Raw genomic sequence first — 72,089 nt, 5'->3', positions numbered from 1 at the left:
ACCGTAGTAGACCCATATATATATATATATATCTCTGTGGTACCCCTTTATATCATCAGTTTCCCATAAAGTGGACTTGCTTAACAGTGAGATGACAATATCGAAGGTTCAAAAGACCGAACTCCCAGAATGGTGAATTTTGTTTGCCTCCAGGAAAATAACCACTTGACCACCACTGATGACATTTGCCCTTTTCCCCACTGTAATGCAAACTTGGAGTTGGAATATTTAAGTAGGGGTGTGTGAGGGGGCAAATCCCCCCACATGGGGGGGGGTATGGGAGGAGAAGTCCCTACTTCAGTGTATTTAATTTGTTTAGTTTGTTTTTTATTGTCAGTGGTGGCGAAGTGGTTAATTTTTTGGATTTTCGATGTTATCATCTTGCAAGTTGACGTTATTGGGAAATCGATGATTTAAAGTCGAACCATATATAAAGATATATATATATACATATATGTTTATTTATACAGCCTTCTCAATAATCTTTAATGTTTTGTTTTTGGACATCGACTTCTTCACATCTTTTTATTCCTTCTCATATTTTGTTTTGATCCTAGTAGCTTTCCCTCTCTTGCATATGTAGCTGAAGAATTCCTGCTGACTCATTTCTATTCCAGCTTCTTAGGCTTTAGCTATATTTACTTTACTGTCAAAATTTCCTTTGTTGCATTGCACCTTGCAGATATGTATATGTGCATCTCTCTGTTTTTTTTCCTCTTTCCATATTTTATCTTTTCTTTTTCCATTTTACTATTTGTGTTATTACCCATGTTATTTATTTCTTTTACTGCATTTGTTTTCCCTTGACTTCCTTTTTAAACACCTTTAGTAAATTGTTTAAACAAGGACCCCACTGACAACCAAAATGAAAATCTTCTTCTTCTTTCGGCTGCTCCCGTTAGGGGTCACCCCAGTGGATCATCTGTTTCCATTTCTTCCTGTCCTCTGCATCTTGCTCTGTCACACCAACCACCTGCATGTCCTCTCTCACCACATCCATAAACCTTATCTTAGGCCATCTTCTTTTCCTGTTATCTGGTAGCTTCATCCTTAGCATCTTTTTCCCAATATACTCAGCATTCCTCCTCAGCACATGTCCAAACCAACGTAATCTTGCCTCTCTGGCTTTGTCTCCAAACCTTCCAACCTGGGCTGACCCTCTAATATACTTATTCCCAATCTTGTCCACCCTCGTCACACCTAGTGCAAATCTTAACATCTTTAACTCTGCCACGTCCAGCTGTGACTCTTGCCTTTTGTCAATGTCACTGTCTCCAACCCATATAACATAACTGGTCTCACTACCCTCATGTAAACCTTCCCTTTGACTCTTACTGGTACTCATCTGTCACAAAGCACTCCTGACACTCTTCTCCACCCACTCCATCCTGCCTGTACTCTCTTCTTCACCTCTCTTCCACACTCACAATTACTCTGAACTGTTGATTCCAAGTATTTAAACTCATCCACCTTCACCACCTCTACTCCCTGCATCCTCACCATTCCTCTATCCTCCCTGTCATTCACACACACATATATTCTGTCTTAGTCCAGCTGACCTTCATTCCTCTTCTCTCTAGAGCATATCTCCACCTCTCCAGGGTCTCCTCCACCTGTTCCCTACTCTCACTACAGATCACAATGTCATCTGCAAATATCATAGTCCACGGGGACTCCTGACTGATCTTGTCTGTCAACCTGTCCATCACCATTGCAAATAAGAAAGGGCTCAGAGCTGATCCCTGATGTAATCTCACCTCGACCTTAAACTCATCCATCACTCCCTCTGCAGACCTCACCACTGTCACACTACCCTCGTACATATCCTGTACCACTCTTACATACTTCTCTGACACTCCCGACTTCCTTATACAATACCACAACTCCTCTCTAGGCACCCTGTCATATGCTTTCTCTAAGTCTACAAAAACACAATGCAACTCCTTCTGACCTTCTCAGTACTTCTCCATCAATATTCTCAGAGCAAACATTGCATCTGTAGTGCTCTTTCCCGGCATGAAACCATACTGCTGATCACTAATGATCACGTCCCTTCTTAACCTAGCTTCCACTACTCATTCCCATAACTTCATGCTGTGACTGATCATTTTAATCCCTCTGTAGTTACTACAGCTCTGCACATCACCCTTATTCTTAAAAATCGGTACCAAAACACTTTTTCTCCATTCCTCAGGCATCCTCTCACTTTCCAAGATTTCATTAAACAATCTGGTTAGAAACTCCACTGCCATTTCACCTAAACACCTCCATGCTTCAACAGGTATATCATCTGGACCAACAGCTTTTCCATTCTTTATCCTCTTCATAGCTATCCTTCCTTCCTCCTTGCTAATCCATTGCACTTCAAGATTCACTATCCCCACATCATCCAACTTTCTCTCCCTCTCATTCTCTTCATTCATCAACCCCTCAAAGTACTCTTTCCATCTGCTCAACATGCTTTCCTCGCTTGTGAGTATGTTTCCCTCATTATCCTTTATCACCTTTACCTGCTGCACATCTTTCCTAGCTCAGTCCCTCTGTCTAGCCAATCAGTACAGGTCCTTTTCTCCCTCCTTAGTGTCCAACCTTTCATACAACTCTTCATACGCCTTATCCTTAGCCTTTGCCACCTCTCTGTTTGCCGTGCACCTCATCTCTTTATACTCCTATCTACTTTCTTCATCTCTCTGACAATCCCACTTCTTCTTCACCAACCTCTTTATCTGTATATTCTGCTGTACTTCCTCATTCCACCACCAGGTCTCCTTGTCCTCCTTCCTGGGTTGCAGCCAGAACTCTCCACAACCTTCCAAATGTATCAAACATTTTATTAAGACATAAAAATGTTTAAAAAGTATTCATTAAGTGCTTTCATCCCCTCAGAATGGGGAATTCATCAGAAAAAATGCTTTCTAGTAAATCTAACATTTATAGCCCAATGTGTTGATGACATCACAGCCACACCAATGCATTTAAAGACAGAAACACTTTGTTTAAAACATACAACTTAAAAAACACTTATAAACATCAATACCATATTTAATACACTTGAAGTAAACTTTCCTAATTTCATGGAAATTTTTAACCTAGCCTTTTGTCCCTAGCTCTCTTAATTAACAGGAGTTTTACAGAAATAACTTCATTTAAACCAATACTCTCCCCTGCCTGCAGCTTGATCTGCCATTTGACTTCTTTTTCTTCCATTAAATTTCTGTAGTCCCCCCCTCTAGAGTTACCTAATACTTTTTCTAAGATCCCAAAGTGGAACCCCTGAAAATTCCCAAAACTAAAGATAAATGTCATCCAAAATTCTTACATATAATTTGACATTTTGAAAGTACTCACAACTAAAGACTTTAACTCCCAATCAAGGAGAACCAAGTTTGCAAATATCGGAGCACATGTGGCTCCCATAGCAACACCTTTGTTTTGTTGGAAGTATTCTCCTTCAAAATATATATAATTGTAGTCTAAAACTACCCCCATGAAGTCAACTATTAAATTTACTTTCTCATTAGAGAAACCTGACATTTTGTTCAAACAGCTGGCAAACATGTCTAACCCTTCTTCTCTAGGGATACAAGTGAATAAATCCACTACATCAATGGTCAAAAAAATCAAATTGTTCTTCCAAAGCTCTTCCTTAATTCTACCCCAAAAAATCCCATGAATCTTTTACTAAATGCTCCACTTTATTCAGAACTTGTTTTAACCTAAAGTCTATGGTGACACCAAAAGGGTAAGTTTTTGACCCCTGTCAAGCTACTATTGGCCGAAATGTTAAATTAATTAAACACTTGTGGGTTTTCGGATTCCCAAAAATGGTAGCCACCATAGGGTTCTTGACTTTCAAAAAGCTATAAATTTCAGGTGTAATACGCTCATCCAAAAGATATTCTTCCAAGTAATAATCTATTCCTCGGTAACTAATGTTAACTTCATTAAGTGAAACATGGGTATATACACTAGTGTCATGTAACATCTCTAGGATTTTTTGGGAATAATGTAAAGCATCAAAAATGACCATCCCACCCACTTTATCTGGATGCATGATCCTAATTTTCCTATTGTTTCTAAGCTGTTCAAGTAATCTCATCTCTTCCCCCACTAAGATTTCTATATAAAAAACTCATTTTTTTCTTTTAATTTTAAGGCATATAAATCCTCAGTCACAGTCTTCTCAAAAACATTTAGGGTTGGGTCCATTGGCGGGTTATACACACTCTTATTTTTAATTTCTTTATTCCTAGTAAGATTAACGTGTTCATCTTGGTCCCTAAACAGAAAAGCTAAATTCAATTTTCTCATGTATATTTTTAACTCCAAAATGGTGTTTGTGTAATCAAAGCCTCTAGCTGGCACCTATTTCAACCCCTTCATAAATAACAAAAATAATGCTCCTTAGTTAAGGTTATTCCTGAATAGTTATAAATGTGGTAACCCCTAAATGTACTAACCAGTCCATTCCTTAAGATTTCATCACTGTTAGTTGTTATTCCCTTCTCCACTTGGTTCTGTTGAACCACTGATTTGGTGCCCTTTCCATAACTCTTCTCTCCCCCACATCCCATTTTTCCCTGTGCTTGAAAAAATATTGATTATTTCTATAATTATTGTGCTCAAAACTATTATCATGACCATTAGGGCTACAAAGGGAACTTCTCCTTTCATTCCTGTACATATATTCCTCTTTATGAGTGTGGGTATAGGGAAAGGTGTATCCCTCTCCCTCCCCAACAATTTTATGTTCTTTCTGTTTCAAAATATATGCTCTGATCTCTTTATACTCTATGAGATCCCTTTGTAACTTTTTACATTTTTTATCAAAAATGTTATTACACTTGTTTTCCACAATTTTAAACTGTTTGAAATACAGGTTTTCATACTGTGAAAACAATAGGTCATTTTTGATGTCATTATTTAAAGTTTCAACTTCACTAATCAAATGACTTTAGAATCATTACATAAAATAATCTTTTCCACAAGCTCTAATCCATGCTTATTGAACATTTCAGAAAAGTCAATAATCAGTTTTTCATCATATTCTATCCCAAAAGTAAATTTGTAAACCCTTAAGCCTTTTGGCACAATTTTCTTCTGTAAACATTCATTTAAATAAGCACTCTCCATCTGGAGATTCCTAACATCAAACATTTTTTCTCTAAAAGGAAAATATTTTCTTTCAAAGTCCTAGTCTTTGTTACATATTTCAGTCTTTATATTATTTCCCATATTTTGTTGGTTATTGAAAACAAAAGACTTTTAAAAAAAATTGTCTATATTCACTTTATGAGTCCCATCCACATTAAATCGTTGTGTAACTCCAGTATTAAAGCCAAAACCCCTTTCCCCCTCATTGTGTAAAACAGTACCTGTGGTTTTTGGCCTTGCACCAGTTCCATGCATTGTGGAAACCATGGAAATTCCATTTCCACCACTCTCCTTTGTCCCAGCACAATTTCTCTGTCCATTCATGCTTTTTTCTCCACTTGAAGAGTTTAAAATCAAACAAGATGCCATATCGGGCCTCTCCTTGGCTTCCAGACCATTTCACCATGGCTCCTTGTCTTCCACAGCAGAAATCCTGTCTCCTGGTGACTGATTTTGCTTCCTCTTTCCTGAGGAACTATCAATGGAGCCTTGGGAATAGCTAAACATGTCAATGAGGTGCGTCAGCTCACCTTTTACAATTGCCAGCTCTGAATAAACTCTATTCAGTTCATCTCTATGAACTGGCAAAATAATGCTGGAATTTCATCTAAAGAGTCCATGCTGCAAGGTTGCTCTGTTAAAAATGCCAAAACTGTTGAAACAATGACCCCAGTGACAACCAAAATGAAAATAAAATAATGAAATCTTTGTGTTGCAGCCAGAACTCTCAACAACCTTTCAAAGGTATCAAACGTTTTATTAAGACATAAAAATGTTTAAAAAGTATTCATTAAGTAAGTAAGTAACCCTTTGTCAATTAGTTACCTCAATACTCAGATTCTTAAAACTCCAAGTGGTTTTATATCTAAAATATATAGAAAACCCACATTCAGCAACTCTTACCTTGAATATACAAGTAGTCATCCTCCCCATCAAAAGGCCAGTATTGTGAAAGGCCAGATGGTAAGGGTGGCTAGAATGACATCTTCGGTTGGTGACCTTGAGAATGAATTATAGAAAGTTGTGGAAATGTCCTATGAAAGAGGCTACCCACAGGGAATGGTTCGGGAAAATGTGGATTATGTTAGAAGGGAATGGGGTAAGAGATTCAAACCTCTGTTAGGAAATTTTAACATGGTTAGAGAGTCACTTCAGGGGCAAAAAATCTTTTAAAAGGCTATGATTTTACCATATTGGGGAAATGTAGGGAAAGTGAAGGACATATTGGAAAAAAACTGGCCATTCTCAAGGGAAACCCAGATTTGAGAAGGGTTGTAGGAGAGAGACCTTCCTATGTATACAAAACTGGGGTAAACATAAAAGAAAGTTTTGAACATGTGAAGAACACACAAGCTAGTAAGTATAATGGTACTCTAAAGTGTGGATCCTGTTCACAATGTTGCTGCATAGTAGATTGTAAAATGGTTATTTTAGAAAATACCTTCAAATCAAAAGTAGAATTTGTCAAGGGTAACTGTCACACTTCAGGTGTTATATACCTCACACTGTGTAAGGGATGTCCAGCATATTATGTTGGCAAAACCGAAAGGCAATTATGTAATAGGATATATGAACACATATATCACATATCCACTAAGAATAATAATAATGCACTGTATAGGTATTCTTTAGTTTGTGGGAATTTTCAGGGGTTCCACTTTGGGATCTTAGAGAAAGTATTAGTTAACCCTAGAGGGGGGGACTACAGATATTTAATGGAAGAAAAAGAAGTCAAATGGCAGATCAAGCTGCAGGCAGGGGAGGGTATTGGTTTAAATAAAGTTATTTCTGCAAAACCCCTGTTAATTAAGAGAGCTAGGGACAAAAGGCTAGGTTAAAAATTTCCTTGAAGTTAGGAAAGTTTATTTCAAGTGTATTAAATATGGTATAGATGTTTATGCGTTTTTTAAGTTGTATTTTTTAAACAAAGTGTTTGTGTCTTTAAATGCATGTGTGGCTGTGATGTCATCAACACATTGGACTATAAATGCTGGATTTAATAGAAGGCATGTATTCTGATGAAGTCCCCATTTTGAGGGGATGAAAGCTCTTAATGAATACTTTTTAAACATTTTTATGTCTTAATAAAATGTGTGATACCTTTGGAAGGTTGTGGAGAGTTCTGGCCGCAACACAGTGATTTTATTATTTTATTACCTTTAGTAAATTATCACTTAAGACTTTGCCACATGTGCATTAATAGAAAATAAACAAACCACATTAACATTGGTTTCATTTGCATACATTATATATTACATTTATTTTTCCTTTTTTTCTAACAACTCTCATTCAGTCTGCCATTACATAAATTGCTCAATTCCTGCTATCTCTTTAACCTCACTACTCCTCTTGAACATTACTCTGCATGACTTGTTCCAACAAATTCCATTTATTTTCTATGAAATTTATTCCTTCCATTTTATAAAGATCCCAGTTTTGGTTATTTTATATCTTTAACAATATTCGGTATTGCAATTACAGATGGTTTAGATTTTGATTGTATTCATACTTTTCTACATTCCATCTCTAATGCACTTTCAGATTTTTTTTCTGTACCACTGTAATGTTTTAATTTTTGTAAACTTCTGCCCACTATCTTTTCCTGCTCCCAGAAGTCAAACCTAAGTAATCCTATTGATGATACACTTAATCAATGCTACCTCCAAATGAAAAACTATGAAGAACTCATAAATGCATTTACGAGGGGGACTTGCCTACTGTATGCTCCACACAGGGAGCTTTGCCATTGCACCGACTGCATTATTATAACTGACTCACTGACTGCTGCATCTTAAAAGAATAACTGGTTACGCTGTAGTGACCTCAGTTTAACCAAAACCACCTCATACTGTATGATGACCCACCACTGCCAATCAGTAATCAAGGAGCCTCAGTCCTCATCATTGGCAACAGTGGGGGACATTCACTAGGAGGATAACAGGTACATACACAGTATTTTCAGATGCAGCTCTCTGCATTAAGTGCAATTTCCCTTAAGAGCACATAGATACCACACTCAGTCCAGGGCTTGTTTCTCCCTTTTTCTCCAGATCCCCAAAAAGACTCCCCACTGGCACAGCTATAGAGCTAAGATCTCAGCTGAGTGACCAAGCCAAGAGGTCCAGCACCCTCTCTGTCCAATCAGTGCCTCATGTCCCTGCCCAAGTAGCTGACACATGCACTCTTTGAGGTTTAATTTACACAGATGTGCATACACACACACACACACACACACACACACACACACACACACACACGCACACACACGCACACACACGCACACACACACACACACACACACACACACACACACACACACACACACACACACACACACACACACACACACTCACACACACATACACACACACACCTGGGAAAGGCTGGCACAGGTTTACTGGCTATACCCCCTTCTGCCCAGAATATAAGGTAGTTACCACTGCCACCAGTCACTCCTACCAGCTACCTTAAGGCCCTTAACAAATGGTGTCCAATCTTACTGTGTAATATATTATTAATACGAATGGTAGCTTGACCAAGAGCAAGGCTATCGGGAGTGGCTCAAACAGTGTAATCAAATAAATATACACGTACTCTCAAAACTTAAATATCTCTACACTGATCAGCCACAACAAATAATATTTAATTATAAATAATAAAGGAATAAGACAATACTAAATACATATTAACAGTGACATCAGAGTTCAAAATCACAGGAAATACTTAAAATAACATTGCAGTACAGGCTCATACAAATAAAGAAAAACAATCTAAACTAAGCTTTACTATATTCTTGACTGTATCTAAGAGAGTTACTATACCCTTACAACTTACTTAGAGCAAAGGAGATATGGTGAATGGTTATTGTTGTTGTCAGGTCCAAGACAGAATGCAGAATGCCCTGTCTCACTGAGAGACTTCTCAAAATAATATCTAACTATTACTGCTGAGATAGCTTACAGAATTACATCATTTGTTGTCATCTGACTTTGAATTCTCAGGCAAATTCCCATTGTTGGAAGCTGGCAGTATTTAGCATCTAGCTGTAAAAATACATAGACAAGTGCTTTTGCTAAGATCTTTGGCAGGTGTTGGAAGTCATAAAACAATTGCATTCCTTCTTGCTTCCAAAATAGCAATTAGTTCACCGCAAAGACAACACAGAAAGCTTCCTAGTACACACTTTGTATCTTTAGTTGCATTAAAGCATCGTTATGGCCTAGCGTATAAATTAATTTAATTTCAAATATTTTTCTAAAGTTTGCTGGACTGAGGTTAACCCACTGGTTTCCTCTGTTAATATATACATTTAAACAGTTACAATAGTGAATGTACATTTCTGTTCTCTTCCAGCCGGCCACAGTGTGGTTACATTTTAAACACATACACTATACAAATACCTTTTCAACACAAACATCTGTACAAATAAGTTTGATATACATATGACATACAGTCCTAATACATTTGTAACACAAACATTTTGTATAGATTAGTTTGATATTCACAAATGACATATAATTATTTACAAAATTCCAGGTAGCTGTGTTGGCAGTACCTCTTTTTGTCACACTATGTGTAGATCAGTATGTATGTATAATTTTTAAGAAGCTTTCCATGGTCTTGTACAAGTGTATAAATACTAAGCACATGTGAGCCTAACTGCCAATTTGTAGTAAGCTGTTGAGATGTTAGCATGCATATCTGTGTAGTTTGTCAGTTAATCAATTTGTTTATATTTTGTGCTGCTGATATCCATCCTGATATGTTTATATGTAATAAAGCATATAAACGAACTACCCCACTTGTTTGTCTTCAGTTATAAACCAAGATGAGCAACATGATATCAGAATGGGATCCAGAAGTAAGAGCAAGAGGCACTAAGTTAATGTTGGTGGAATATAGAGGAATGGATCATCCCTATTGCATGCACAACTCACAAAATGGGTCAGAAATGAATTCCAGATACAAAAAATTGCTTAAACCTTTTCTTATTCAAAAGTATAAAATGAAGTACTCAGAACACTCAAGACAAATTTCTAATTAAACAAAATGTCCGAAACTGTGACATATTGATAAAAATATTCAAAATAATTATGAAAATGTTTGAAACAATGTCAGAATCACATACAATTGATAAAATAAAAGAAACAACTGCATTTTTTCACTATGTTATGCTTTTTTGCATTAATTAAAGCTATTCAAGATATCTACAGTATACCAGTATACAAAGTGTTCACAAGTGTGTGCAGTATTACAGTACAGCTATTTCATAAAATACAGCCATTTCAAAGTATATTTCACAAAGTACAGTATTCTGAAGAGTTAATTATGCATTTCAATGTTATTACAAGTACCTGCTGTGTGTGCATGTTCATATATAATTACAAGGGCCATATTGACAGTGTATTGGGGCATACTTTGTTGGCATGGCTGAAGGATTTTATAGACCAGCTTCACTTGTATTTGATAATAATATTACAGAGAATTGGAGAGTGCTTGAGGAAGAGTACAATATTTTCATACAAGCTGCATTTTCTGAAAAAGATGCATGTATAAAGACATTTATTCTGCTTACTTTAGTTGGTTCAGAAGCCATAGAAAGAGAGCATTCATTTTTTTATGTACCTGCTGTATTTGCAGGGGAAGGGAACTGCAATATAGTGGTGCTGGCTGAAACAAGGGAAGACACAGAGTGCTTAAAATGTAAATTTAGAGAAATGTGTAACCCCCCCAAATGAATATTACATTGGAAAGGTACTTATTTTACACAAGGGATCAAAAGCCTGGGGAAACTTTTGCAGCATATTTAACTGACTTGAGAAACAAAGCTAATGTGCAGACTCGATGATTTAAGGGTTGAGTTGATTAAATACAGATGTGTGCGGTATTAAAGATGATGCTGTGAGAAAGATTTTGCTTCATGACAGTGATTTCACTTTGAATAAGGCCATTGATGATTTCTCAGATATATGAGCTCACAGAAAAGCACACAAATATGTTTACAAATGAGAAATGCATGCTTCCAGTATCTTCTAGTGCTAATGTTGATAGTATGCAGCACATGGTTAAAGGAAACAGGCCCAAGAACATGGGGGCTGTTGCAGGTCCTGTGATACTCCCTGGGAAACCCCGCAGCTTTCTAACAAAGCATGCACACTCTCAGTGAAGCACAAGGGTGAGTCAGCAAACTCAAAGCATGTGCCCTCATGTAGCCTCATAGTCAACTGTTGTAATTGTGGTAGCAATCATGAGTCTAAAAGAGAAAAGTGCTTAGCTTTTGGTCAGCAATGCCACTATTTTTTCTCTCTTAGATGCAAAGAATTCATTTTGACAAATTTTGCTTGATCGGAAATCCTCATTGCTAACCACTTTCAGTACTCCTTTTGGCAGGTACAGATTTTTGAGAATGCCATTTGGGATAAATTTTGCCAGTGAAGTCTTCCAGCGCGCCACAGAACACATTTTTTTTCTGGTTATCTGTGGGCTATTATAGTATATGATATTCTAGTAGGAGGTAATGGTAAAGGTGAGCATGACACAAACCTCAAGAAAGTTCTGGAAAGAGCAAGTGAAATGAATCTTAAGCTGAATGCTCAGAAGTAGAAATTCAGGATACGAGAAGTTACTTATGTTGGTCATTTGTTTACTAGTTCAGGCTTATGACCAGATCCTTCCAAGTAAACATTAATTCTTCAGATGCCAGCTCCAGACAATGCTCAAGCCTTACGTTTTCTTGGCATGGCTAACTATCTAGTCAAGTTCATTCTACACTTGAGCCAACTTTCAGCACCACTCAGAGAGATGACATACAAAGATGTATCCTGGTCCTGGTCAGAACAACACCAGAGAGCATTTGATGTCCTGAAACAGAGAATTGGCAGTCCACCAACTCTCAGACACTATGATGTTCACAAACCAGTTACTCTTTCTTCTTTACAGTTTGGTCTTGGTGCAGTCATTCTTCAAGAGTATAGACCAGTAGCCTATGCATCCAGAACTCTAACCCAAATTGAGATGCAGTATGCACAGATTGAGAAAGAGCTCTTGGCAGTTGTGTTTGCATGTTTGAAGTTCCATGATTATATTTATGGAAAACCTATTAAAATCCAGATTGACCATCAACCTCTTGTCATCATTTTGAGAAAGCCTATGCATACAGCTTTTGCCAGATTGCAGCGCATGATGTTGAAATTGCGAAAGCATAATTTCAATCTTGTCCACACAAAAGATACACTTCTTTATCTTGCTGATACATTATCCAGAGCGTCCAGAAATACCATTGAACAGCATGAAAATGAGAAACCTGATTTTGAAGTCATGGAAGTGAGAAATGTTTCTTTTACACATCTTAATGAGCTTAGAAGTCACACAGCCTCAGATCCAATACTTCAGAAGCTCAACCACTTTATCAGTCAAGGATGGCCTTCAAAGCAATCTTATTTACTAACAAGTGCCACCATATTTTCCTTCAGAGATGAGATGTTGTTTGATTATGGTATCATCATTAGAGGTCCAAAAATGATTGATCCAAAATCCTTGCAACAAGAGTATATTAGCATTTTGCATCATGGCCACACAGGAACTAATTCTACCAAAAGAAGGGTGAGAGGACTAGTATTTTGGCCTTCTATGTCAAGGGACATTAAGAGAGTACTTTCATCTTGTTCTGTATGAAATAGTACTAAGCCACATGAAAAGAGAGAGCCACTTCAGCTAAATCAGATTCCTGAACTACCTTGGTCAACAGTAGCTACAGACATTTTCGAATGGAATGGTCAGCATTACTTGGTGTTAGTAGACTCTTATACAAATTAGTTCAAGACTGACCTACTTCTTAATCTAGCATCATTTTACAGTCCATGGTAGTCAACACAAAGTAATTTCTGACAATGGTACACAGTTTACAAGCCAACAGTTCAAGAGATTTAGTGAAGAGTGGGACTTTATTCATGTTATGAGTAGCCCTGAGTATCCACAGCCAAATGGTTTGGCAGAATATGCAGTTCAAAGTGAGAAACTGTCAAAGGAAAAAACTTCAAAGACAAATACACGTAAGGTTCAGATAAGGCACATTTAATAACTTGCTGCAAGGAGACAAAAACATGCAAATACAGGATTTTGCCTAACTACTAACAGGAAGTATGCTATTCTTATACTGTTCTACAAGACATTGCCTTCTATGGTTGACGTAATCAAACACAACTTTCAGTATTGTTCTACAGCAGATGTTACTCAGATTTTCTGCTGACATGACTGGATTTATGAAAAACATTTTGAGAAAAACAACCTGGCCTTGGTGGGCTCTAGCCCGTTACAAGCTTCTATTGTGTAATTCTAATACATGTGTTACATTTCAAGGTACTTTTCTAGCTTAGGCACAAACAAATGCTGATTGCAGTTCATATTTTCAAGCAGTCTTTGTTCTGATTATCTATAGCTTCTGCAGCTGTGTATTTTCTCACAGCACAAGCGGAACTCCTTGTCTAAGTCTCATAACATTAATACAAGTGATACATCTATTCATTATTTTCCTAACACAAGTAGAAATTATCTGCTTCCCTGTAAATTTCCAAAGCATAAGCAAAGATTATAGCTGCGCATATTTCATGACAATACAAGGTTAGAAAGCTTCTGTAATTTTTACAGATTTTATGCAGTGTGAAATAGAATAAATGTGTTAACCCTTTTCAAGCCTTAAATGCACTAAGCATATTACTAATACATACACTAATACATATTTTTCTGACATTACCCCCCTTTTAATACTTTTATTCTACTTTCAAAATAAGCATAAACAGTTTTTTCTTCTCCTAACCTCTTCCCACTTAGGATGTGCAGTTAAGAGAGTCATTCAATTTAAACTTATGAAAGCATTTTCAATCTTTTAACAGTTCTTCAAACTCAGTACTTTGATATAAGGTTTCAGAAACTGACATGTCTATAAAGTCTTTAATCAGTCTTTTCATGCAGGGGATGCCACAGCAAACACATACTCCCAGTAGGATCATTCCTACACAAATGGCAGTCAGGATGTTCATTAGGATAGTACCTCACCCCCCAAACCATTTCTGGAAAAAGTCCGTCAGTGGATTTGGTCCTGGTTTGGTCATGGCCGACACTTGCTGAATTACCTCAAGGTGATTGTCTATCTCATGTTTATGGTCAGGAATATACGAACAGCACTCCTCCTGGATTAAAGTGCAAGTACCGCCTCTCGCCGCTAGGGTGAAGTCGAGAGACATGCGGTTTTGAAGCACTACAGTTCTCATGGCATTCAGTTCATCAGTCACCAATTCGAGAGTGGAAAAAGTTGCATTACTCATTACTTTGAGAAGTTTAGACAGTTTTCTCAGATCCCAGATCGATTTCACTGCTCCATATGCTGGTAATATGCCTGCCCATGATATAACACTATCACTTAAGTCCATGTGTGTCAGTCCATTGCTTATAGAATGATGGTTTTTCCAACGCGCATCGATTTACCCCACTGGATTTACAGGTTTCTTGATGACTTCTCGGACATTCCGAATTTTTCCTCGAGGTAAAACTGCAGTGTGTCATATGGCTGGAACCAGGTAGCCCAAAAAACAACTGCCGGACCAATTCTCAGGCAACCACTTGTATGCCTTTCTGCCACATACAAAACAACAGTCCTCTACTTTAGTAGTAACTTTGCTATGAATATACACTCGCCCTGCATGAAGCATTTTTCTATCAATTATAGACAGTTGTTTATAGAGAACAGAATTATGTTTTACTTCATCAATTGTTTTGTGCATCAATTTAAGAAATGAATCACAGTTTGTATTACAATAAGAACCTGCATTGTTAGCTTTAGTGTAACATTTATAAGGAACAGTCACATTGCAATTGCTCCAACCCACCTGAACAGTATCATTTTTAAAAAAAAACACACAGTTCCCTTTTGTGGAATAGACAAGTGCAATGCTATTTTATCTTGTGATGTAATGGTTGAGGTATCATAAATCAAGTTTTCCCAGGTCTCGTTGACCCCTAGGGGGACTGTAGTCATTAATAACCCCCTGTACGCTGTCGGCAAAGCTGTGCAAATCCAGCAATTTGGAACATTGAAAGTCTCAGCATGCACATATTTAATTGCCTGGTAAGTGTTGAAGTTTGGGTGCCAGTCTATGAGTAACGCTTCAAGTTTATTCAGTTCAGTTTGTGTGGCTGGAAAAAGGAATGGCTACAAAAAAAAGATTATTGTCACTAGTACAGTTAACAGGATGATTATGCAATACTTCTGAGGAAATGGTTGTTCTGCATTCCTGTTTTTTCTGGATTCTATCATTTTTGCTCTTGACATGTGACAAGATTTTTGTCCAGTTCAAAGTTCTTAACTAGTTTGCAGTGCGTCAGGTAGATCCACGAGGCATGCTCTGCTATCTTGACTGCAGTGGGTGTCGACAGAAGCACTTGATATGGACCTTCCCACATTGGCAATGTCCAATTCTTCTTTTTTATTGTCTTCACCCAGATCCAGGTTCCTGGAGCCACTGCCACTTCTGATGGTCTGGTTTGTTCTTTATCTGAAACAGAATTTGACTGCATCAGATGTTTAGAATTCAACAAATTTCTCATATACTCTGCTAGTGTACAGTTGGCTTCCTGGTCTCCGGGCATGAGAGGTTTCCACTGAGGTATATAATAAGCCCTTCCAAATAGTTTTTCAATAGGAGTCAATCCTTTTGCATTCGGAACAGTTCTCATGCTCAACAGTGCCAGGGGAAGACAGTACACCCAATTTCTCTTTGTTTCTGCTATTAGCTTTCTTAGCTTACTCTTTAAAATCCCATTATGCCTCTCAACTAACCCTGCAGATTGCGGATGATATGCACAATGATTTTTTAAAGAAATACCAAAATGTTTACTTAACTGCTGTATGGTTCGGTTTACAAAGTGTGTACCGTTGTCACTGTAGATCCTTTCCGGAATGCTGAATCTAGGGATGATTTCTTTAACAAGGATTTTTGTTACGGTAGCCGGTAGCTAGATTTTTAGTCGGAAAGGCTTCCGCCCATCTGGAAAACATATCTATAATGACAAGACAATACTTCTTATTTTCACATTTATTCAATTCTATGAAATCCATACAGATAGTATGAAATGGATACGATGGTGTAGGAAAACTCCCTTGCTTGGGCTTTAACGCCCCTTGTGCATGATGTTTGTTACAAACATGGCACATTAAACAAAATTATTTAGAGTAGTTTAAGAATCCATATGTCGTGAACACTCGGTTCACCAGCTGTACCATCCCCCCTGTTGAGACATGGCATTGCCCATGGCTCAACAAAGCTGTATATCTAAACAAATTAGATGGTAATATCGGTTTCCCTTCTTTAGAGATGTACAGCCCCTTTTTGAGAATTGCTCCTCGTCTTACCCATCTTTGTTTTTCAGCCTGCGTAGTAAGTGTCTGCAATTTCTTTAACATTTCTAAGTCTAAAATCTCAGAGGGTTGTAATTCCTCATATAAATACTTCTGAAGCTGCCTGTTTTGCAGCTGTATCAGCTCTCGCATTACCTTTTGAAATCCTATCCTGTTGCTTGGTATGAGCTGTACATTTACAAACAGCTACTTTCTGAGGTAATTGAATAGATTCTAAAAGATCTAAAATAAACTGTGCATGATTGATTGGTTTGCCAGTAGATGCTATCATTCCTTGATTTTTCCACTGTTGCGCAAAAACATGTACAGTAGAAAAAGTGTACTGGCTGTCAGTAAAAATGTTCAAACATTTACCCTTTGCTAAGTTACATGCCCGTGTCAAGGCAATCAATTCTGCTGCCTGTGCAGATAAATTCTGTGGTAAAGGTTTTGCTTCTATAATCTCAGTATCAGAAACTACTGCATATCCTACTAGGTTCTGTCCTGTAGGACCCCTTTTGCACGAGCCATCCATGTAGTATGTCACCTCGGCATCATCCAAGGGAACATCCATGAGATCTCTTCTAGGCAGTGTCTTTAGCTCAATCACCTGCAGGCAGCTGTGTGGTGTGCCATCTGCAGGGGTTGGGAGCAAGGTAGAAGGGTTCAAAGTCATGCATCGTTCAATTGTCATATGAGGTTAGCTCAACAATATAGTCATACAGGAAAGATGCCTAGCAGGGGAAAGATATGCTACCTTCTCTTGCAGTAAAATAATCGTGACTGCATTAGGCACTCTCAATGTGAGAGGGTGGAACAAAACTACTGAGGCCGAAGCCTGTACTACCATTGCAGCTGCAACTACTGCTTGTACACAGTGGGGTAAAGACCGTGCCACTGGGTCTAGTTGTGATGAATAATAAGCAATAGGGTGTTGCTTGTCCCCATGCTGCTGTGTTAACACTAATGTCATATAACCTTGCTTACAATCTACAGTTTGGAAAAAAACGTTTATGATAGTTTGGTAATCCTAAAACGAATGAGGACACTATTAACTATTTCAGTTTGCAGAAAGCAGATTCTGCTTCTGGTGTCCATTGTAACAAATCCTGTGCTGCCATAGGCTTTTTATATATTAGGTTAGTCAGAGGTGCAGATTCCAAGGAATAGTTTGGAATCCAGCTCTGGCAAAAATTAGTCGTACCGAGGAAGGACATCATTTCCTTCTTGATAGTGGGTTTTGGTGCTTGCAAAATTGCTACTTTTCTGTCTTCACCTAATGTCCTACCCTCTTTGGATATTACATATCCTAGGTATTTAACTTGTTTTTTCCAAAGCTGCAGTTTATTTTTGTTTACTTTATGTCCTTCAGTGGCTAAAAATTGTAATAGCGCTATGGTATCTTCTTTGCAATCTTGCTGGGTGGGGGCCGTCAGCAGGATATCATCAACATAAAGTAAAATCTGGCTGCCTCTTGGTGGGATAAATCCCGCCAAGTTGCTTGCCATTTCTTGTGAGAATATTGTCGGACTTTCACAATATCCCTGTGGTAGTCACGTATATGTATACCTTTTCCCCTGAAATGTGAATGCAAACCAATATTGGCTGTCAGGGTGTATTGGTATAGAAAAGAACGCATTGCTGATATCTACCACAGAAAAATATTTCTGTTGAGGTTTTAAATCATTCAACAGGGTGTGTGGGTCTGGCACTGTAGGTGCCCTTGGTATTACTGCGTCATTTACAGCTTGTAAATCTTGGACCATATGCCATTCTCCATTCGCTTTCCTAACAGGAAATAAGGGTGTGTTACATGGTGAATCAGGAGATTCCACCAACACCCCTTCCTTAAGTAAAGCTGCTATAATAGGTTTGATTCTTACCTCTGCATCTTTTCTTAAGGGATTCTGTCTTTTCTGTGGTCTAAATGCTGACTTTGGCGTGATAGTAACTGGTCCCGCTGTACGAATAAGTCCTACATCTGACTTTCCTGTTGACCAAAGAGTTTCTGGTATATTCTGTAAGGCATTCTCTTCCTCCTTTAATAGGAGTGCTAATCAGCTGTCCTTGCTAGACTGCAAGTGCACGGCTGGGTGGGTCTGAGTTATCCAATTCAACTTCTGCATTTGTATTCCCTGTACTGACAGTTCTAACTCTGTCTGCTTTTCCCATCTCGTGACTTTTTCTCCTAAGTCTACCCATTTTACATTCTTGTCCTTAGTTAAGCTAATATGTGGTAATCGATTAGATTTATAGAGTGCAAAGAACTCCTGGGGCAATGAACAGCTGGCTACACTGTTCCCTTCCATGTCCCAGTACAGATTACGTAATATCAATCTGTTTGCACGATTTCTAAACAATTCTTGCTTATATTCCTTATCAGGTCCTGGTGTGTTACAATAATACAGTGCAACAAATGTTGTTTATCAATGTCAAGGGAGGGGAACTTGTTGATGGCTACGCTCATCAACTCTTCAGTCACTGCCCCTGGACCAGTCGTAACCAAGTCCTGGCTGTACCAATAGAACATTTCACCCTCCAATTGCACTGCAAAGGTATCAATTTGTCGCTGTGCTTCCATACCCTGCATAGTCGGAACTACTGCTATACCAAATAGCGGCATAAGGTCTCTGCCCAAGAGGTTTACTGGGCATTTTGCAGAACAACAATTTTGCTTTTCTGGGTCAATACTGAAACAGGATCAGTTATTGCAATATTATAGGAGAGGGGCTCCCAATACAGCTGTCCATTAGCTGCTTTCACTAGTAATCAGGTGACTCTGAATTCTCTGGCAGTTTGGAGGGATGTATCAGGGTCCGTGATGCCCCTAGTCGCACAAGAATTTGACTTCCCTCCCTTCTACCAGGAGTGCAACTTCTGGTTTTGTGTCTGCTATATAGAGCTCTAAGCTCAGTAAAGCTAAATCCAATATTTCATTTTCTTCACTATACGTAACTTCCTGCACTTCCTCTATTTCTTCTGTCACATCATCTACTCCTTCTATCACATTCTCATTTGTCCTTTCTCTGCTATCCCCTTCTAGTGATTCTTGACTATCATATAGTCAGTCCTCACCCTCCTTGTCTTCCGTGGTTGCCTTCTTGTTTTTCTTGCAATCCCTTGCCAAGTGTCCTTTTTTATCACATTTAAAACATTCACCCCTTTTCTTTCGCCCTTCAAAGTCCTTTGATTGCTGATCAGATTGTTTGTTTCCCTGGGCATTTCTTTTGCCCTTTTTCCCGGACTGTACTACATAGACTTCTGCTCCATCTTCTGCAGAAAATACTTGGGCTTTCTTTTTCTTTTTGCTATTAAAATGCCTTTCGGCATGCCTAGCATATTCAAGTAATGACTGTAACCTGCTTGTACGATGATCTACCATGTGCTTTGTAATAAAACTGCTTATGGGTGCAATGCTGCCTTTCAAAAATGCATTCTTTAACTGCTGCTCATATGGGGAATCTTGTGTCTGATCTTCAGGAACCTGCATTCTACAATGTTTATTAAAATATTCTAACAGTCTGGCATAATATCTGTCAATAGTTTCACCTTCTTGTTGGATGCATTGTTTAATGCAAGTCCAGTCTGCCCTAGGCTTCCATTTCTCAGAGATGCGGTCTGTAAGACCTTTTACTCTGTTGTCTAGTTCTGCGCTGCTATGTGGGAGGGGTCTGTGTGCAGCATCACGGGGATTCCAGTTGTCACTAATCATGTGCCAATCTGGTCCCACAATTTGTCTGACTACTTTTTCTACCTCTTCTCCATTTAAATTATAACTTAACCTCATTCCTTGTAAATCTTCTAAGAACTTTCTAAAATTACCTTTTGGATGGGGAATTCCCTCAGTGGCTTTCCGGATGTCTTCCGGTGTCCAGGGTCTATACACAAGAATAGTTGGGTCCTGACCTTCTTGCCCTGCCTGAGGATTAGGTACTTCTATAAGTGGGCATATTTCTTCTTCACTCATAGATCGTGAATTCCTACCCATTTTATATAATTCATTGTCCCCTTTTGAGTTACCTGCCCGCGTTCGGGACCTGGTCTCGATGGGATCTCTAATAAACGGTTTTGCTTTTGTAGTGTCTCTATTTACAGTGGCAGCAGGATATCGCGGGGTGGACTAACTTGTTCACTTGCTTCATATTCTGGTAAGGGGGGCGGAGGGACCGATGCTATTACTAAGTTATTGTCCTCCTTATCTAAAAACATTGCTTTTGAATTATTGTTCTTTTGTTCCCTACGGTTTGCTTTCTCAATCCACCTGTGTGCCTGAGGAATTCCTAATTGGCGCTGCTTTTTTACCCGACCTTTGGAATCGGTTTTAAGCTGTTTGACAAGTTTGATAAGCGAGAATTTTTCTAATTTACCATCAAATTCATACTTATTAACCCACTTTGAGTAGTATTTAATATTATCAGCACGCTGTGACTGCATGTATTTTGCGTCTTCGGTTAATGGCGGATTTTGGGATCTTTTTGTGCAATTATTACCCATTTTGTTCTACCCTTTTTAATCATTACGTAACTCCTTATTTTTAGCGTGGTACCACAGATTTTGTTATAGTCTCTTCAGAATGACTGCCTACCTACTCTGTTTCCCTGATCTATGACGAGACAGTAATCTTTTCTGTCCCTGACTTGTAAAAATACAGTCCTGACAAAAACAATACAAATCTAGTCCCTGATCTAAAACAGAAAAAAAGGTAGATTCACCTTACCTGAGCCTTCGTGATTGATCACCTGGTTCGTGAAAAAGCCGTCCTTCAGTCGCAGATCAGAAAGTGGCTGGCCTCTTTTGTACAACAATTCAGTCGGAGGGCTTTTCAAATAAGAAGAACTGATGTGGTTTCTTCCCCGTACGGTTTCAAGCCACCTGGCCTGTCTGATCCGAGGTGAAGTGAGGGTTTCCGGTCCGAAGGACCAATCTGTCAAAGGAAAAACTTCAAAGATCAATACACGTAAGGTTCAGATAAGGCACATTTAATAACTTGCTGCATGGAGACAAAAACATGCAAATACAGGATTTTTGCCTAACTACTAACAGGAAATATACTATTTTATACTGTTCTACAAGACATTGCCTTCTATGATTGACGTAATCAAACACAACTTTCAGTATTGTTCTACAGCAGATGTTACTCAGATTTTCTGCTGACATGACTGGATTTATAAAAACATTTTGAGAAAAACAACCTGACCTTGGTGGGCTCTAGCCCGTTACAAGCTTCTATTATGTAGTTCTGATACATGTGTTACATTTCAAGGTACTTTTGTAGCTTAGGCACAAGCAAATGCTGATTGCAGTTCATATTTTCATGCAGTCTTTGTTCTGATTATCTATAGCTTCTGCAGCTGTGTATTTTCTCACAGCACAAGCTCCTTATCTAAGTCTCATAACATTAATACAAGTGATACATCTATTCATTATTTTCCTGACACAAGCAGAAATTATCTGCTTCCCTGTAAATTTCCAAAGCATAAGCAAAGATTATAGCTGCGCATATTTCATGACAATACAAGGTTAGAAAGCTTCTGCAATTTGTACAGATTTTATGCAGTGTGAAATAGAATAAATGTGTTAACCCTTTTCAAGCCTTAAATGCACTAAGCATATTACTAATACATACACTAATACATATTTTTCTGACAGAAACAATTACTGGAGAAGTCAAAACGAGAAAATAGCGATGTTTTCCTGAATCTTTTGAATCTCAGAAATATTCCTCCTGATAAACACCTTGGTTCACCTGCACAGATATTTCTGCTGAGACAAACCAGAACCCCATTACCAATCAGCAGTAATCTGTTGGTTCCATGTGTTAAGAACAACAAATCAGTGAAAGCCCATCTGTTAAAGAAGCACTTATCCCAGAAGTCCTGTTATGATAAGTCCAGCAAACCACTGAATCCATTACAAGAAGGGGAGATAGTGAGGATACAGATGTCCAAAGGTTTTGATCATATTTGAGTCATGAAAAGTGTATGTTCAGAGTGAATATCATACACTGTGGAATCACAAGGAGTAGAATTTAGGTGGAATCAGAAACATTTAGCACTGGTGTCTGAGCCTGTATTGCACCATCTTGCCTGTGAAAAAGACTCTAGATCTGAGTGAGTACTCCATTGTTCCAGTTCTACAGGACGTTCCAGTAAATATCCCTGTTCCTAAGAAGAATCTTGAAACTCCTGAAGCAAGCTGTTCACCAGTGACTGTCCCTATTGCTAAACACAGTCCTAATTGCTACATCACTAGATCAGGTCGCATTTCTAGACCATGTTCCAGATACACAGCAACTTGAACATGAACATTGTGTTTATTTCTTAGTGTTTGTATACTGTAACTACATGTCTTATCCATGTGCTATTTTCTTGTGGACAATTCATTAAAGTGGGGGGATGTAGATCAGTATGTATGTATACCTTTAAGAAGCTTTCCATGGGTTTGCACAAGTGTATAAATACTGAGAATGAGTGAACCTGACTGCCATTTTGTAGTAAGCTGTTCAGATGTAAGCATGCATGTCTATGTAGTCTGTCAGTTAATCAGTGTGTTTATATTTTGTAATGCTGCTATCCATCCTGATCTGTTTCTATGTAATAATGCATATAAATGAACTACCCTTAAGTAGCTCATTTAAGTCCTGCCTTATTTTAAACCTCAAGGGCATTGCTTGTGGGAAGTGCTTGTGAATCTGTTGGTCCTGATGCCTCACATTAATGAAGCCTCTGGTTCTGCCCCTTAGGATGCCACCATATTATCATCTACGAACATATCTTCCATTGCTGAAGTTACTATAGCAGTGGTTGGTCCAGCACCAGTTTTCAGATTTTTATACCAGATTTCTGTTTCATTTTTGCTTCAGGGGATAAGGATATCTTACATTTCCTTGTCTGAGATGACACTTGCAATTGCAGATTTGAGGCATAGGAGTCCCAGATGTAAGTCCTGGCTTCGAAGGCAGTGCCTTCAGGCGTTTTGAGGACATGGATGTTAAAGAATCAGAAGAGTATCATTTTGCAGGCTTTGCCAGGTGGGACCTCTTGCGAAGCCCCCCCTCCAAACTCCTTTCCAAGTCAGGTAGAAACTGGCCAATGATGTTTCTCCTTTGTCCAGAACATGCAAGTCAGATTGGATCAACTGTTCACCTCAGAGGTCACCCTTGACAGAAGAAGACACATCACTTTCCAGAGACACAGTTAAACTACTCAGATTCTGAGGGAGGGAAGTAACTGTCCTCCACCTTAGGTTATGCCATGGATGCACACTTTTTTCTGCACCAGAAAACATCTGATTTTGGGACAGCCAGTCTTTTATGAAGGTATATTTCAACTGTAAAGCTAAGGAGGAATTGGAAGGCCAGAAAAAAAATATTTAATCTTTAGCACTTGGACACTTCAAAGCCATTTACTATTCTTCCAATTACTGAGGGATATGTGGATATTTTTACTACAGCATCCCTGAAAACAGACATACAACTACTGTTGCAATGAACTTTGACCATTTTACAGGGTTCTAGATCATTCTAAGTAGTTCTACAGATATCTGAGGCCAGATCTTACCACATAGTAAGTAATGCTACTAAAGACTTTAATGTTTGGATGAGTATATTATTAGAGTGTTTTGGGCAAAAGCTTTATACTTCAACAAGCCTTCAGAGTTATAAACTGTCAGGCCATTATGGTTAAAGTACCAGGATGAAATCCTCCAGAAGATGGTTGGCTTAATGGGGGGTAACTCAGAAGTATCTGAAGGCATACCTAATTAGATTTGCCCAGACAGCTTTACAGGTAGGAAGACATGCAATTAAATTATATTATGATGCTGTGCACGCAGTATCAGGGCTAATGTGACAGGTGTAGTGATTAGGAGACATGCCTGTTTGAGGATTCAGTTTCTGCCAGACGATGTGATGACAACTTCTTTAATATCCCATTAAACAAGGGATTGCACCTTGTGTCCTGTCTTAAGTGCTCAAGAAACTAGAAGAAAAGAGTACAATTTGAAACCCCTGTTCCATTCCAACATGCCAGAGTATAACAGGAGCAATCCATTCAAATACTGTCTCTTCTACTGATGCCAGAACAAAGAGAAACAAATGAAAGGGAAGGAAGTCTTTCAGAAATAAACATAGCAAGGAAATCAGAAAGGAAATCCTAGTGACTTTCAAGACCAGGGTCCAAATAAAGACTACCAGCAATTAAATCTCTCTTTTCTGCCACCCCCCCCCCATCATTCCAAATTCCACCCCAGCCCTTCAAGGAAAACTGTCTCCTAAGTACAATATTTTCTTTCCCCAGTATGAATTTCCATCCCTACAGAATGATCACATACTTAAAAAGTATGACATAGCAGTTTCTTCTCCTCTGTGGCGTTTATATTCTATTTGGCATTCTCACTGAGCACCATGTTAGGGATGAATAAACTCTCACCTCTTTATTCTCATCTCCTCTTTAAGATTTTGCCTCATTTGCTCTTACATTACATCACCTACCATCTTTGAAAGTTTCTTGCTAAGGAAAACACACGTAGCAAGGTTATCTGCAGTTCTCCTTGTTATTTATACTCACTGGGGTCATAAAGATATTTAGGCTGAAACAGCTGCATTCTTTCTTGATCCCTATGGTTAAAAAATAATATTTTCCTTCTCTGTGGTCATAAACCTACTGAGCCTTAGCTTACTTCTAAATATTATACATATCTTCAAAATAATGTATAATTGAATTATTTGAGAATATGTGGGAAGTAAATCAGTGATTATAGATACTACAGGGCCATGCAATAAGTTACTGAGCTAATCACTGTTAAGATGAAGCACATGAAAGCTGTTATATAAAATAAAACAGATTACTTGATAGTTGTTAATGTATAAACAAATTTGTTTGAGTACCAAGCATGCTTTTCAATTATGTATTTTACCAGGCACAATCTAGAGATACTTTGATTAATTTATAGTCAGGGCTCATAAATGCATTGTCTAAGTTACTGTAAAACAGCAACAAAAAATATAAATTAGGACTAGAATGTAATAGTTTTTCGGACAAAACTAGGCACAGTGATCATTTTGATGTGTACTGACATTTATGATTGACTAATTAGCTGAGGTTTTCTAAATCAGGAAATAAGAAACTGTACTCTGAATGACTGAAAGAAGTAAGGTGGATAAGGAATGCTGAGTCTGGACGAAACTCAAATTTCCATTTTACAAAAAGACTAATTCAGTTTTGGATATTTGCTCTCACCTGATTATGCCTTGTTTTAAAGAATGCACATATGCAGGTGAACAACTCATTGAGTCACAGCAAATCAGTCACTGACACTAATACTGGGGATTCTTGAACTTACCAGCATATCTCACTACTTCCCTGCTAAGCAAATGGAAATGTGAGCACACTGTAGAGACTAGGGCATTATAAGTTCATTATCTGTGCCCTCACAGTGCATTATTGGTAAGATGTCGATCTTCAAGAAAACAACATCATGACAGCATGTGTGTTCCCATGACAGCATTCAGGGTTAGAAATAGGTTCATAGGTGTGTACTAGGCTAATGGCACTGGAATCTTTACAAGCCTAGCCCATAGAAGTGCCCTGCCATCATGCCGCCCAATGTTAATTCCCAGTGCGTCTATCAAGTACAGCCACTGGAGTGATCCCCGGGGTGAACTTTCTATTACCCATCCACTCATCAAGATTTCTTTTGAAGAGGGACAGCAAGGTGCTCTGCTTGACATGTATGGGAAGTCTGTTCCAGAGCATGGGCAGTCTCTGGGTGAGGAACCTGTCCCTCCAGCATGTTCTGTTGATTGTGGTAATGAGGTTGAGGTCTCTGGACCATGTGGTGTGGAGGGATTGGGATTTCTTTAGATGTAGCCTTTCTAACAGAGCTGGGTCAGACGTGGCTTTGCAAGTCAAGCAAAGATCGCCTCTAAGTAAGCGATATGAGACAGAGAATAGCTGGACTCTTTTGAGTCTGTCCATGTAGGACATGTGTTTAATGCCTAGGATACTCTTTGTGAAGTACTTCTGTGGCCTCTCCAGCTGTTGCAGGTGTTTAGTGAAGTACATGCCAAATGGAGCATTATACCCAATGATTGGTCTAATGAATGAAGAGTAGATAGAGACAATGACCTCTTTCTTCCTGGATGCAAAACCCTTAGTAATGAGATGTGTCACATAGAAGGACTTTCTGACCACAGTGGCAATGTGGTGGTCAAAGAAGAGGTTGCTGTCAACCTGTGTTCCCAGATCTCTTATAACACCTTCTGTGTTCAGTGGGCTCCCATCGATGTAGTAATTAGTGGGAACTGAATTTTTACCAAAGGGGATGACGACACATTTTTTGGCATTAAGCTTAAAGCCATGGCTTTGACACCAATCACTGGTCTCAGTGAGGCCTTTGTGTAGGATGTCTGCATCCCTCGAGGAGTTAATAATGACTCCCAGCTTGCAGTCATCTGCGAACTTGGTCAGCCAGGGTCACTTTGTGTTTGAATAATCATTGTACTGCTGGCAGATTTGAAAGATATAGAATTTTATGACAGGATAAAAAATGTGTTTGTTTTACAGAGCCTGCCCATAATGGTCCTTTAAATCCCCATTTTCCCAGACAGATATTTCCCAGGATTGGGACATCTAACTTTTTCTGTAGAATAATGGGAAGGAATAACAAAGGATAAATGAGTACTGCAGATTGTATCTGTCCCAAACATTCAAGGAAAATCCCCTACATCAAAAGACCAAATACAACTATTACTGACCCTACTGACAGGACTGCTGTAACAGGCAGCAAAAGAGAAGGTCTCATGAAGACAGGAGGGCCTCAACTTTATTTCAAGCATGTTTCTGGTGCCAATGGAAGAGGGGGATTGAAATCTAGTCCTTAGTTTGTCAAATATAAATCAGGTCCTAAATGTCCCAAAGTTTAAGATTTTTATCTTGCATGCTTCCTTATCCATTGTTTCCTCTTGCCCTGATGGTGACCCTGAATTTGAAGGATGCTTACATAAAGACTCCCATACGCAGGGGCTGCAATCGCTTTTTGTGTTGAAAGCAGGGGAGGCACACTATCAATTTATCCCGCTGCCCTTTGGGTTAGCTACTGTTCCCATGGCTTCCACAATGTGTCTGTGTCCAGTAATATCCCATTCCAAATCAAAAAACACAGCTATATCACCTTATCTGGACAAGTGTGTAGTCCAAGCCCAGTCCCATAAGGAGTTAAGAAGAGTAAGAACTTACACTCTAAATTGTTTTCAGAATCTGTGGATCGTCTCTGAACCTTCCCAAATCTATTCTGAAACCTTCAAGGACAGTGGTCTTCCTGGAGGTGCTGTTAGATTCTCATAAAAATAAAGTCTTTCTTCACCTTAAAAAGATATCCTGCCTTCTACATTTTTTCAAGATATGACCCAATGTGACTGTCTCTCAGAAAGGAATTATTGAGGATCTTAGGATCTTAGGATACGTGGAAATAATCTTTCTCAGGGTCTCACTGGTGAGACTACACATGAGGGAACTGCAGTCATACCTCAAGATTATTTGTTAACAGTGCATTCAGTCCCTGGAGAAGACAATTTATTTGAGTCATTGCATAAGGCAAACGATTTCATGGTGAAGCCACCAGGTGGAGATATATATGGGTGTTTCACAGAGAAACACAAGGTTTAACCATTAATTACAGGTGCCTCAGACACATTCTGGTGAGCTCATTCGTCTATTTAAGTGTTTAGTGTACTTGGATAAGAACCAAACTCAGGGGGCACATCGATATCCAGGAATTATCAGCAATGATCCTGGATGTTAACACATTCCAGCCAATCTGGAGATCAGAGACATTTTATCTACTAAAAGACAGCTGAAAGGTGATGTGGTAAGTAAGCATATGGCCCATTTCTACACTCTTTGTTGGCTGGTTATAGAAGCATGGGAAGTTGTCACAAAATCAGACATGACTCTCAGAGCTGCATACATCCTAACTCAGCAGAACATTCTGGTGGATAATTTAAGTAGGATAGGTGTAGATCCACACATATTAATGAATGCTACACAGCCACAACTTTCTAAACAAGTATACACAGGGAGGGTGTACTGGAAACAGACATATTTGTTTCTGTAAGCTACAAGCAACTGAGGAACTTCTGATATAGAGATCACAGCAGGGGGGCGTGGGCAGTTGATGCCCCTTCCATTAATTGGGCAGCTCTGTTTCTGTATGCCTATCCTCCAACTCCCCTTCTCCCTAGGGTATTTAAAAAAACAAGGGAAGAAAAAGCCAGCATACGTCTAATAACTCCTTTTTGTAAAAGCAGCATCTGTTCTCCCTGCTGATGGATATGGTATTAGAAGAAACAGTACTCTGCTGAAGGAGTCCTTGGTTCACCCAAACCTCTGGTCCCCCATACTGATAGCTTAGATGAACTAACCCTGATATCATTTGCTGCCAACTGGGAATTGATTTTCAAAAGACATACAAAAAGTGATGAAGGAGGTCAGCTACTAGGAAATCCTAGCTATCTAAATGGAAAGGTTCCCCCTGGTGCCAATGGTGGAATCAGGCACATAACATATTAGGAGTGCCTGTGGTTCTACAATACTAGTCCATCATTTTTTGGATCAGAATTAACTTATTCTGCAGTGAATGCACATTTGTCTTCAATCTCAGTCTACCTGCCTAGTATTCATTAGTCTCATTAGTACAGATGAAGCAGTTTCTCGGTAGGGTTATCCATCCATGGTCTCTTAGGTGAGCAGTGGCTCCACCATGTACTGAAGCTTTACAGTGAAAATGTAACATAGGCTCCATTTAAACAAGCCGCCACTATCTCTGCTAAATGCTTTACATGGAAAACAGCCTTTTTACAGGCCTTATGTATAATGTGTAAGATGCCCTTTTAATTGTTCCACAGGGTTACTGTCAGTTTATTTACACATCCTTCCTGTATGCTTAAGAATGTTATAGAGCTAGTCTTGAATCAGGCAAGCCAATTTCCTGTCTTCTTCCCCGTCCCTCAATTGGGGAGAAAAAGATCTTGTGTTCCTTAGATGTTTGCATGCAGTTGATATCCTACCTGAATATTAACAAGAACCTTGCTGACAATTAAGAAGGAAACTCAGTGTCGTTACAAGCCATCTGTAAAAGCATAATTCACTTTTGCTTCTTTGCCCATTAAAGACCTTGAAAGAGCATGTCAAGCCATATTCTACCAGGCTTCCCTAGATATTAATGCCTTTACAGGGGTAGATACTCAGGCCTCCCTGGATGTAGGCACTTGGTGTTCTGTGCACAGTTCTTCTAAGCTTATCAGACTGGACATCCATCTATCTATGGGTGGGACACATTTTGTTACTGTAATTGTGCATTGTCTTCTGAAGCCTGCCCCAAGAAAATAGCCAACCTCCCAGCAAGATACACAGTGTTTGGGATAACAGCAATGATTCATTGAAACACAGCACAATTGTCTAAAGAACATACTATAATATTAATCCCCTGTACTAACACTGGGAAAGAAAGGACTAAAGATAGTATAGATTGGCTTCTCTTTTTACCAGGAATGTGGATACATCCCTGGTGATAAGGAGGAGTCAGTCTGAATTGGGGGTTAGGAGTAGAAATCTCTGGAATTTGTCCTAGAAGTATGACCTCATATGCAGCTGAGTTCCCAAATGTTGTGACTATAGCAGTGATCCTTCTTGACTCTCTGCAATTATAGTTAATTCTTTACACAACTGCACTTTTCACATTTCAGTTTTGCTGCTACACTAAGTGCAGGTATTGTGTATGCAGTGTGCCATGCACACAACAGCAGGCTATCTGGTATTCATTAAATGGTTCTGGACTTAGTGTAGAGCCATAAAGCAAGGGTAAATGGCAGAATATATTAATGATAGCATTAGTAGATGAATTACATGCTAATGAATATCAAAATCCAGAGCAAAGGAGAACGGCGAACCAGTTCAACTGTAGCTCACTGCCAAATTTATTCAAAATAAAAGACAAAAAACATATGAGGAAATGAAACACAAATAGGATCCGAATAGGTGCAGGTGAACACGCCAAGAAATCCAAAAATTGCTGAAACACAGGAGAAGTTTATTGAAGTGAAGCGCTTTTCGTCTGTGTAGTACACAGACTTCCTCAGACAAAGTGCATTAATCAATCACAGCTTTTATACTATCCTTAATTCCCTAATTGCCTGTGAACAAAAGCAATTAAGGTCAGGAAATGTAAAAACAATATTACCAACACACAAAAAACTCTATAATTCAGCAGCGGAACATTATTAAAAATGTATTAAAAGTAACTATAATTTAGTTACACTTTAAATGAATAAATTAATAAAGAATAATGTAAATATAATAAAGTTAAATTAATTAAAATGAACTACCTAATAAGCTGCAAGAACAATTGCAAACAAATACTAAAATCATTTGACCCCACATACTGTGACTATTTCTTAAATGATCTTAATATTGTATATCTATTAAGACATATATGAATGGGTAAACAGGAAACACTTCGAATGTGCATCTATTTATATAGGAATTTAAAATATACGTGAATACATATATGTAAATGAAGGTGTATTCAGAAATAGATGTCCATGTATAGATCGTACATCCAACGCAAATACAACTACTATTTACTTCACATTCAAACTAACTCACAGATTAGTGTCTATATGGGAGTATGTAGTCTGTCTTTGTAAGTTCCTCAATTTAAGTAAGGAACTAATGGAACAACCCTCATTTAAGCCAGGGAAAGCGTATGCATTAAGCCTAATCTGCCATCTCAGTTCTGATGCTTCCAAGATTAGCTGGGATGGGGCACCTCTTTTGTTTTCAAGCAACTGGTCAATAACCATAAATTTAAAGAAATGGTCTTTACATATAGAAATGTGTTTGGCCAACGCATTCTCTTGCTTCTCCTTGCTTATAGCATATTGATGCTCGTAGATCCTTTCTCGTAACCTGCGCTCAGTTTTACCCACATAGAACCCTTCGCATTTTTGACACTGTGCAATGTAGACTACCATACGGGTGTTGCATGTAGATCTACTATGCAAGTTGAAGCATTGGTTATTAGCCTTGAACCTATTCGATTCCAAAACATGCCTACACTGGTTGCAATTTTGGCATTTATACATGCCAGGTGTGCGAATAGAGGTGTTGACATCATGTTCCAGTAAAGTTTTCAAATTTTTACCCCTCCGGAAAGTGATCTCTGGTTTACTCCCTACTTTACTAAGTACTGTAAAGTTGTTCTTAAAAATGTCCCAGTTCTTTTTAATAATTTCAAATATAACATGACTATCAATACTATAAGTCAAAATTAATCTGGTATTAGTATTAAGTAAATTACCAGTAGGTACTTGACTGGGTGTACCCAGGATAGAGGTGGTGATAGTATGGGTACTTCCTTCAAGTGTATCTACCCTAAGTAAAGGTAGGTACGTACCATTTAGTCTTTTATTGGTCACTTCTCTCACTAGGTTATCAAGTAGGGGTGGTGGGTACCCTCTATGTAGAAACATTTCAACCAGTGCCTTACACTCATTTTGAAAATCGACGTCCAGACTCACAATGCGTGCAGCCCTAACTAACTGCCCCTTGACGACTGATCTCTTCTGGTAGCTAGGATGACAACTGCTATAGTGTAATAAAGAATTGGAATACGTTGGTTTCCTAAAAATCTTGACTACATATTTACCCAATTCAAGGTTTTTCGCCAACCAAATGTCTAAGTAAGCTATAGCACTCTTACTGAATTCAAAAGTAAAAGACAAAAAATCAGTGGAAGAATTGAAAAATTCCAAAAGAGAATTGCATTCAGGTTCGTTGCCCTTAAATAAGATAAAAATGTCATCCAGGTAACGTGTGTAATACTTAATGTTAGACATAACTTCACTGTTGTTAAACACATATTCTCGTTCCCAGTACGACATAACCATATTGGCCAGGCTGGCCCCACAAGGGGAGCCCATGGCCACCCCTGTTGTCTGTAAATAGAAGTTCTCTCCCAGCAAAAAATAGTTGTTATATAAAATAATCTCAAGGAGTTCAAGCACTAGGGAAATTTCTGCAGCAGGTGCTGATTTCTTCTTAAGGGTAATACCTACCCAATCACTGGCCAATTCTAGGGGTATACAGGTATAAAGGTCTTTGAGGTCGATGGTAAGAAAGTTAAAGTTAGGGTCAAAGGTGATTTCACCTATCTTGGCCAGGAAGGTCCACGAGTCTTTACAAATTTGTTCTTCTTGTGTCAAATATTTTTGTAATATAGAGTCTACTAATTTGGCGCAAGCATACGTGGGGGATCCACGTCCATCGACTAATGGACGCATAGGTGGATTATAAAGATCCTTATGTATCTTGGGGATCCCAAAGAGACAAGGGAACTTGGGGTGTAACGTGGATAGGTAGTTGTACTGTTCTTGTTGAATACGACCCTCAAGGAGCATTTCATTAAGACTATTTTTAATGTTTGAATAGGCTTTGTTGATTTCAGATCTTGAACTCAAAGCATAGGAATCATTGTCTAACAAATTAAGCATACGGTCAAAATAATCAACCTTATCAAACACAACAGCCCCCCCTCCCTTATCAGGTTTACAGATGCGTAAACTGTGCGTCTTGACAAACTCGAGTAATTCCTGTTCTTTTTTGAAAACATTAGTCTTCTCAACTTGGGACAATGATTTATAATTCTGTCTAAGGTCCAATTCACACATATTTTCAAAACACTGAATAATAGGGAGTAGAGGTGGGTTGAAAGTACTAGGTACCCAGTAAGGGTTACTAGTAACACTATTAGTATTAGTCCCAAACATTAGATTAAAGTTAAGTTTACGACTGTACATTTTAATAGCAAGAATGTTGTCAACCAAGTCTGATTTGTGCTGCGGTACATAAGTGTGGCCTTTGGCTAAAAGGTCTGCTAGTTCTTTAGGAATAGGTACAGAGGAGAAGTTGTAGATGTTGAAGTCACCTAAATCATTGGTAGTCATTACGGGTTTCCTCATATGTAAAAAGTCTTCCTCCTGTGCCTCGTCCATACTGTTGGTATTATACAGTACTATGTTGGGATCGTGATCAACACAAATAGAGTCATGGTATTCCATGTCAGCATTACCAGTAACGGTAATCCCTTCTCTGGTGTTAGAAGGGGGAAAGCTGACAGAAGTAACAATTAAAGTCTCTGTTGTCTGGGTTTCTGATAGTTCCTTTTGTTCTGTTGGTAGTAGTTGTTGCGTGGCTTGGGCACTGCTCCCTGCCTGTTGACATCGTAAAAAACCGGTGGCTGGACGGTGTGGGTGGATGTCCCCCCACCATTAAATTGTACCTTCCGATTCTGTAACCTCTCACTCCTCCTCACTGTCGGTTCAGATTGAGGGTTGGTTTCAAACATATCCAAGTCTCTAATGCTGTTACTGGAAGGATTATGGTTAACAGTATTAGGGTTAGGGCAGTTAACTGAGTGCTGGTTATATACTGCTTCAGTGCACAATGTGTTGGAAGAGTGCTGCCAAGATTGAGAAGGGGCAGGAGCAGGGTAAGCAACTCCCTGCTTGTACGCTCTACAGTCTCGATCTAGTTTTTTAATTTTATTCAATTTCAGTTTATTTAAATACTGATCAATATTACTAAAACAACGGCTATATTCAAATTTATATCTGTTGAATTCTTCATCCATTTTAATAGTGGAGTCAAGTTCAGTGATATTAATCACCAGTTGGTCAATCCAAATGGTGTAGTGCTTAATCATCAAGTGCAAAAGATCGAACCCTTGCTTGTCAAATAACTGAATTAAGTCTTTGTGGAAATCGGAGTTCACTACTAGCCCAGTTGGGTACTGGTAGTGCCTTAGACCTTTAGGTATGATTTTACGTTCAAGGCATTCCTTAAAGTAGGATATCTCTAACTGTAGTTTCTTAATTTTAATTAATAATTTGTCAAACAGTTGAAGCTTAGATGAAATGTTACTTAAACTGTTATTTACCTCTTCCCCTTCGACCGGGTTCTGCATCTGTTCACCGTGGCCGGAGTTGACATCCCTCCTTAATGAGAATGTTTCAGAAATCCAATTACTTAAAACTGGTAGGCCATAGGAACTGTTGATAATATGTTGCTCGTCAGGCCCTCTTGGAGGCTGCAACCTGGTAGGGCTCCGATCTAAGTTCCTGCCTTGTGACACGTTCACAGTATTAACAGTTGGACCTACATTGCTGTTAGAGGTAATGGCAACCCGGTTATTAGAAGTGAGCACTCCGCCCGACATAGGCTCGGAACGTAAATTTACATTACTACCCAAGGTCACTGATAAACTGGTTTCATTGTTTACATTTTTGTCCGTTTGCACTATTCTGACTCCACTCTTTAATGTGGAAGTCCCTGTTGTAGTAAGCACTGGTGCGGGCGCACTCGCGGTAAGTGGTAGTGTTGTTATTGAAGTAGACGCTGTTGTCCCGTTCGCTGATAGTACGTTTGCTCCAACTGTAAATGAGGAGGCAGCACTGGCGTCAGCCGTAGTTAAAGAGACAGTTGTGGGGTTAACATCACTGACCGTTACCTTATTTGTCAGCGGTAGTATTAAGTTACGCATATCCTGCTGCTGGGAGTCCAATTTCTCCAATCTCGCACATAGCGAGTCCATCCTTTTAAAAAGGGGATCAAACAGATTGTCCTGGTCAGCCATAATGTTCATCGCTGGTGCTGTAAAAACAGCACTATTACAGCTCTTAAGAAGTACAGGAGTGGTATTCGGCGAAAAACCACCGCTACTATCGGATCCAGACGCCATAAGACTTCAACCAAAAACTAAGCACAAAAACCAGGAAATGAAACACAAATAGGATCCGAATAGGTGCAGGTGAACACGCCAAGAAATCCAAAAAGTGCTGAAACACAGGAGAAGTTTATTGAAGTGAAGCGCTTTTCGTCTGTGTAGTACACAGACTTCCTCAGACAAAGTGCATTAATCAATCACAGCTTTTATACTATCCTTAATTCCCTAATTGCCTGTGAACAAAAGCAATTAAGGTCAGGAAATGTAAAAACAATATTACCAACACACAAAAAACTCTACAATTCAGCAGCGGAACATTATTAAAAATGTATTAAAAGTAACTATAATTTAGTTACACTTTAAATGAATAAATTAATAAAGAATAATGTAAATATAATAAAGTTAAATTAATTAAAATGAACTACCTAATAAGCTGCAAGAACAATTGCAAACAAATACTAAAATCATTTGACCCCACATACTGTGACTATTTCTTAAATGATCTTAATATTGTATATCTATTAAGACATATATGAATGGGTAAACAGGAAACACTTCGAATGTGCATCTATTTATATAGGAATTTAAAATATACGTGAATACATATATGTAAATGAAGGTGTATTCAGAAATAGATATGAGATCAAGCGCTTTCGCCTGGATCAGTACCATGCTTTTTCAAGATGAGTTTGCACTCACAAAAACACAAGTTTATATACTACAAGTAATAATATCACATGATCAAATGTGTTAACAGCTTAATTGATAGGCAAATAAATTAATAGGCAAATACATTGTTAATTAGTAACCTAGTGCAAACAGAACCACTGAGCCATGCTTTTAAAAAAATGTAAGCCATGCAATGATAAAAACACTTCTGTGGAACAGTAAAATGTTAAAAAGCATTAAGAACCATTAATCAACATTAAAAAACATTAAAAAGCGTTGATACATCATTAATCAATCCTGGAAATCTTTTTAGAAAATCTATGTTAAAATGGGTAAATAAATAAATAGAACCTATAAAATCACAGTGTGTGTGTTCAGTACACTTTGTGCAAAAAATGCCTACAAAAAGTGGTGAAATTTGTTAGATAATAAATAAATAAAACTATCTGTTGTGTAAAATAGACTCAGCCATAAAAACTGTAGTTTTGTGAATTGTAATTTTATAATTTATAATTTGGCCCTTCTTAATTTAAGGACACTAGCAATGCTGACACTGTCATTCAGGCCTGGGGGTTTTGTGGCATTCAGTTTGAGTTGCCACAACAGCTCCTTATACTCAAGCCGGGCCTCCCAGTCCCCTCCTCTACTGTCCTGCAGAACTTGCTCTAAAACCATAAATCTCAACTGCATGTTGGGACATGTGCCAAGATGTTTATAGAAAGCATTAGTGTCCTTCTTTTTAGAAATTTCATATAAATGCTCGTAAATCCTTTTTCTAAGGGTTCTCTCGGTTTTACCCACATAGAAACTACAGCATTGTATACAAAAACCCAAATACACAACACCCTTCACCCCACAGCTATAGTGATGTTCAGCCCTAAATTTAAATTTTCTTGATGGGATGAATAATACACTGTCGTTTGCCATATAGGTGCACTGCTTGCATGCTCCGCAACTGTAGGTCCCAGGTTTGGGGCAAATTCGCTTCCCACCTACTCTAGGTTTCCCTTCAAATAACCCTTTGAGATTCCTGTCCTTCCTTCTAACAAAAGAAGGACGCTCATTGATTATTTGCTTGAGCTCTTCATGCTGTTTCAGAATAGGCCAAAATCTTAAAATGGACTGTTCTACCTGGGAAGAATCCTCCGAAAAAGTGTACACAAAGCTATTGTGAGAATCAAACTTCCCCAAAGATTTTGAACCAATAGTCTGTGTTGTCCCTTTCCCCAACAAAGGGGAATATACATCGTCCCTACCCGCAATAACCTCCTTGGCTAACTCATCAACCAAAAGTGCCGGGTACCCTCTTTCTCCAAATAGCTGCTTTAATAGATCCACCTCTTCTAGAAAAAATTCACCCGTACTGCACATTCTTGAGGCACGTATAAGCTGTCCTTTGACTATGCCTTTTTTCTGATAAAAAGGATGACCACTTTCAAAGTGTAAATAGGAGTTCGAAAAGGACTCTTTTCTATAAACTTTGGACTAGAAAATACATGCTAGTCAATTCAACATGGCAGAACTCTTCAGGAACCTGTAAAGCAATTGTTTATACTAGGTGTAGCTATTTGCTCTGAAATACAATGTTACAGGTTGTTTGTTGCCATCGTTAACCTGTATATGCAACAGGCTTTAAATCAAGGTGCTGCTGATGCTAGACCACTGCTAGACCACTGCCAAGAAGAAGTGTTTTTTTTTCACCCTGTTTGACTTAGTATGGACTGCATGACATATAAATTATAGTGTGACATCTGGTAGACAGGGAACCAGTATAGGAAATATGCAACCTCTTCTCTCTTCAGCCGAAGCCCAAGGTAAGTGTGGAACCTGTTTGAAAAAAGTAGATAACTGTTTAGTCCCATATGAAAGTAGTTATATTCCCCTAAGATGAGACATCTGCCATGTGTACAGCAATGTCAGTAATTGTGTTATGACTAATATCTGCAATATCCAGCTATGGGCATTGCACAATAAAGAATATCAAGAATGTCACTTTCCCACACATATATGCAACTGTAAGTAAATTAAAATTGTGCAATTGGACAGGGCACAGTCATCACCATTGGCACAGGTTGGTGGTGGTGGTGATGGGGGATATGAGGGCAAGCCTAACACCAAAAACGTCAATGTAATTTATTGACCCGTGTTGCATAATTTAGAAGTTCTGTGGTATATACACTGGTGTTGTTCTCCATATCAGAACTAACAACAAATCTGTTTGAACACTCTGCTGGGGTGTCTGACAGTCAACAGGAACTCCTCAGTTTCAGTCACTGGTGGTTTGTTAGCAGGTCCACCCTCTCTAAAGCCATATGTTCCCAGCCAATTACACATGCCCAACAGATCATTTTATGTTATTATGCTTCTGGCCGTATATCAGATTTTCTGTCATTGCCTCCTTCACCATTTACATAGTTGGCCATCTACCCACAAATATGGTTATATGGGAGTACTCTTCACTTCTGCCTCTTTTTAAGATGAAGGAACTATGTTGACTTACTTCTTGGATGACAACATCATTCTCTGCATCACTGTATGGTGTTTCCCAGTGTATATATATCTTGTACTCCATAGCCCTGTACAAGATGGAACATACAAGAAATGTATAATACACAATTACGACATAAGTGATTGTTAACAAAACAAATATGTATGTATGAATGTATGCTTCCATCATGTATAAAATAATTAAATCTCCATATTATACACACAAGTAAATACAGAACACCCCTCAAAAGTAAAAGAAATGAAAAGCAAGTGAACAACTTATATAAAGAAGACAACATGTGTGTAATGCTGTAGTACACTGCAGCATTAATCCAAGGTATCTACACTTTTACATTGCAAATGGCTTAAACTGTTCTTGGATGGTCACTTACGTGGAGGGTGATCAGTTATATATCACAGGCTTAACACCTTTTATGGGCCACAGATATCAAACCCTTGACATTGCTAGTAAATGATACAAGATTATTCTGCAATAAGTGGTCAAATAGGCATAGAAAAATTTCCAAAATTTCATGTTGCATTTTTTACCAACATTTTCAATGAAAAAAAAAAGTAATATACATGCCTATGCCACCAGCAAGGGACAAGTAATGCAGATAGTAAAGCTATGGATGTATTGTGAAATGCAATCATTCATTAAGGTTGAAATATAGCATTTTGTAAAAAAAACACAAACGTACCTTTGCATCAAGTTAGTTGTAAAATTAGAAACAAGTTTTGCAAGCAAATGGTGATATGGAGCTCTCTGAATTGAAACAGTCTCCCTTACCACAATACATTTTTCTTGCCTACACAATTATCTTCATATACTGCAGCTTAAACCCTCTGAGGGCTATAAATATGTACATGAGGTATGAACTCATTAGCATTCATAAATTCAAAAAATCTGCACTAAGTGTATGGAACATAAACATAGTGTAAGGACCTACATGACTTCATGTGCACATCCTACCTCTTCAAGAATGAGCACTGAGAAGTGATGTTTGTTAAGGGCCTACAAGTGTAAATTATTACTCAGACTGCAGGAACAATCAGTATTTCACACTCTGTCCTCTTTAATGTATACTTACTGAGGATGTGTCAGAGAGAAGAGACTTAACACTAAATTCTGGGATTACATTGAGTGAGTTAGGAGAACAATATTCCTAATATTCTGATAACATTTTTATGAATTGCTCATAACCACACTTTGTGCTTCTGAGTAACAATTATTTTGCATTTCTAAGGATGTACTTTACTCATTGAAAAACATCAATAGCAATGCAAAGGAGATAGCATTGTTGTTAGAGAAAATCATAGATAAGGGAATACTTTTCACAAAATAAAGATGACAACAGCTGCGGTGTTGCAAATATTTGTCTTACAGTCTATGAAGAAATACTTTAACTGTTGCTAAAATCATATTCATCCACACATCTACTGGAAAATTACAAAGGACAGCTTTCAGAGTTGTGTCTGTTGCTATCTTAATATGAAATGATACAATCTCACAACTCCCTTATATATAATCTACCTTTTTTTCCTTCCTCTCATATGTCTGTGTCTGTGGAAATACTGATAGTAATCCCAGCTGTGTACTGTTAATTCACTGGTGTGATGGTTCAAATCAAGAGAGTGTACTGTTTTGTGGATGTAGTAATGTTTAAATAGTACATGTTCATGTTGAAAGACCACAAAGTGGAGGAATCATCAGAAATGTATATTTTAAAGAAATGTTTTATAATATTTCCTTTACCCTAAATAGTCCTTTGAAAGAAGTTTGGACACACACAATCTTGACAGGCAGCATTCCCTATTAGTGAGAAACATTTCACTTCCTAAGGTAAAAACTGAAAAAGTTAATTTGGAATGCCATCAGTAGTGCAACTGAGACTGCCACCAGTGCACTCATGTCAACACTCTGAAGAAATTCCACCTGTCGGCTAACTATGTTTGTGGCAAAAGGTGTAAGTTAACTGAGCTTAGAGAAAGTGTCCTTATACTACAGGGTTTAAATCCAGTTTACAGATATTTTTCATGGTGGGATTTAGAATAAATATTAACACACAATGCTGCATATGAAAAGAACAGACTAAAGTGTGTGATAAATGATAAAACACTTACCTGTAGTCACTGTGCATTGATGTGTTAAATGTGTTGTTGTTGTAAACTCACATCTTCTTATTATTAATAACAGTATTTGCTATGGATGTTGTGGCATATGACAGCTTGTAGACCATGCTAAGACAAAAGCAGTAACATGAGTTATGTGGACATATGTGTCATATGTGCTGGAGAACTTATCCATAACTCACAAGTATTCAGCAAGGCAGTTATACAACATATTCTAAACTTCAATGTCTTAAATAATTTTATGTACTGTGGCAAGAAAGACCTAATGTCATTTTCTTTGTGTCCCCTTTTCAGATCAATCACCATTACTTGAAATTCTAATGATGTGTAACCTAAATTGATACTGTAAGTAGATATGAAAGTTAGCACTGGTCATGCTAATGCTGTAATAGCTTTGTTCCTTGCTACATATACCCATTGCATGGGTTACTTTGCAATACAATCTATTTTTTTCTCTTTTGATTTTTTTTTTTTTTGTAATGCCTTCTGCATTTGCACTCTGCTTGGCAGTACACAGACATGGTTCACTGTGTAAGGAAACAAAAATGAAAATGTTTATTTGGGCTGCCTTCTGTAGCACAAAAGAGCCTGGTATCAGAATGTGGCCATCAGCACTCTGGTTAGTACCTATTAAAAGAAAAAGCACCTTACAGGTAATTTTCCCTGTGAGAGAATGTGTAAGTACAGCGATCTTAGAAAAAGGTGACAGCTGATAAGGCTTCAAATCCAGTTTACAGATAATTTTACAGAGGGGTGGTATAAATACATATTGGTAAACATTTTGTTTTATCATTGTGTTGTTGTCTGAAACTCAGCTATTCTCAATATTGCTAACAATATGTCAGCTGTTGTTTGTCCCCTTTCCAATTATTTAGCATTACCTAAAGTCATGATAATACGTTTCAGAAATTCAAGTTGTAATGTGGAAAGGGGGTGTGAGAAAGATGAATGTGTCTCTTGCCAGATATATACCCTTTGAGTGATTTAATTTTCCTTTATTTTATTTATTTATTTATTGTAATGCCTATTCATGTAAGGTAGCTAAGATATGAGAGCAGGATAGCATTGTTGAAATGTGAACATCTGTTTGTCTATGTGTGTGCATGTGCATGTATGTATATGTGTATATGTCCATGTATGTATATATTTGTGTGTGTGTGTGTGTGTGTGTGTGTGTGTGTGTGTGTGTGTGTGTGTGTGTGTGTGTGTGTGTGTGTCTGTGTGTGTGTCTGTGTGTCTGTGTGTGTGTGTGCTCATGTGGATGAGTGTCTGTGAGTCTGTCCCTCTGCATCTAACTGTGTAAGTGCCTGAGTTTCTGTACAAGTATGGAAAACTCTGTGCCTGTACCTCTGTATCTATCTGTTTGTGAGTATATGCATTTATGTATCTGCATGAGTACATTTGTGTGCATGCCTGAATGTATGCAGATGTTTATTAACTACTTACAAAGAAGACTTAGAAATCCTAAATCCACTTTCATTCATTTGGTGGAAGAATTATTTTACACTAAAAATAAGAAAAAAAGCAAAAAAAAAAACCCTAAAATAAATAAATGTAACTATCTATCTATATATATATATATATATATATATATATATATATATATATATATATATATATATATGTATATATAGATTCACTTCACTTGCTCAAAATGCTGAAATCTTGAAGTTCAGTATCTCGAGACCAAGTGAACGAGAATCCATAATGTCGAAGCATCAAAATATTGCGGATATCAAAATATCGAATCACACTACACTGAATATTCACAGAATGGAATATTCAGCAATGCTTTTATTGCAATAAACACATGTTCCATTCCAAAGTACATCTTCCGACACCATTGAACACATAGTGACATCCTCCACATAGAAATTCCAACACCGTAATATCCTCCATAGTAGAACGGGCAACAACGTAACACAGATAGTAACAGCCCCACAAATAGTAACATCCCCAAAGTGCAGCAGCGCTCATGAACAAAGCAATAGGTACAGGTACAAGTATGTCTGATCATATTTGCAGTAGCCTAGCTATCGCTACTAAGAAGTCCAATGTGCTTTAGCTGGCCTTATTGGCTAAGACATTTTCAAACTGGCCATGCCGTTTAACTATATACTGACGTTTAGGTGAAGGGGCAGCACCACTAGCCATCTGAGCCCTCAATTCCTTAACCTTGTCCTGCTCTGTAACTAACACACCCATAAGTAGAGCCAAATCAGTAACCTTGTTACCTAAGAAACACTTTATCCTATGATGCCATGCCTCAACACTGTTCTGCGTTCGAGAAAGAAATAGGGTATTTAACTCATGGATAGTCCAAAAGGACACCGGGAGCAAAGGTGGGAATCTACAGGATGTGGATGCCCATGTTCTGAATTTATGTACCTTTCCCAGCACGTACCAGTCACTGAAGTACATGATCAGATCCTTACCCATGGTAGGGAATGTCTTTTTAAGTGCTTGAAAATCTGGCAACACCTCCTCTTTTGGTAGGAATGCCAAGGCTACAAAGTACTTCACCGCCAACTGGAACCGCATATTTCTGTTGTGAAGCGGACCTAAACCTAACTGTTGGAGCTTACGCCAGATATTCTGGCCAAATGGAAAAGGCACCCTTTTGAGATTACACCCTGTAGATTCATCCTAATACTTTTAGTGGCCGCTATTTCAAAGTCTGTCAACACATATTTAAGGCACCATTCAAAGCCATGCTCTGCTAGCAGTTCTAGGACACAATGCCACATAAAGTTGTAGGATTTCAATGATCTTTTACTCATGAGGCAATACAGTAGTGGTACACATTTATGAAACCCACCATACTTGACTAAGCTGTGGATACTATACAGCTGATGGCATATTATCCCTTTATAGAAAAATGTACCAAGCATGAGTCAGATCATTGCTGTACTTAGATCTAGCAGGTTTTGTGCAGTGGTAAATACAACTACAGTGGTGTCTGTACTGCTATCTGTCATTCTTTTAGTGACAAAGATCCCCGTTTTAGTGGGATAGTCACTCACATTAATATCTTCCAAGTGTAAGGTAGGGGCAGTGCCGTGTTGGCATATCTGTTATTACTTCTGTGGATGTGGATGCCAAAGCATTGTCTACTATTAAGCACGGTGTGTCACTGGACATTGTAGCTCTAACTTTCAGCTCGGCACACATACTATAGCATTCAGTTTCTGCGGGGTCACCAGTAAGATTATGACACACTGACTTAAGTAATCTTTCACCTATGGGTGTAGTCTCAGTGATAGCCCTACCTTTGCACTTCTGGAAAGTCTTCCACTTACAGCACCAATACGGATCCACTCACAAGTTAGGACATATCCTTCCAAGAGCAATACAGGCTTTCCCTTTTGTGAGGTACTCAATTTATATATATATATATATATATATATATATATATATATTTCCTATATGTCCTGGTGTCATGGGTGTGCTGTGCACCATAGTAGCTATAACAGCAGTTTTCCTGTCTGACATCAGCAGCACAGTGTTGTATTGTTACACTAGGCTGTGTTGTCTCGTTCAACATTTTAAAATTCACGATATTGGGATTACGATATTGTGAATTCTCGCTCACTTGGTCTTGAGATACTGAAATTCGAGATTTCAGTATTTCGAGCAAGTGAAGTGAATCCATGTATAAATATATATATATATATATATATATATATATATATATATATATATATATATATATATACACACACACACACATATCCATATATATATATATATATATATATATATATATATGTATGTATATATATATATATATATATATATATATATATATATATATATATATTTTTTTTTATTTTATTTTACATTTGTTGACCGGGATAGTCCGACTGGATACATGTCCATTTTCAGCGGAGGCCCGGGGAGAAAAGCTCCAACATACATACAGAAAAAAGTATTGCATATAACATGAAAAGCACCATTTACCAACTTAATATGACAAGCAAGTTATACAGTCAAACAAATTGTAGATTTAGATGAGGCTATAAACAAACAGAATTCTAACTCAACTAAAGCTGCAAAGAAATATTTTTAAAACACAATTTTAAAGCAGGGAGCTAACCAGGACTAGAGCAAGGACATAACCAGTGTAATCTGAGATACAGTTTGAGACGTTTTTTGAACTAGGCTAAGGAAGGTGCTAGAGTAAGGTCAGCAGGGATTTGATTGTTTGTACTAGCAGTCTGTTGGATGAGCGAAGTGATTTAAGGTTGCTATATGCGATGATTATATTTTTAAGTGCTGGCGTATTATCTGGTTGGTTGAGTATTTTATATGCCACTGTAAGCTGGTTATACTGAAGTAAGTTTGGCAGTTCTATCCAGCCGAGGTGTTTTAGATTGTGACAGTGGTGTGTCCTGTAGGGCATTCCATTGGCAAACCTGGCAATGTGATTATAGAAGCTAGAGAGTTTGCTAAGATCAGATTTACTTAGGTTGGTGAGCAAAGGGGAGGCATAAAGAAGGGTAGAAAGTAGTTGAGAGCAGGCAATGACTGTTCTGGTAGGTGGAGTTAGGAAAGATTTTATCCTGTACAGCGAGCCAAGTTTTTTATTAATGGTTTTAATGGTTTGATTGGCATGCATGTCAAATCTGAGGTTGTTATTTATGATAACTCCAATGAATTTTGTATAGGCATCTGGGGAGATGATGGTACCATTATAAGATTTTATGGTGAAGGATAGGGCCGAGGACTTACGAGTAGGGGAGAATAGTAGAAGCTTTGTTTTGTTAGGATTTAAGATCAGGCAATGATCAGAGACCAGTTTTCAACTGTATTGAAAGTATTCTGGGTTATTGTAAATAGATTTGTTGGTGAGGTTTCAGAGCAAACCAAAGTGGAGTCATCTGCATATTGAATGCAGGATGCATCTGGGATGGCTGTGTGGAGATCATTAATAAAGATCAAGAAGAAAAGAGGTCCTAATATGGAGCCCTGGGGGACCCCTATGTTGTTAGGTAACAGACATAAGATTATGTCCTGCCATAGTACAGCCTGCTGTCTACCACCCAGATGGCCAACAGGTTATTCTGAATGAGATAGTGCAGGAGTTGCTTATGTATGCACTTCTTCATGATCTTTGCAAGTTTAGACAGGATGGGTATGGGTCTGCATATATACGCAGGATGGCGTAGTGGTGCAGCAATAGCTTTGTAGCCTCACAGCAAGAGGTTCTCTGGTACGATTCTTGGCTGGGGTGCTGTCTGTGTGGAGTCTGCATGTCCTCCCTGTGTTCGTGTGGATTTTCTCCTGGTGCTCCACTTTCCTCCCATGTTACAAAGACATGCATTTGGAGCCTTTCTCCCTGGGCCTCTGCTGAAAATTGACTTTGTTCCAAATTGGACTTTCCCAGTTAACAAATGTTAAATAAATAAAATAAAATATACACATACATATCTAACTGCATTAAATGAATATATATATATATATATATATATATATATATATATATATATATATATATATATACACACACATATATTGGGTGTGGTACATTTTTATCTACGGCATAGTTTAGCTACAAAAAATATCACAATTGAGTTAAAACACATTTAATCTAAAACGCGAATGACTGAATCACATTTGATAGTAATATGTGTAATCCTATAGAAAAAAGACTTCTGGTGTGTTTTTTTATCACAGAAATGTTAGTGCAAATTAGTGTTGATTAGCATTTGTGCCTTGCTAATGCTGAGTGTTGTATCTCTAGAAGTTTGTGTTTTGTGCCTGCAGTGATTCACTGGGTGAGGAGTTTTCTCTCCTGTGTGGACTTGTGACAGTGGAACTTGAACATTTAATTAAGGAGGTGTGGGGGTGCAGGGAAGCTTGCTCCCTGCAAAAAAGAAGAAGCTTTGAAGAAGTATTTGCTGCATATGAAATTTTAGATGTAATGTAGTTTAACTAAGCGTTTTTAGATTAAATGTGTGTATCAGATGATTTTAGATGATTAGATTTTTAGATAATGAAGAGTGTCAAATCAATCATTATATACTGACACAGATATATATATATATAGAGAGAAAGAGAGAGACTAATAAAACAAGTAGAAAACAACTTAGTAGTTTGTTTTCTAAGCAAGCAATAATGACCTTTAGAGTGGGCATTACAGGGAAATAACACATATGCCAGGGTGGAAAAGCCCTGACATCAATTCTCAAAATATCCTTAGACATGACACTATTTCTCTACTGCTTGGTTAAATCTACATTCGGCACTGACGATGCTTATATAGTATATTACTACAAATACTATCTTTGTCCTTTCAAAAAGCATATTTACCAAACAGCATCATAGAACAGTCTTACATTTGAGAAGAGCTTAACTGGCTATAGATAAGTACAGCTAGTGAAAATATAAGCTGTCTCTATGTCATGACCCTGATATCAGTCATGCAAAACTATAACTTTTTTAGAGAAATGCACCAGTGTCCCTGCACTTTCTAGATGCATTGTCTTGAATTCATTTTAACACTTAATATTTTGACTTCAGAGTATGGCCCCAGTCATCTGACTTCCTTTCTGAGATGATTCCGAGAAAGAAAGAACACACTTTTTAATGAGACAGTAAATCATTTGTTGACAAAACTTTATAAAATAGTGCCACTTTGCAGGATATTCCTTTTTAGTTAACAGGGGAATTAAACAATTATATCTAGTTTTATGGCATCTCTAAATAAGAATGATATATGTTTAAGTCTGACATTTAGATGTGATAGTAAAACCTGTGATTTTTGGGCATTAATCTGACAGACACCTTAGTGACATTATTAATACCACATTCAGGACAGTAACCGAAAACAGGACATTTCTGAGAAGAGATAATACCCAACAAACATATTAAAAATTGATTCTGCGCAGTGATTTTTGAGACATAACAAAAGTGCTCTCAAGAGTAAGATTATAAGAGATTAGCAGAGTATATAACCGCCAGATTTAAAGAACAGATGATACAACAACAAAATGGTATTGGAACATAAAAGTAAAACAAATTAAACAGCAATTGCATGAGACTATAAAAAAGGTTGAGTAAAATGAGCATACTATAAGAAATTGAAGTTGCTGGACAGAATCCATTTTATACCAGAACCAGAATTATCAGGATGAAATGGCACAATATTAAAAATAACATATTGTATAGCCAAAGTATTTAAAACACAGATATCTTCTAAATTTAAAATTAGTTTAAGAATTTCACATAATATAGATATATGAAGTTATGTAAAGTTGTTTTAATTACAAAAATTAGAAACATTTTAGCGTCAGGTATCAAAACATACTCATGGGAAGTCGCAAATATTTAAATGTATCATATCAAGAGGAAGTCATTAATATTAAACATTTCATAACACACGGTCTTCCTATCACTTTTCCCACACAATTTTCCATTTAAACAGTTTTATCATCTGCTAGAACAAAACTAAACAACACAATTATACCATGTAATAAGCGTTTCAATCCAACTATCATGGACAGTGCTAATCTTTTCATCCCATCCTTATTCTCCAAGCAGCATAATCAATTTACCATTCAAAGAAGTGTTGTTCATAGTTTACTTAAGAATGCAGGCATTAGAAGTATTACCATGAAGAATGAAAACACTAAACTGCCTAATTTGCACTTCTCCTGTATGATAAGATAGGGTAACAAAATTCTCAGAAAATGATACATACTTCTGACTCTCTGTTTGGGCATCTTGAAAAAGTTACCACTAGCATTACTTTAGATATGGCATGTAAAATTCTATGCAACTAAATGAGCATGCCTTTATTTATCAGAATACATGCATATTTACACAAGGGTATACAATTAACAAAAGTAGATGTTAAGTGTAAAACTATGATCTAGCGTGATAAGCTAAGTAGGTAAAAAAAGTATCCCCATCAGAAAAAGCATGCAAACAATATTGCACTTCAACACACATGCACACAGACACATAAACATGTATGTAAACACTGTGTCCTCTTTGTATATGGAAATTCAGGATCATTATGCCTAAAACCAAATAAATTTAAAGTAAAACTGTGACACATCATGACTCTAATGCCACTTCTGCTTACAGAAGAGGTGTGCACTTGATTGCTTTCGAGTGCACTACACAAAAGTGACAGACTGCAGCCTAGAATGCGGCCATAGAACATATATTTCAGAAATGTCAATCTGCTTCTTATGGTTCTTGCCTCAAATGTTGGATGACTGTTGAAAGCCAGACAAGAAGGGCAGCATAAGTTAGGCATAATGGAGAAATGTTTGAGAAGCAGGCATTATTTTTCAGAAAGATGCAAAAAAAAAAAAAAAAAAAAGGGGGGACAATATCCTCTGCCAATTACTGTATGGTTAGTCAACACGAACAGTATTTTTTCCTAGTGGAGGCTCAGTAAGTAACTTCTTGGATAATTCCTGAGGACAATGAGATGCCATTAAACCCCTCAAGTAGAAAAAATGTTACAGATAAGTTAACAGTCCATTTACTTACTTTTGACAGTTGTTGTGCTATCAATCATGGTACCCCTGAAAAACAGACAAAAAAATTAATTTGAAGCCCTCAATAGAAAGTGAAATTGTTAAGGATAATAATTGTATATAATTCTTATAATACTATTATACAATTCTTACGTCAGTACCTGTGAGATCTGTCAATGCATGTGTATGGTATAGAAAATAGCATTGCATTAGCAATATGATTCATTCAGCTGCTGTGCAGTTCTCTGAGCTGAAATCCCCTGAGTGCCAACTTTACAACTCACAAGACTTTGAGCTGTGAAAGAAACCATGGTGAATGTTTTCTAGAGGAAATCTCTGTCAGTGAGTTTTCAATGCTTGCACTGGCAGGGTTTTTTTTTTGTGAGATTTCTCCCTTTTTCATGCTTATGTGACCATGGAGTTGTTATATATAAACCTGAGGTGTGTGTAGGGGATTACACCCCCACTGCAAAAATGCTTACACTTTGAGTTTTCACATTTGTGTTCAGTGATGTGGTTCCTCAACTTCTGATAACTTGGAGTTTTGTAGTGGAATCAATTAAGTCAGCATGCACACACAGGCACACACACCAGTAGAAATAAAAAAAGAGAAAAAATCAGCCCAGGGATTCAGAGAAATTCTCACTGCCAGTGCTACTTGCCTAATGCATGTTTCTCATTTAGCAATTAGAGTCTCTGATTAAGTGACAAGTAAAAGCCACACAAAAAACACCTTATTATCATGCATCTGAATGAAATAATGCTCAGTCAGATCTGACTGTGCTAGTGTTCTCCCTACCAGGCTATGTATTGTGATACCATAGGCACTCCAACATGCTTGCACACACAAACACACACACACACACACACACACACACACACACACACACACACACACACACACACACGGGCGCGCACGCGCACACACACACACACACACACACACACACACACACACACACACACACACACACACACACACACACACACAAGGATGGAGTTCCACATTTGCTTCCTACAAGGCATCCACCCAGACATATACACATATACCAGACACATAACACATCTCTGCAGCCTAACTTATGCCTCTACAAACATGTAAACACACATCTACACAAACACATGCACGCACACACACACACACACACTCACGTGTGCACTCACACACACACGCGCGCGCACACACACACACACACACACACACACACACACACACACACACACACACACACACACACACACACGCCATGCATGCATGCTTTGAGATTTCTATTTGCAGTCATACTACAAGCAGCATCCATTCCCATCGAGGTGAATGCTGTCAAAAGACAGCATTCATTTTTTTCCTTCTAATGGGAAACAACTTGGTAGAGTAATTCTTTGAATCTTTCTACCATGTTAATCTGCTGCCGGTTCCATTTCTAGGACCAGCACATGGTTAGTTTGCATTAACTGCTCCTACAGATTGCTTCATTTGAATACTGCTTTACCACCAAGACTGCTCTCTATACTACTGCCATTTCTAGCAGAAAACAGTGGAAAATAAGTTGTTTCTGAATAATTCAAGCATGTTGTGAAATGGAAACCTATGGGGTTAAGGCTTTTCATTCTGGTAAGCCTTTCTGAAACCCACGGTTTATAAACCCAGCTGAATTATAGTTTCTGTCATCACTAATGAAATAGTAGTCAAATCAGTTGTTCTACTTCCGGGCAAACTATCCTTATATTGTGGAGAGAGGGTAAGAAGAATACATTATTACAGCAGGAACTAATGGGGCAAACCTGTTACAGGGCAACTAACTTCTCTTTGCATTTCTCAAAATATTCTTCTACTCCTCATTCCCTCTCACTTGCTCCCTGTACTTCCCTTAACATTTTAATTTGTTCACCATGTAAGCCTTGTAGGCACAAATACTTCTTCCCAGTAACAATCTAAGTGGCTGTCTACTTAAGTGACTTACTTGGAGTCACGCAATTTGCTGCTGAGAGATGAAGCTCTTTAGCAGTAAATAGCCTTTATTGCTTGTAGTAAAATTGTCAGATTTAAACTGTTTCATTTTTATCTTTCTAGTCTTCTTGCTCTGAATTTTCATTTTGTTCCCACTCTTCCTCATTATTACTTATTTTTCTCTGTTCTAGTAGTTTGGTTCTTTCATTATTCTGAATATACTTTCCAATCATATTGTTTTCAAAGATTTTAAAACTGTATTGCAGAAAATCGGATATCTGACAAGAAATATTAGTTATCAGTGATTTCTTATTATGCAGAGGAGTGGCACATTTTTTATGTTCATGCCTAGCTTGGTGGACATGGGCATCCTGAGGCAATGTAGCAATTGCCTCATGTACACTGACAACCATTTAGTTCTGAAACAGATGAATACAGTGTGTGATAGATGTAGTCACACAATGTCACTGGAGGTAAGACTCTCACATACAGACACAAAAACACCAAACAGATTGTTGGTGATAAACACACAGCACTCACAGCACATACTAAGGACCAGACACATGGACCCACATATATGCAGGTGCTTACATGTAAGTTACCCAAACCTCAAAAGCCTCCTAGTTGCAGTCAACAGAAACTCCACATGCACACAAACAAGACAACTTCACCACAACACATAAAACTACATCTCATAGTGTCTCAGCTACCATTACCTTAAGGTGTAACACCACACAACCCAATATTTTGGTTATAGAATACTCCCTTGTGAGATACACTGATGCCCTCTCACTAGACTGGATAAGGAGAAGGTTACAGTTTGTTGCTGTCAGGGGCCAGGATTCACCAGATCATGTAAGCATTCAGGTTACAAAACCCCCAAGTACGCATATGACTCAGTCATAGTCCATGTGGGCATAAATGACCTGAGACATATCTCTCTGGACTATACAAAGAGAGACATGATTGAGCTCTCAGAATATGTGGCACAGGTGGGTATGAGCCTAGCATTGAGCAGCATTCTACCATCTCCAAGGATGATGTCACAATACCAACAGAAAATGATTGACTTTAATAATTGGCTTAGCTACTGGTGTCATTCCAAAGGGGTCAAATATTTGTCAGCCTGGGCAAACATGACTGACAGGCCATGCTGCTTTGTCAGAGATGGTCTTCACTTCTCACCACTAGGCTTTGGGATACTGACCAAAACATTATCCACCCCATAGTGTCTTTTTAGGCATTGCTAAACAGACAATCTTCCAACATAGCAAAATCTACTCAGGATAAGCTAAAGGTATTAAGATAAGCACACCCCAAAACTGGTCACACAATAAGACATGCCTGAGCTATTCAATGTCAAAGTAACCATAGGAAAATCCCTTGCCATATACTTGTTAGCTATAGGTCCCTCACCATGAACTAGGAAAACCATATTCATATTTGAATTCTGTTACCATTCAGCCTGATATCATACTCATGGGTGAATTCAACTACCTCTCCATTACCTAAGAAGCATACATGACCATTAACATGCAGGCTCAAAGATTTCTAGACTTTGTCAATGTGAATGCCCTGGAGCAGCTAGTCTGCACCCCCACTAAGGGTACGAATATCATAGACCTGGTACTCCCAAATATGGGTGAGCGTTGCCACCCCCCCACCCAAGTGTACTATCCTAACTGGTTAGATCAGATCACAAAGAAGTTCCCCTTGAAATAAATATAAAACTAGAACTGCCACCAAACCCCAAAACCTTTCAGAACTTTTCTAAGGGAAACTATCTCCTATTAAGTGATGGCATAGATAATTTCCAAGCTCACCCAAACCCGGAAAACAAAGGAGCCTATTAGGAGGTGTACACCAAAGCTCTTTATAACCATATAAACAATTGCATAGAAAAGGCAGTACCAGACCAAAATAAGCCTAGAAAAAACGCAAAAATAAGCCACCGTGGTGGACCCCTGGTATAAATAGGTTGCTCAACAAAAGTAAGAAAATCTTGTCTAAAAGTAAGGGAGAATGTGCACAACAGAGCAATGACTCCCTCATTAGTCTAAAAACAACAAATCAGAAGACTAGCCAAGCCTTCAAAACTGAATTTTTCAGGCAAAAATAGCCTTCCAAGCTAAGATTATGGCATTTTTCAGTTATGTCCACAGTCTTAAGGGCAATGCCCAGCAGTGTGCTGAGTTAGTTGTAGATGCAAAAAAACACAAACTGCCAACCAATCATCAAAAAAAAAAAACAAACAAAAAAAAAAACAATACAGAAAGTGGATTCAATGAAAAGATATTTACTGGTGCATCTGGTACCTCGGCTTTCACCTTCAGAGCAATAATTTTTATACCACATAACTCCCATTTATATTGTACTTAATCATTCAATTAATAGATAATTATATTAAGACAAATTGCTTTATAACACAATTAAAGTGACATTTTATACATATACTGATATACTCTTGTGCCTGATGTGAGTAAAGAAAACAAATAGAAACTTTATTCATTAAAACTCAATTCCTAATTTAACCTCCTAAGATGTAAAGTGCTAAAATTTATAATCATCGTAGTTTCTAAAATTGATAAGTTTTTTACAAAATCTTCTTGACAATCTTGTGGCCTGACGAAAATGTTGAAAAAGAAACTGGCATCCAATTTATTATTATTAATTACAAAATGCTGTGCTATTGGACTGTCCATTTTTTCATTTGTGATGTCACCTAAGTGTTCCATGATGTGCTTTTTCACCGCCCTTTAGGTTTGCCCTGTGTACCAAAGGGCTGGTACACAATCACATCCAATTAAGTAATGGCAAAGATTAGAACAGCAGACATTTGAAAGGGGAGTTTCCATTGTGGTAGATGTAAGTTTGTAGGAAGATTAGGAACCTGGATGGAGTAGATGTTAATGGCAGGATGTACAGGGCCCAAGAGGAATTCGGGTGTGATTCCTGTGGAGTGGTTTACATAATTGGATGTGATTGTGTACAATATAAATGGGAGTTATGTGATATAAAAGTTATTCCTTTGAAGGTGAAAGACAAGGTACCAGATGCACCAGTCATAGGGTCAGAGGGTAAAATATCTTTTCATTGAATCTACTTTCTGCTTTGTTTTTTTGCTTGCTCAGATGTCAAAATGGAATTCCCACCTGGTAGGAGATAATTGTACTATATAAAAATGAGTTAGAAGAACAAAATGGAATTATCTAGTGCTTTACAAATCACTTCAGGGAAATGAGGGAATAAAATGCTTAACCACTGACATATGTTCATCTAACAGAGAACAGACAAGATCGGAAGTCTCACTACACCCATAAGCCCACAATTTCGTTTAAGATTGTGCCAGCTAGATCCATAGAAAGACCCATTATTGGGAGTTAGCTTTTCCATTTTTTTAAGCATATACAACATTCCCAGCTACTGTGATGACAGTTTGATCCAGAAACCAGAGACACTGGCAGATACAGAGTAAAATGAAATGCTAATACATGGGAATAGGCTTGGAAAACCAATGTAGCATGGAAGTCCACTAATTCTTTGCATCTTTTTAAAACTAGTAAGCAGTTCCATAACATATGAACAAAAGACACTTTAGGTACCACACTCTGAGCATTGTAAAGGGATACTAAGATTAATTCTAGGTATGCTAGTTAATATTGTACATGTATCTATGAAAAGACTTTTGTGAAAACTATTACAGTTTGCATCTATGTTACTACCAGAATACTGTTCAATTCTTGTGACTATATGGATTAACATAAGCCATTTGTAAGTTCAACATCTCTCTTATTGATAACATTGGCTTTGTCTGACAGAAATAGTTACATTAAAAAACAGTATATAGGAGATAAATGCACTCTTTGCAGGTGGCAGTTCACAAGAACACCGGGTAAGATGTTTCCCTGGGAATAGCCCAGCAGGTGAAACTTACGTGTGTAGAACATGCTAATTGGTAGTTAAATTATGCATTGACTGAGGAAATTTGGTGTTGATTTGCATATAAGACAAAAGCCATGAAATATCAGAATTTAATGAGGTTTTTACATATAGAAGGTCTTTTCTCCATTTACAGCAGTTTGCCTTAAACATTTGCTGAGATGTTAGTTAGTAGACAGATAGATGAATCCAAGAGAAATAAAATTCAGTAACATGCTGCTTGCTGGTGATATACCACATAGTCTGCTATAGAAACAACTGTAGAAGGAGGTTTAACATGATAAAGATGAAAGTGAAATGCAATAAAGGCACCTTGCTGTATCCAGGTATTTTTGCCACTGCTGGGTACGGTACAAAGACACTCTTAAAGAGCACAAAAGCATCAGAAGATAAGCGATAATCTTTAAGATTGGTTAACTTCCAGGTAGCACAGAGCTTCTCTCAGGGTTTAGATGAACTCTAGAGAAACTGTAGCAGACAAAAGAACTGTGATCATAGTAGAATGTGGGAGAAAAGCAGATAAAATGTAGAAATTGATAGTCTTCTCTGCAAGTGACAAATTAAATTTTGCCACAATGGAAAATTTAGAATTACAATTAATGCACTAAATTAAGACGATAAGTAGGTCAGCAGGAAAGTCTGGTATGTCCATGGAGAGGACACTACAGTCAAAATTCAATGGCATCCAAAGAGGTTTCTGCACAGTGATCCACAGAACTGGAAAGTTCCCAAATGCTTCCAGTTTATATTGGATGTCAGTCATATAAATGTCTGGGTTTCTTAACACAAGCACACAGCCATCTGCAAACAGCATGCCCAGAAAAGTATTGCTGCATATACAGTGCAGGTGGTTTCGTTTCAAGGCCAAGCAAACTAACAGTAAGGATCATTCCCTGGTGCCCTACTGCAAAGGGAAGGATCTACTAACATCAGCATTAAGATTAATACTAGCAGTATAAAGGTGATATAGGGTGCAGAGCCACTCAAGAAAAGTATTCCAAAAAGCCATTGTCTTAAGTATTTTAGGAACAGTCCATTCCAGTCCATGTCAAATGCTTTAGAAATGCTTGATAAGAAGGCTGCCATTCCATCTAAACTGGCTTGATCTTGCTCTGTGATAAGCAGCAATTGAACCTGAACTGGTTAACAATTTTTATTTATGTATTTACTTATTTAGTTTATCCTTTGTTGACTGGGTTAGTCCCACTAGGATGGTAGACTCTTTTCAAGGGAGACCCAAGGTGGTATTTAAACTACTAGGGGAAATTTGGCCAGGCTGTCATAGAACTTCTCCTGCTTTTTTTCATTAGGGCCATGGGATCTTTTATATCCACCTGAGTTATTACCAACTGAAGAATATTGAGCCTCAATTTAATATCTCTAAAGGATGGCACACTCCGATGCAGCAACCCCTTTATGCTTCACTGCAAGGTCAGCAGTCAATCTACCTTATTTGTCTTAATCTGCCTTCTGAACCCACAGCCTTCTGCACCAAAGGCAAGAGTGCTGCCTGTTGTGCCACTGACACTAGTCTTATGTATTTTAAGAATAGTCCATTCTATTCCATGTCAGAGCTAATCTGTTACCTGGAATGAGCCTAGTCTGTGCGATAGACAGGATATATGAGGCTCATCACATTTATTCTCATTCAAAAATGATCTTATCATTTGTGTGCAATAGATTTGCCCAGACATTAGCTGAGGTGATGAGTTCAAAACCAGGCTTTGGTAGCATTGTGGTAACCTCAAAGAAGATGGAACTGCTTGTGAGAATGATGTTTCATGGAGGACCATAAAAGGTGGGGAACAAACCAGTATTCATGCCTTTACCCTTTCTTTGAAAATATGGCTGCTGAGAAGGAATGAGTCCAACCTCCCGGTCAAAGTCTTTTTCTGTCTTATTTAGGTAAATGAAATGCTTGCTAGTTTCATTAGCACCAGTCTGGGTTATAGGCACAATGAATTACTTAGGCTAGAAGTACGGTATTGTGTTTGAATGGTGCATATTAATTAACATTCTTATGGCAGGTTTGTGTAGTTTGTTTGAATTGGTAGAACTTAAATTTGACTTTGAAGTGGAAAAAACGCGTTGGGGAAATATGAAGGCTAGGAGTTCTAGGCCCTAAATATTTTTGATGTAGTAGGTAGATTTTGAGGAATGAAGATGGCAAACTGAGTTATTTCTGGTAGGATTCAGATGATGACGGATATATATTTTGGTTTTCAAGGAATCAGCAAAGTAAATACAGTGCTTAAGTCTGGGCAATTTCAACACCCACATTGACAGAGGATGTATTAGGATTGTCAGTCGATGGGAAGACTGATGTGGAGAGAATGGGTATGCAAAATTCACAGGGCTAGCCTGAAATAAAATGGTACCCTAGACAAAGGGCTCCATGGCCCTGTACTACACACTGCTTTCTCCTGTACACATCCTCCCAGTGCTTCAACCCCTATTTTTCCTTATCCTGGACTTTTTAGACCATCCAAATTAGTTCATATTATTTTTTTTCCATTTTCCACATCTTGTCTTACTCTTCATCTTTTTCCTGCATCCTTTCAGCACACCCTACCTGGTCAAGACTGCACTTTAATAATTGTGGATGAAATAATTTAATTAAATCAGAGGCCTGGGAACAAAGCATGGGTTTCTAGGTGCCATGATGTGCATTTTAGAGATTTGCCTTTCATCAAATGTTTTCCTGAACAGAAATTGTGACTTAGGAAAAAATCCAGTATTTCTCTTCAATTGTACTCTTTCTGGTATCCCTTCAACACATCCTTAATTGAGACAGAATAATGGGATAGGGCCTTGAGGCTGTCTGCATAGGACATTTTACTTATGCTCTGTATTCTTTTAGTGTGGAACTTCTATGGACGTTCCAGTTGTTGGATATGCCTATTAACGTACATACAAAAGGGGGTATTATACTCAATGATAGGTCTGATGAATGCTGGATACAGTGGAACAATGACTTCCTTGGGTTTAGATGCCATACCTTTGTTTTTAAGTTAAGCAACATAGAAAGATTTCCTCACTACTGTAGACATGTGATGACCAAAGGCTAGATTACTGTCTATGTGTGTCCCTAAGTCCTTGACAACTAGGTCAATTCTAAGAGGTGTGTTGTCAACATGATAGTTACCAGGGGTGGATGACTTCCCAAAGGATACTATTATGCATTTCTTGGCATTTAGGTTTGGTCCATTACTCTGACACCAGTTGTTTGTCTGTGTAAGCGCTTTTTGGAAAACATTTGTGTCCATGTGGGATTAAATGACCTCTCCTAATTTGCAATTATCTGCAAATTTAATCAGCCAGAGATCATTGACATTGGCCTTGACTTCAGAGAAGTAAATGCCAAAAAGGAGAGGTTCAAGGACCAATCCCTGAGGGGCTCCACTTATGACTGGCCTCTTTGTAGAGGTCGGCACCCCAATTCTAACTTTCTAGGTCCTGAATTCTTATAGCTTTTCTTATTGTACTATATATTTTTGGACCCGATCATTTATGAAGAACTTGCAATTGTCAGTTTTCTTTATTCATTAATGTCTTGGAAGAATTTTATTGTTGGCTTATTCTACTTATTTATAAGACACAATAAACCATTTTAGTATAAATATCACTATGACTAAACATCAGATTTATGAGTTCACTTGAACAGTTCCCAGAAATTGCCTCACAGCTCCAGTATCTGGCGTTCAGTCTTCACATCTGGTCAATGGGTGAAGTTTGCATGCTGTTCCTTTATCTGCACTGTTTTTTCTCCATTTTTCTCCAGGTAGCGCAGTTTTCTCCTGCCCTTCTCCAAAAAGGTGTGCTTGCTGGCTGGCTGTACAAAACATTTTTGTTTTTTGTTTTCTATATCAGTTGCATTTAACCTTGCCCTTGTGGCTCAAACAGAACTTAAAGAGGCCAGTTCACTGATCTAGTTAAATAAAATTAAAAATCAAAATTCTGCACATGACAATTAAATGTCTTTATTTAAAAAGGCAGCCTTGTCTATATACTTATATGTGTAGCAACATAAGCTTGCCTGGTAATATTAAAGATTTGGTGGTATTATGATATAGTATTTAGTTGGACTAGCCTCAAATCTAAAGACTTGAGTTCAAATCATGTACTCACTTGACTGTCTTGTGGGCTTGTTGTTTGGTCTTTCCTTTTCACACACACAAAAAAATGACAGCTTGTTGAGCCCAGTAAAGCTACTTATTCAACAAAATGTTAAGCAAATTTTAAGTCTATGACACTTCCAGGGGCCTCATTTTTCTTTGTCAATTATATACCTTTCTTAGAGGATCAATGCATGACAATTTCACTCTACTGAGAGAGAAAATTCTAAGGAAGTACTCTGGAGAGTTTATCATGTCATTTCCTTTGCTAATGTCAGTAGGCACTCGGCAGCTCAGAGGTAATTATGTTTGATGCATGGTCATGGACACCCTTTCTCTCTTTTATTAACTTAAGTAAGCAAATGCCGTTCCATAGTGAGGTGTAGGTTGTGTTCTGATAAGAGTAAACCCAGATATGCAATCTTAAGGCAAACAGTAGTTGTACAGACTAAATTTATAGTTCAGTGTGCTCTTACAAGGATTTAATCCACAACTTCTACTGCCTGACAATGCATCATCTTGGCTATTGACACAAAATAAATAAATAAGCATGTGAACATGACCACAAAGTGTGAGACCCTGAAGAAATGAGTACTTACTGAAAAAACAGTATTTTTGATGATATATATATATATATATATATATATATATATATATATATATATATATATATATATATATATAAATATATATATACATACAACTCAGCTTTATATGCATAAAAACAGTTTTGTTCAGTTAAGGGTGAGGAAGAAGCCATACTCTGTTAGTAGAAAATAAGACAAGATATTACAATTGGTCAGTTATTCTGCTACACAGGCCACAACAAATGATGTGTGCCAGCTATGCTCATGTCCATAGTCTGTTAGCTTGTCTGCAACTCAGGCAATTCATTTTACTATTAGAACATACTCATGCTCATGACAGAAAGTAACAAATAATTCTAAATGTGCTCTGCATTCAGATGCATTAAACACAGGTAATCTTGTATGCAGCAGTTCTGTGCTATTCTGATTCTGAACTGTGGGTATAAGATGTGCTGATGCATTGCTTGATCATGGCTCTAGAGAGTTGTTTTAGTGAGGGAATGCTCTGTGAATGTGACAGTAGTATAGTTACACTTTTTACTGTGAGACTTACTTGTCTAAAAAGGTGCTGACAATATACAATCGTAAGACTCTAAGTTAAGATTCTTCTTAGGCACTCAATACAAAAAAAAGTGAAGAAACATTTTATGTCAGCAATATTCTACAATCCTGTCTTAATGTGAGCAGTTATTTATACTTGTTAATAAAAAATATGACTGCACAGCTCATGTAGCATTGGCAGTTTTAAATATCTTAATTTTATTTTCATTGTGTTGTAATGTTATGGTAGTGTACTAAATAGGTTCTTTACTAATGCTTTTGAATCATGATCAGTTTTCATTTCTGATCAGTACAGTATGGAGTTAGAGCTGGATGTGGCAGAGTTAAAGATGTTAAGATTTGCACTGGGTGTGACGAGGATGGACAGGATTAGGAATAAGTATATTAGAGGGTCAGACCAGGTTGGAAGGTTTGGAGACAAAGCCAGAGAGGCAAAATTACGTTAGTTTGGACATGTGCTGAGGAGGGATGCTGAGTATATTTGGAAAAAGATGCTAAGAATGAGGCTACCAGGTAACAGGAAAAGAGGAAGGCCTAAGATAAGCTTTATGGATGTGGTGAGAGAGGACATGCAGGTGGTTGGTGTGACAGAGCAAGATGCAGAGGACAGGAAGAAATGGAAACAGATGATCCGCTGTGGCGACCCCTAAATGGAACAGCCGAAAGAAGATGATGATGACAGTAAGTGGCTGAGAATCATTAATTCCTCTCATTCATGAATTTCGTGATGTTTACTATACATTTCCTGGGTGAACATTTGTTAAGAATTATCACTCTGTCTCAAACCTTCATTTTATTAGAAAGGTCATTGAGCCAGTGGCCTGTGTACATCTCTGCTCACAGCTATCATCCAGGTTGGGTTTAGATCTAGGAAAAATACTGACGCAACATTCATTACAGCAGTGAAGGAAGTTGGCATGAGATCAGCAATATTGAATATTGGTTTGTTTTGATCTCTCTGTGGATTTTGACAGTGTAGATCACAGGATCTCACTGGCTATCTGAAATTGCACCGTGGCTTATCTGGTATTATCTATGAGTGATTTGTTTCTTACTTCTCAGGACAAAGTCAGCACGGGGGGGTTTGACCTGAATTCATCAGGCTCCTGTATACTAGATCAGGATGTACCTTAGGGCTCAAATTTGGCTTTGCAGTTATTCACATTGTAACTATTTCCCCTTAGGAAAGTCTCTGCTGGGAGGTGTACTTCCTATAAGAAGATGACATCTGTTTATATCCATTTATACCTCTTCTTCTGTCCAGAATGAAAGACTAGTTACATGCTGGTTTTGCCTGGATAGCATGCAGTTAATTAAGCCTCAAGCCAACCCAGACCAAAGCAATGCTAGTGCACACCACTGCCCATCCAACAAATATTCTTCTGCAACTCAAAGAACTCTAGAAACTATCCTACTTTCTCACACCTGAAGCAAAGAAAGCCATTACCATTAACACAGTCATCCATTAGATTGATATACTCTATCTGTCTTTGCCCCCTGTATGGAGACAACAGTAACGTAGTGCAGACAACTAAGAACACATTTTAGATTCATTTCTCTAGCTAATCCAATGGAACACCACAGCAATACCATTGCAAAGGCTGATTGGTTACCTGTTGCTGCCAGAGCCATGCACATTTAAGTTGCTGAAATAGCACTACCACCCTCCTCTTGCCAACTCTTTATCAGCCCATATCATAACCTGTTCCTTTCATAATCGTAACATTCTCAAACTTATTAGACCACAATTTTCACTAGCTATTTGTGGAAGAGCCTTTTACAATGTTGCTCCAGCAGTGAGGAACACTCTTCCCAAAGAACTAATAGAAACAGAAAGTGTGTTAATCTTCAAAAAGAAACTAAAGGCATACACAAGCTTGTGAGTGTAAATGCAAGTGTTTTGGGATGTGGGTTAGTTTTCTCCACCACCACCTCTCAAACCTTTTTTTTTCACAACTTATCACCCTCGAGCTTTTGAAATGCAGTCTTCATATCAGTTGCTATATACAGTTAAAATACATTACTGTGTAACTTTTCTCTGCTTTATCACTGTCTTGCTTTACATCAATGTATGTAGTTAAACCTGAAAAGAGCAACATTTTTTCAGCAATATTGTTTCTGCTGTGCTCAGTCAGATTTATTTAAGCATATTAGGAACCAATTGTACTTTCCTCAAATTGTTGATTGCCCCTACTGTGTGTTTTTCACCAAACATGAAGTTGAAACACGATGTATATAGTTGTTATGGGTTTCTCCAAATGTGAAATTGAAACCTCAATTTATATAATTGTCTTGGCCTAGGATGTGGCTGAAAGCATCCTGTATCACTCCATTAACCTGGTTAACAATATTATAAATAAATTCTGTACTGGAGAAATCATTTGGAATTTGTTTCCCATATTTAGATCTATCCATTGCTCTTGATGATAGGATGACACTGAAGGACAAAGTGTCAATTATCATCAAAAATCTTACTTTCATCTGAAGAATATAATCCAGCTCTAATACCATAGTCTACTGCCAAAGCCTGTGATAGTGACAAATGCTCTAGTTTTGTCACATCTTGACAATTGTAATGTTCTTTACGTTGGACTTCTAGATACTGAGCTGATATACTTACACTGTGGGTACAGAATTCTCTTGCAAAGACCCTGGCTGATACTTCTATGAACACACAAAAATAGGAACAATACAGGGCAAGTGATCAGAGGGACCATAAGATACTCCATCATATACATATTTAGGATGATGCGCTTAAAATATCTTGTTCTCCTTTATAAGCACTTACTCATGATCATCACCCAAATCAAACATGGCTGTACATGATAACCTTGGTGTAAATTTGTGTCTACACATCCAGTCATAAAGACTAGCCTTAAAGGCAGACAAAGAAGGAGTTTGCTTGACCTGTAGTGGTAACTTATTCCATAGACTGGGAATACATTGAGTTAGGACCCTATCGTTTCAACTAGTTGTGTTTATTTTCTGGTATAAATTTAGGTCCCTAATACATGTGTGTGTACAGCCTCTGTTGTTTGAAGAAATGGGAAGTCATATAGGACTGTGTCTTTCATGACTCAAAAAATGAGACACAGGTCTCCTCAGAGCAGGCATCAGACTACTGATTATAAGGAGAGTTGTGCTATTCAATCATGATAGTTGAAGGATTTAAGGCCTTTCATTTTTTGGGATGACAATCACTGTGGTCTTTCCAGTTGAGTAATATGGTTAGATTTCTTTTGCAACTTGAAGATATTTAGTTACAAATTAACTTTGCTAGATAGATGGGTTTCCTGACTATGGTGGGAACATGATGATCAAATGAGAGACAGAGAGAGAGAGAGAGAGAGAGAGAGAATGAGAGAGAGGTTTGTCATATCAGTACACAGGTCTCATGACTGCATCTGTCTGAAGAAGAGTACCATTTATAACATATGAAGTGAGAGCAACTTTTTTGCGGAATGCTACTACACTGTTAAGAGCTTTAAACTTCTAATGTGATTCTAATTAAAAGTGCATTTTATTTGCTGTGCTATCTATTGATTTCACTTATGTATTTTAACATTTGTTGTAAATGATTATTTTTAATTGCAGAGTATATAGATATAATAATTTAAATACGTCAATAAATAAATAAATAATAAAAATTCTATAGCACAAACAGTTTTGCATTTTTGGAACAATTACTAGTGTTCTTTGCAAAACAGAGACATACGTTTCCTGGATAGTGCAAGACTATGCTATGCCCAACTCCTTTTATTTTCAGCTTCCTCTGAGAATGATCTCATTAATGAAAGTGACATGCAAATATCTTCTCTGCTGACTCTCTGTGCAGTTGAGGAAGCCACTAATATGGCTCACTACAGTAGCAGCTGCTTGCCACTCTGGCATAGAGTCTATGTAGCTGGTATCTGCAAATGACTAAAATTAACACTTGTTACTTGGGTGAGAGTTATGGGTGGACAAGATGGAGGAAGAAGGACTGACAGATATTGTCAAATAATGTGTGTCTTAGGAAAGGATTATTGTGGGAAGAGCAGTGTATATGCAGCCTGTACCACTGCGCACCTATAGCTTTGGTATGCATCCTCTCTAATTCACTGATGAGAAATTATTCTAAGAAATTGTCTCTTATTAGAAATGTTTTAATTGTTTTAATTGTACCATATTGCCATTTGTGGATGGGACTGATGGATAAGCGCTATCATTATTAACTCAGGATTTAAAAAAAAAGGCATAAATGTTTGGACCTCTTAAATTCATGAATTCGCATATGCTCCATTAATTAAAATATATTCTTGTTAGGAATAACAGATACATATTGGATGCTCCATTTATTTTTCTGTCATAATATCACTGAAGACAAATGGCCATTAGTCATTAAATTGTTTGGTTACTAGATAACGTAGGTATAACGTTTGCAGTCATTTAAAAAGTAGTGCTTGCATAATTATCTAAGGTTTATGTATATTACTGAAGATCTTTAGGCCTTTATTACAATCAGCAAGCTTATCAATATGAGCTAAGTAAAACAATAAATACTTTCTTAAAAGGAGGTAAAACTATAGAGTGATTTTGTACTGCTATCACAGAAATATTAGAAATATCAACCTCATCCATTTTATTCATATGTTCTGTCTGTAAGTGGCACAGTAATCACAGAAATAAGAGATAATTATTTTCTGTTTATTAATTATTTACTTAAGTTTTAATATTATGGCCCAGAAGAAGATTAATACTAAAAGACAGATGTTTTTTTTGTTATAGTGGATCTGTTCTTTATGTCACATACGAGTTTTATAGTTTTTTACAGTTATGTGGTATTCTATTTTTAATTCATGGGTCAAAAGAAAAAAAGTTTAGGCTATCCCAAAGAATGAAGCAAGGTCTGTCTGATCTTTTTACAATATGCTTTTTTTAAATGACCCTTTGAAATGAAGGATGCAAAAAAAAAACCTAAATTTCCATCGGGCAAGGTATTAGCCTACAGAGTAAAGGGCCATCAGTTTTACTGCCAAAGAGGCATGTACATACATTCCTTCTAGTTCTGCTCGGCAGCATTTCCTGTTGGTTTATATTTCCTATATAAACACCACTAAATGGTGGGGAACACACCAAAGAAATGAAAAATGCTAACACAAGAATAACAGTGTTCATTGGCAATTTAGCTTCTTACAAATAAATGGCCCATTTTGGTGATGCTGTATCAACAGTTCTGACAGTGTAAGGTGTTGACAATGTCCAAACAAATTAGTAAATCATTTTCAGCCTTAATGTGCTTATTTGTTAGTTATAGTGTCTCTTTTCCATATATTACATCTGCTTCTCTCTCTCTCTCTCTCTCTCTCTCTCTCTGTATATATTCTTTACAAAAAATACCTAAATGCAGAATACACCCTGTCATCAATGCAAATATGTTACTGCCACAAAGTATTTCCACATAATGTTAATTTCAAATAAAGTTAATAGGATTTTACCAAAATATTTTTTGAAAACTACTCTCTTGCTGTAAATGGTGGTAGAAAAAGCCTTGTAAGAGTTGCTTATGTATTTTACATTTTGGATAGGTAGGATATAAGGACTGTGGTCAGTGTGGGGACTTACTCTTTTTGCTGGACTCATAACAAAATCCAATAAGAAAGAATTGAATTGAACAAAATTATAGTATTTTGCTATGATTAGATGATAAAGGTGATAACACGAATGATTTTACTACACCATTTAATACAATATGTCCTTCCATGAAAGTCACTTGATTGGGTATATATTCTCATTGAATAGGAAATGGCATTTTTTTTTTCTGTAGAACTATGCTCAGGACATCTCTGTCCTTGTACCAATGCACAAGACAATGTGGCATACCAGTTATATAAGTGTTCTTATCTTCAGATGAATTATCATTCATGTGATCTAAGTATACGTACTTTCTTAAAGGAAACTTCAGCAACTACATATGGTGGTAGTACCACTCACTGAAAGGGAATGGAGGGAGGTTATTCCTGACACATCAAGAAAGGCCTTTTCATTTAATGCAGTAAGAGTATATCTGTTAAATACAATACCTCAAACTATTCTTGATGTGGTTTTGGTTGAGATAAATCCCATGTAGTTACCAGGAATGTGAAAAAAATCCAGAGGACTTCACAAGCGTAGAGATCAGAAAGCTGAATCTTGGAGTAATGACATCCCAAAATATGCCAGAATTGTGGTTAAGACAGCAATGCTTGGTGAATGCCTGCTCTAAAGATTAAGTAGCCCTGCTACAGATGGCTGCAGTGGACGCGTACATGAAGCAATCATTGAAGGCAGCCTCTACTCTGGTAGAAAGAGATCTGATTACAGCATTTGCTAGCAGGCAAATAAGTGTCTGATGCCAAAAGATAATGCAACTGGCAATGTGCTCAGAAAACATCTGCCTGGCAAAAGCAAGTCCTTCCTCCCTGTAGTGTAAAGGAAACGAACCACTGCTCTGTCATCCCACATTCGCTCATTCACTTTAAGTAACACACGAGCTGTCAGAGCAGACCCAGGAAGTATGGCATCTTATCTCTCTCTGTTTCTCTCCCTTTCCCTCTCACAGTTTCTGCTGTTGCAAAGAGAAATGGGAGGTTAGTAGTCTGGTTTAACGACGGTTCTGAAAGTACCTTCAGAAGGATGCATAGACTTCTCCTGAAGGAAACCCTCTTCTTGTGAAAGGCCAGAAATAATGCCCTGTCTTTAACTCTCAGTGATTTACTACAAAATCAAAAGTTTGAAGAAGGACAGGGCAAAAACATAATATAAAATCAGACACATTCTGCAAAAGCAGGGGGATTTGGGAAGTGTGCATGTAATCTGTTATTGTGCTTGCAGTTTACCTCTTATATACTTAATATTTAACTACGCCATTAAGATATTGTTTCACTAATATAGCTTTTTATACTCAAAATGGCAAGTAAATATTTTATAAAAGGCATACTTGTCTATACCGATGTTATGAAAAATGCCGCTATATAATGTATTTTAAAAGGTTTTTCCTTTGACCTTCACTGGAAATGGACCAAAATTTGAGCAGAACTTCAAATCTAGCAATACAGTTTCCTCACCATCTGCCACTGAACTGACCACACAACAATAGTTCTAAGTATTTTGAAACTGAAATAGAGCTAATAGAGGCAATTATGTTACTTAAAATATCCCATCTACGGGAGAGGATGCAGCTACAGCATAAACAAATCTTCTAAGTTCTCATATGATTACAGCAGACTGAAGGGTATCAAAAACAATCCCAAAGGGGAAGAAAGGATATAGGTAGAGGTCCTTGAATAAAATTTCAGTATACCAATATTCCATCTTCTTCCAGACAGCAATATACATTTCTTAAAGTGAGTAACTTTAGTAGAAAATGAAGGATTCTGCAGACTTGACTCAGATCTCTGACCACCACAGAATGTTGTCATAACATTCTCAGTAGGACACGATGATCCTAAGTATTTAACATGCTACAAATAATCACACATGTAGTCTTCTGGGCCATAGACCTTAGACAGGAGGAGGAAGATGGAGAGAGTGAACAAGAGGAAAGTGGAAAGCAACAAATCTTCTCAGAGATAACTTTACATCCTGTGGTCACAGAATCATGAATAAAGTAAAATTCAAAAAAATCACAAGTAATTTATTATTATTTTTATTATTAACTATACTACCTCATTTCACATATGTAAAACCAACCAAATGTCATTGACTTGTTTATTTAGTTATCGAAAGTCAATTTTTCTTGGTCCCCTTCCTCTCTGCAACCAATAAGCTTCTGTCTTCCATTGACTTATTTATCTTCCCAGACATAGAGTGAAGTGAAAGACCATGACTATGCTTGTCATCAAGCAGGAGTTAGGAAAAGTTTTTGCATGTTCTTAACATACTCACCTGTCAGTCAAATACCATGCTGCAATGCCTGGCTACTCCTGTGATACAAACACGAGGTATTCTGCACTCCTCAGTAAACTAAAATTTTCTAGGTATTGTACTTTCAGACCTTCTCCAAAATGGCAATCCCATGCTGAGTTTTCTTTCTAGGACAAGCATTGACCACTCTGTCTTTCTAGGACATGTAGTGGCTACGCCCTCCCATCCCTCCTTTACCAGATTGTTCAGCATCCAGGCCACTCGTCAAATATGGATTATCTGGGATGTTGTCAGTGCCATCACCTATATGTTTGGGGCTGGCTAAGCAATTCAGAAAGTTTTAATCTGGCTAATTAATAGATAGTTACCTATCTAGCAGTATGAGTTGTCCCCTGAGAAATACGAGACATCGTATTAAGTACAGCAGTGAGTGGTTTTGATGCACCATGAAAGAAGATCAATATACATGTGGCTATATAGGTACACTATGTCAAATAGTATATTCACTGAGAATATAAAGTTAATGCTACAACAGACAAGTTAGTGACAAGACACGTGTCCATCTCGTATATGGTAAGCTCTGTGTTCAGAACAGTTAAAGTTTGACTGAATAGTTTTATACTACAAAATGTAGTTTTGAGAAATAATTATTCTATTCAACTGGTTGTGATACCAAAGGATGCAGTGAGCATGTTGCTAGCACCCTGCTATCAATGAGGTATGTTTAGAGGAAGCAAAGATAGATTACCCCAATAAAGCAGACATTTTTTTTACTCAAAGAAAATTTGAAGGAAGCATATGTATAGGATCATAGGATATATAAAGCAATTTGTCCAAAGGCTATGTGCTCCTTGACAATCATCACCCTTAGGGACTACTTCCTCTTTCAAGGAGGTTAAAGATTGCAAGTCTCAATGCAAATTTAAGGGTTCCCATCCAGCTGTCCTAGCTATGTTTGAAGGATGACAGGGAATCACCCTGCTGGACATGTAGGCAAACCTATTCTAGGGCAAAGGAAGGTGCTGGGTAATGAATGTATCCCTCCATGTATTTTTATTTATGTCCTGATGTAGGTTGAGATCTGTTCTAGTGCTGGCTGCACTACTTGACTTACTGAGAAAAAGGTGGTGAAAGATTACAGTATCCTTGCGGGTACAGTAAGTGAAGCACAGATCCCCACTCAAGAGTATATATGACCTTGAGTCCAGGAACAAGGATTCCAGTCTCTCCTGATAGCTAAGAGATTTGAGGCCAGAAATAGTTTTTGTTAGGATCTTCTGTGGTTTTTCAATTTCTTTGATGTGACTAGTGAGATACATGCCAAAGGGTGCATAATATTCAGTACGAGGTGTGAATGGGGTACAGTATAAGGAAGCAATGATTTACTTGGTTTTAAAAGAGGTGCCCTTTACAATTAGTTGTTAAGATATAGAAGTATTTTCTAACTATAGTTGCCACATGGTGATGAAATGAAAGGGAGCTATAAACCCAGGTGCACAGGCCTCTAATCATTGACTCACTTGATAAGGGAACCACAGATTCATTTGTTCATAGGTACTTACTAGGCTACTAATTCATGAACTTTTTAGCCTTGCAATTTAAGTAACATCAATCTGGAGCTAGACAGACCATTTAAATGTTAACCTGATGTGAATTTACAGTTTCCTGTCCATTTGTCCAAATTACATTTTGAATAGAGTAAGGGAAGTACTTTGCTCTGTGTGGAGAATAACTCAATTCCAAAGAAGTGCTATTCTCTGTGATACATATTTGTCCCTCCAACATGTTCTATTTATGTTGCAAGAGAGATTAAGATATTTTGATTTAATGTTCATGCCACTATTGGACTTGGGGAAAGTGCAGTAGATCTGAGAAGATACAGTCCGTTAAGGTTCTGATTGTGAGGAACAGATTGCCCTCTCACTAGCCTGCGACACTGAGAAGTGAGACAAGGCTTTGAGACAGTCAATGTAGTTTTTTATGATTTAGGACTGTGATTTTATTGAAAAGAAAGCACTGTCATCATTCCAGCTGTATTAAGTACAAACACATGCATACAGAAGAGATTATACTGAATGATCTGCCTAATAAGTGCAGAATACAGTAGAATGACTTCATCCTTGGACCTATACATCATACCCTCGCTAATAAGCTGTTCAATGAAAAAGGACTTTCTTGCAATGGTGGTGACTACATGATTATCAAAGGATAGTTTGCTGTCCACATAGGTTCCCAGGTTCTTAACTACTGAATCAGATCAATTTTCAGAGGTGTGTTGTCAATGTGATAGTTGTTACCAATGTAATAGGTTGAAGCAATTTGGCGTTTCCCCAAGAGGTATGATATGCACCAAGTGTTAACTTGTGTAAATTCATTTTCAGGGGTATAAATATTTCGGGTTTGACTTGACACCCACCTTGCATTCTTCAGCAAATTTGGCTAACTAGAGATCCGTGTTGTTACTACTGAGGTCAGACTATGTCTCTTCAACAATAAATATTGCAATGTCTGCTAGATGGCTAAGCTATAGTAGCTAGATACCCAAAGACAGCCTAGTCAGATACTTTATGCTTATTAATGCCTTTTCCTCCAAGCCGCCCTAGTTTTGCAATTTATTATATTATTTAGTAGAGTAAAGGTAACACAATCCTCCCATCATATGGATGATGACATGTACAATTCTGTTTGATATAGAGGCCATATGCAAAAGAGAAGTCAGATTTCATAAATGAGTGGGGCCCAACATGCATCAGATGCACTGGAAATACCATTTATTTGCACTAAAGTGAGTCAGAATTTTAATTTTAGAAAAGCTTTGGCATATTTGTCATTGTTTTATTAACATGTATACTTTTTAGTTTTTCACTCTGCTTTGTTGACATTTTATTTATTTATTTTTTGCCTGTCATCTCAAGATTTTTAAACTGTCCAGAAAAAAGTGTATGTCTGGTACGGGAAGATAGGCTATTCTTAAGGGATAACTATTTGACGTTAATGAACAATTCAGGAAATGCTAGCTACTCCTCTGTTGCCATTAATTTTTGTTGTCAAATTGTTCTAGACCCAGAATACTGAAAACAGACGATTTTACTGAAATAATTTTGCATAATTATCATGCAAGCTCAACTATGATGTATTTATAAATGTTTTATGTTTATGGAGTTTTTCTCCCCAAGCTCCCACTGAAAAGGGGTCATGCAGATCCAGTAACACAATCCTGGTAAGCAAATGCAATAATTACATAAACTGGAATAAATACTCAGATATGAAAATAGCATTTGCTGTAGAATGTGATCAGTAATCCCTAGCTGAAAATACTAGCATTGCTGCATTTCTCAAAGGTTAGATTCCTCCCCCATATAGTGGAACACGCTTCTGGTGAAGGGTCGTGACTTGGCAGCAAGAACCATTTAAAGGGTGTCTACTGATCAATTAGAGTTAGCTTTGCTGGCTTCATAGTATGTTATGTGGCTCTGCTACTAAATGGAGAACAGTCCCTGCTGCATTTTTGTAGCTGATATAGCAGGCAATAATACCTGAGACACTGCATTCATTTAGTTCTCTGGATATAATATTTAGCTCTTCATTCAATAAACTTACTTGACAGAAAGGAGGGAATTAGATCTGCGTAACTCTCCTAACTTTGCATTTATGCAAACCTGCTACTTTAACCTCTGGCATTGTTTTGCCAAATTCTACCCATATGAATAAAAATAATGATAGTGCATGCAACATGCAAAAAACTAACTAGAGGCAATATAACAGCTTTCCTTTATGGACGACAATCATAGCTTCCAATTAAGTAGAGTAAGAAGCGCATACCGCTTATTATTTAGTTAATCTTCTGAAAACATGTGGGGTTACATTTAGACAGTTCCTCCCTGAGAATTCCAGACTGTCTACTTAGCTAGAAACATCACTCCTTTCCTACTGCATTGGCACCACCTC

Source organism: Protopterus annectens, chromosome 8.part0, assembly GCF_019279795.1.
Source record: "Protopterus annectens isolate FY-2018-M chromosome 8.part0, PAN1.0, whole genome shotgun sequence".
Classification (NCBI taxonomy): Eukaryota; Metazoa; Chordata; order Ceratodontiformes; family Protopteridae; genus Protopterus; species Protopterus annectens.
Note: the sequence above shows the minus strand (reverse complement) of the source record.